A 72089-nucleotide genomic window follows, 5' to 3' on the forward strand; every position below is an offset into this window, starting at 1 on the left:
AACATTGCATAGGTTTGAGGAATGATACACATTTGGTGCAACGAGCTCATTTTGTTTAAAATTTTCCCTGCAGAAGAAAATAGAGTATTTTAACTACTAAACATCAAATATAATACTATTGATGTTCAAAAAGTAGACCTATCGATAGTAATCAACTGCACCGAAACTTGGGGAAGGAGCATCGTTTTGAATAGTTGGATAGGCTAAGGATGTTCCATCCTGATTGAGAGAACTGCTCGATATTACTCATATCAGTTGTATAACCCCTAAAAATTTCAATCAACATCTCTATTACCATACAAATAATAAACATATGCTACTACACATAATAATAATAATAATAATAATAATAATAATAATAATAATAATAATAATAATAATAATAATAATAATAATAATAATAATAATAATAATAATGAATATTTGCCTCTGTCCATCAATTACTGGCATAAAGCTTCTAGAGACATCTGACTCCTCAAAATGTCTTCATAAGTACTCTTGTCAGGATAAGTGTTAACGTGAGTAGGCTCCACATTAGCAACTTGTGCTGAACTTCCCGACGAATTCTTGTCACGACCCAATTTTCACTAAATTGTGCGGGCACCTACCTTTCCCATCTCAGTAAGCAAACTCTTATCCCAAAATTTTTAAAAGCATGAATAAATAAGTAAACAAGCGGAAGAGATAGAAATACGTAAGTCTTACGATAATGATATAGAAAATGCGAAAGTAAAGAAGTGCACCCCAGAATCTGGTCTAGTCACACAAGAGCATCTAACTAGAATCTACAAGTCTGGAAGTAATAATAATACATCAATAGTCTCAATATGTCTCAGAATATCAAGTAAGACATAAATAAAAGAAGAATCTTCAAGGCGGCAAACGTTCTCGTGCTCACCTTGTAAGACTCTAAACAACAATCCTCGAACTACTATCAGCCACGAGGAGTAGAGGTTGAACCACTCCGGAACTCGTATTCATAAAAGAATGTAGTAAGTGCAAAGTCGACAAACAACAAGTACTGGTAGGTATCATAGGCCGACTGAGATTAGCTAACATATATCAAGGCAATAAAGTAAGATAAACATGTAAATCAACAACGTATAAGTCAATCACGAGCCAGTAACCAAGTACACGTCATCACCTATGTTATAGCATCTAAACCCAAATGTGCCAAGTCTTAATATATTCAATCCGAATCTGTATATCACAAGTACATCACGAGAATATCACAATAGAAGCCATAGTACAATGCAATGCGATAATGTATGAAGTGTGAATGCAATGCATATGCACCGTACATATGTACTCCGATGATGGAACATCACATCTCGGCAGCATAACCTATGGGGGACCCGCAAAGTCCATGCACCCTCAGGCAACAACCTCGGCAATCGCTACCAGCACTCATACCTCGATTCCGGGATAAACATCGGACATCGGTCCTCACGTCACTCTCATCCAACTAATCCCAGCTCATAACAGTGTTTCCTTGTATATCATCAATGTATCAATAGTATATCATGAAGGATGAGAATGTTTGCAATGTATGAGTTCAATGTCAATAATCAAATCAATATTAAAAGTACCACACATGGGCACACCAAATATATCAATAAAAGGCTACACAACAAGCCATAATAGAATCACTATTCTCGTCTCAAACGACAACAAGTAAGGTGCTACAATATCATAATCAAGATATATCAATAGTCACCAATATCTACTGTCTCCACGTGGCATCGAGCCAACAACAATAGAACAAGATAAGTCACAACACAACGGGGTGGCTAACCCCCAAATCACACAACAAGGCCCAACCTAAGACAATATCCAACCCAACTTCATACCCGAAGGTTTACATGCATTCTCCAACAATATCGTCTAAATATATGCTTCGCTAAACGAAGTCTCACCATAGGGTAAACCGTAACCTACCTGGAAGGCCGAACAACAAGGTCTCCATAATCACACCATAGTCTTTCCTTTCCTTTGAGCCTCGAGATAAAGAAAGTCTTAAGCACATTCGAATCAAGAAATTAGAATCAGTTAACATCGATCAAACCTTACTTCTATTTAAACATCAAATCCCCCAACCCATGGAATGGGTTTTATGAACTAGAAGGGTGAAATTAGGAATCTGAAGGTTCCAACATGAAATTCAAGCTCTAGGTGATCAATTCCCATCAATATCAAGCTAGAATAACCAACAATTTACTAAAATTCGGATTCTAGGCAAAACCCCCAAATTTGGGTATAAACCCTAACTTCCAATTCCATAAATTAGTCACTAATTAGGAAGAATTCATGCAATAAAAGGTTCTAATCATCAATTCTATGCTTACTAGAGCTAACCCAACCAATAAATCAAGATTACAAAGTCTAGAATGAAGAACCCAATGAGCCCTCTTTCAATTCTTAAACTCTTAGTGAACTAGCATGATAATGGAATCAATGTGATAATGAAATCATGGATAGCAAGGAAGATAGAAGGACTTACCACCAAGATTTTCCCCTAAGAATCACCTTGAACAGCTCCCAATAACTCTAAAGTTGAGATAATAAAGAATGAGGGACTTAGGGCTTTTAACACCCATTTAATGAAATTAACTGCCCGTCACCCGCTTCCGCATCCAACATACTGCTTTGGCGGTCCCATGACCGCTACGTAGCCATCGTCATGCCTGGGTCGCTAGGGGCCTTAAGCGACGAGGTGACCGCCGGCAGCGTGTGGGCCGGTGCCGCCATATAGGCCACCAGACTCCAGAAATTCCCAAGTTTTCACAACTCAACCCGAAATCCCGACTATCACCCGAGGCCATCTGCTCACATACCATATATGCAGACATACTTAAAAATATGCTACGAACGCACTTGTGGCCTCGAAATTCCCAACGGAGGTCTCATTGACCGAGCCAACCCCCAATACCTCCACATCAACTTCCCAACCCAAGTCCCGAAATGCACCCGAGTGCATTGGGAACCGAACCAAATATACACACAAGTTCTAAAAGACCATCCGGACCTCTCGAAATCGACGGATTCCCGAAAAAAGTTCGTTTACCCAAAAGTCAACTTTAAGTCAACTCTATTTCGCTTTAAGCCCAATTTTCCCAAAAAGTCACCCAAATCAAATTCAAACACCTCGAAAAGCGTGTCAACGGTTCCCTCGGGTTAAATTTGAGCTAAACAAGCTCGGGGAAAGGTCAAAAGTACCGAAAAGACTATAACGACCGAGCGAGTCGTTACAATTCTAGACGAGGCTTCGCGATAAGTTATATTTAAGGCTTCCTGAGGAGCTCTAGCCAGAACTTCAAGACGATTTATGGGGACCTTTTCGACATACATCTCAAGGACTTCAAAGTGATACATTCCCTATAATCATCCGGAGCCTTCAAATAATCAGTTAAAGAGACATCGTCTACGATATTCCACACGCCATAACTAACTAATCCTTGCGGTGAAAAAGATATCCCTATCACAATTAAATCAAATTCTCGCCTACTAACTTTAACTCTACTATACAAGGATTGGAGTAGTCTTGAATATTTTAGGTCGAGTGGAAACCTAACATGATATTTTGGGGGAATATCATAACGCAAACTATTAGACCCATAAATAATTTCTCCATCCCAAAACAAAGAAACTTAACAGTTGACACATCCTCCATTTTTTACTAATTTAGAAGTTGGATAAATTTTTGTGTTTTCCTTTCGTCCAAAATCTGCTTTATATAAGGTTTGAATGAGTTTAAAGGTACCATATAACGCAACAAATTATTGCTCCATGCAACTTTACATCAAGTCAAGTACGGATGGGCAGTAGAATCTACTGAAAAATCAGTGAAATTATTGACTTGTATAACGCAGGTACATCAAATCAAGTACGGACGGCGATAGACCCGAAAAATCGTAAAATTATTGACTTGTATACCGCAGAACTTCGTGTTATACAAGTCAAGATAGCGTAAAGAATTTCATCGTCACAGTGACTTAATCGAACCGGTTGGCGATTTTAAATCTCTTTGCAGCAATTCTTTGCGTTAAGAATATTTTGGTAGCAGTTTCTTTTCTTGGGGGTATTTTGGTTCTTTTCTTCTTTTTTTTTGGTCATTTAGGTTGCGGACTCCAACAAAAAAAAAACACTCACCTTTCTACCATTTGAAGCAATTTTACTTTAAAATTCGCTTTTACCTTAAAAAAAAAAAAATACTACTAATTTCTTTCTTGCCAAGTCAAAAGTGCTAACTAAATTGGGACAGAGGGAGTATTTTCTACAAGCACAGGTGCTAATATAGTTCTTAAGAGTACACATCTGGATTTCATTTTTACTGATTATTCGTGAGCAATTACGCAATGGCTATGAACTCGAAGAAGGAATTGCCGGGTAATTTTCTCTACATGTTAAGCTTAGATTTTAGGATTAAGACGAAGCTTTGCTTGATTGAAGAGTCTACAATCTACATTCCTATATATATATGTATATATATACATTTTTTTCTGTATGTCAATGATAAAATATATCCTTAGTTGCCTTGTTTGAAGAAGAAGTACCGGTTATTTGCTTAATAATTGAAGCATCTCACATTGTTTATTATGCTGCAATCTGCATCCATTCGGTTTCAAGTGTCTAAATTTGAATTAATTTCCTCATTGGCCTTTAAAGACTGACCAGCTTTGGAGTGCCATATAGTTTCTCATATTCGGAATTGTAAATAATGAAGCTTGTAATTAGAGTTAAAATTGACAATTATACTATATGTGCAATTATTAAAAACTTAATTAATTGAAGTTCAGTTCATAGTAAATGATGATTTTATGTTAACACTATGGAATTTGTGAATCTCATTTTGTTATTACGATTCTGGATAAGCAAACCTCTTTTTTGTTTCATTGTGGTATTTATAATTGTTTAGTGAAAAATAAATTATCATATGAATTAGATAAACACTTAAACTTGGCCTCTAATGTCAATTGAACACTCCCAACTTACAAAATGATCATCTAGACACCTCTGAAATTTATGTGCCATGTCAGCGTCGGGTGTCCATGAGATACAATGGGGACAAGTTGAGGTGTGCATTCTCAAAGTTGGAGTGTTTAGTTGTCAGTTGAGTCCAAGTTAAGGTGTCTATCTATATATTATGCCATTGCAAAATCATTGTTCCTTATACCTTCTACACGTTAACAATGGTTCCTAAGACCAGTAGAAGAAGTTATATAAATCAGATGATTGATACGAAATTCTTCTCGTAGAAGATAGACTGAACTTCGAGGCACTCAAGTCCCACCACAAGTCAAAGAAAGCTATTGCATCAATCAGCAAACAACAGAATCCATTTGATCTCTTACGCATACTTTATGGTAAGTTGTCTAATTGCTCTCAAAGTTGCCACAATATTTTTTGAAGCGTTACTGACTAGATCAAGATTTTTAACTTACTAGAGTGTGATTGAATCTTTTAATATGAACCTGAAAAAGTAAAGATGAAAATAGAAGATTCGAGGAAAGAATTTTCCTTCTTCTGGTAAATTTTGCATCGCCTTTGAGACTACTTGCATGTACTTTCAGTTTCACTTATTTATAAGAATCTCAGATGGCTTTCAGGATAACCGCAATAATAGCAAGACTATGTACAAAATTATGAATTTTTAAGTGAAACAAAATTTGGCATACTTATAGTGTTATGTGGGGATCATCGTTTGTGATCTGTTGTGTCTGCACTAGGTCACCACTGTGCATGAAGTCTGCATAGAAACATATGCAGAGGATGCAGTGCTTGGGAATTCGTAAGCTAAGTTTATTCATTTATTTATGGACTAGAAGCTCATTCTATTAAAAGATTAGATGTACACCATGTTTGAGTGGCTTTTGAACAGACTGGGGGATTTAGAGGGTGAAAACGAAGCCTATTTAATTGTGACTGAAATCCTCTCATAAGTCAGAAGTTTGATCTAGTATCTGAATTTTCTTTATCATCTTATTGTGGCACATAGTTGGGCAAAATGTTGTTAGTTTATGCTTCTCATATGATGATGGTGCATGATTGAGATGGTATTGCTGAATGGCACCTTTAAGTGCTCTTTTCGATTGTAGATGAGCTGGGTTGACGTTATATACCTCCAGGCAGAGTAGTTGATAGTTATATCTTAGCAGCTTTTAGTGTCAAAGCCTTCTTTTTGTGTTGCTTTCTATTGTGTACATTTCTAGTGACAGATTCAAAGCATTGACTTTCACCATTTACATCTACTTTTTTTTATTGTAATATCTTACACTGGACTTCTTTAGAGGGAGCTGTAGCTGGAGCTGCTGCTGGTGTCGTTGTAGAAGCTGCTTTGTATCCAATTGATACAATTAAAACTCGACTTCAAGCAGGTTTATTCTGTTAAACATTTCCTGAGTATCTTCTATGATTGTTCTTCCTTTTGACTACTACTTACGGTTAGCACATACTAACTATTTATAGTTTTTCACTTGACATTCTGATTCTGAGTAGTTAAGACAATGAGATTAGCTTTTGACAAGTTTTAAACGGCTTCTTAACCTTTTTATTCTCATCCATCAAGCTGCTAAGTGGAGTATCAATCTCTTTAATACAAGGACTTCAAATTACTATACTAGTTGATTTGACCAGTTTTTCATGTTTTAATGTTAGGCAGTTCGTGGTGGGGGACAAATCATTTTGAAAGGCCTCTATTCAGGATTGGCTGGAAATCTTGTTGGTGTCCTACCGTAAGTAGTCCGTATTTCAAATAATTTATTTTTGAATCTGAATCCATGGATGAGCTTCTTGTTCGATTTATATTGTGCAATATAAAAATTACACTCAGGCCCTTTCTGAATACATTATGTGTACAAAAGGCTTGTCCAGTCCTAAGACTTAATTGAACTGAACAAGGCATTAAACTGTGTGAACTTATTTTGCTGACAGTTTATATATTTGGCTTCAGCATCACTAAATCGTATGGTTGCTTGAAGTAGTCATTTGGATAATGACTATTTTGTTGATAAAAAAATAGGAGCATGCATTTGAGAGAAAGCTCTATAAAGGGACTCTGGACACTCACTTTCATCTTTCATGTGAGGTGTGATAGGTCTGTATAATACTTGTTTGCCTAATTGAGTTTATAGTAACCTGAGGTGAAGCCAAACTAGTTATCTTCTCCCCCGTAACAATAAGCAAAACAGGGGGAGGCAGGGACGGGGGTGGGGAGTGGAGGGGAGGGGATGGGAGGGAGGGAGAGGGGGAGGGAGGTTGGGGCAGGGGGGAGGGGGAGGGCATCAGGGTAACGATGACCAATATTTCCCTATTAGGTTACGCAACATCTTTTACTTCCTATAAAACCTACAAAATCACTGTGTTGCACTTGTATCATTCAACAATATGGCCACTAGATCTTTATTTGTGGAATTCATCTTCTACACATTGTCGGGTTCTATAACCAAGTTACAGCCTTCAACTATTGTAGTCTTTTGGAATTCTGGGACTGCTTTCCTCCGAATACATTCCTTTTGTTCATCAAAGCAGATTTGTGACTCCACATTGTTCTTTGCAGAGCATCGGCAATATTTGTTGGTGTATATGAACCTGCAAAGAGAAAATTGCTGGACAGCTTACCTGAAAACCTTAGTGCCATAGCTCATTTGGTAAGTATTGCAATTGATAAAATGTCAACCGTTTATTTGTGGTGAATAAATTAAGAAAAGGGCCAGCGATAAAATGTCCCACATTTCAAATATCGAAGTATAAAAGCTTATTTATACTTAATTTAGACTGCAGGTGCTATTGGCGGAGCTGCTTCTTCTATTGTTCGTGTACCCACTGAGGTAATGAAACCATAATTGGCCCATCCTACGTTTTGGTATTGCTTCACGGGTTTAAGCTATGAATAACTTACAGGTAGTTAAGCAAAGGATGCAGACTGGCCAATTTGCTTCTGCCCCTGATGCGGTCCGACTCATTGTTGCTAAGGAAGGGTTTAGAGGCCTTTATGCTGTAAGTAGTTTTTTTTTTTTTTTTTTTTTTTTTTTGGGGAAGTTATCACAAACTTATATCTATGTTGAATGATGGTTTTTTTGCTCAACCTTTTGAAAACCCATTTTTTTTCTTTCTTGAATGCAGGGTTATGGTTCTTTTCTACTGCGAGACTTACCATTTGATGCTATCCAGTTCTGTATATACGAACAGATGCGGATAGGGTATAAATTAGCTGTAAGTTGGCTGTGTATTGATGCTTACACGTAATCAATTGTAATCAGGTTTAATATTACCAGTTCCGTGACACATGACAAATTCAAAGCATAGTTGCATCGTTAAAATGTCTATAGTTACAAAATTCACCATTAGTCTTCAAACATAAAGATTACACGAGTTGACAATTACAACGGAAGCTTTCGGCCTTTATTTCTTTCGTGCAATTAAGTAAAATAAAATTGAAGCACCAGTGGGCGAGTAAGATTTCAACCATTTATTATATTTTTATTTATGCATTGAGGTGGAACTGCTTAATTTCATTCTGCTTTTCGCTTCAAGAGAATTTACATAAATAGTATGCCGACTGATTGTGTATAAACTCCTCTTTCTGCCGATAAATTAAAAAAAAAACTTGTTTTTATATTCTTATTCTTTGAAAAAAGACATACTTTTGTTCTTATGCAGGCAAAAAGAGACCTTAAAGATCCCGAGAATGCAATGATTGGTGCCTTTGCAGGTAATCACATGTCTTGGATTTTTTCCGATTTCTCTGATACAATCTGCGTCATTTAGCTTTTCGACTGGTAGACTGATATTTGTCGAAATCCATCACTTAAGAAACAACTGTATATAATCAATGTACTTCTTCAAAGAGTGAAATAGTCCGTACCCTTACACACATGAAAACGGCACATATTTATGAATCACAAGAGCCTTTTGCTTACAATCTATGGGATATTCTATGGATTGAGGGTCAATTTCAAGCTAATCTATGTTAGTTAGGACATGCTTCTCCAAAAAAAAAATATTTAAAAAAAAAAAAAAAACAACAAGAAGAAGAAGAACTTTCAAGAGAAACATTATCACTTGATAGTGGTCCTTCATCCGATGCCAGTGTGTTGGATGGTAAAGACTTCTATTATTTTGCCCCTCATGCTCTGAGAAGCTTTACTATGACAGCATCATAAGATGCTGAAGCATTAGAGTTTATAGGTGGCAGGGTTTAGAGAAAAGTAAGCTTGAGCTTCTTCCAATAGAAATCAATTGGAAATGGATGCAGAGAAACAATACGCAAAGCTTGTATCTAGATTCTTCTTCTCAGTTCTGACATTAAGCCCATTCTACATTTAATATCACGATAATAAATTCTGTTCTTCAGAGATCTGTTACATTTGTATCTTACAATAATTGCAGGTGCAATAACAGGAGCTATAACTACTCCTCTAGATGTGATAAAAACCAGATTGATGGTTCAGGTTTGGTGCCCTCACGTCTGTCTAACTGCACATCTTCACTACTGAAAACCTGATTGCTTATGTTTATTTCTTTTATGCTTGTAGGGTTCAGCAAAGCAGTATGAAGGCATTATGCATTGTGTTAACACTATTGTAAGAGAAGAAGGAGCCTCTACTCTTTTTAAGGTAGTGGCTTCGTGTCCTATGACTTCTGTGCATATGTTTGGTTGTAAATATAGTGATTATAATGCCACTTTTCATCTTGTCCCTCCAAAAAGGAGAGCGCAGATGACGAATTGGCATAAACCTCCTTATACTGATTGAGTTACAAATTTTCATAATAGCTTGTCAGTTTGTCAGCCATAATATATGATAGAAGCATCATCATCAATCATCTCTCTTTTTCTTGCGATTTTATTTCCAAAACTGTCTATTGATTTTTGACATGTCGTCTGTCATCTTTCATTTGTTGGTGGGAATGAAGGTCCAAAGTAACACCAGTTCCTTCAAACAGTTAATCTCTTCAACAACTTCATATAAAAAGCTTCTAGGATTATTAGTGTTGCAACAGAGTTCAGCAAGGCATTCTTGTGGGAAGTGATGACTATATATAACGTTGACAATTAATTTAATATAACTATGACGATCGATGATGAAGCAAGCAAAGCTAATTCATTTATCGTTGTATTTCAGGGAATGGGACCAAGAGTACTTTGGATAGGCATTGGAGGATCCATATTTTTTAGTGTTCTTGAAAGGACAAAGAAATTAGTTGCTGCTAAACACCCTCTTGATTAGAATTTGAATCGTTCAAAATTGGACTATCAATTTGTGTCAGGTACATTGTAGCTACGCAACTAGACAGTTGTCTTGACCATTTCTTCATTTATCTGTGAATTATTGGTGGCTTAATCCTGTTGGCATAAGGGGTGTGACATTACTAAGTGCAATGCAGGAAGAATTGGATCAATATTTTGCGTTTAGCCTCTCCTTTTTCTTTATTGCACTATTATTCTCAGATTATTATACTTCCAATAAACAAAATTTGGAAATCTAGGAAGGTTTACACGACATTTTAAATCATATAGCAGGTAAATATTACATGATGAAATCTCAGGGATTATATGAATAAATTATAATCATCTAATAAAAACTTGACATGGATTCTGCCCGGGCTTCATGTTCTTGGGAAACCAACTGTTTCACTCGACGAATTAACATGTCAAAATCATGCTGACCCTTCAGCAGGCTGAGTCGAACATAACGATCTCCAGCAGAGAATCTGCTACCTGGACGACCTATGATTTTTGCAACTTTGAAGACTTCAGAGCAGTTTTTATCTTCGTACCTCTTACACTTCACCCATGCATAAGCTGCCATCAATGCCACAACGATTTCTCTTTTAGATCACAAACACAAGCAGAGAGTGCGTAGGCAGGATAATTCGGTGCAAGTGATGCAACCTATATATTATCTCAGTTCTGCTTGTAATTTGGTTTGTTATGAGGTTAACAACAACATACCCTGTATAATCCCACAAGTGGGGTCTTGGGAGGGTCATTTGTACGCAAACCTTAACTCTATCTTGGGAAGGTAGAGAGGCTGTTTCCGGGAGACCCTCGGCTCATAGCAAGACGAACAGTAACCAGTAGCAACAAGCAAAAACAATAGCAAGATAATAGGATAGCCGAGGCTAAAGAAACCACATATATTAAGATAGTAATAGCGATCCAAAATAAGAAAAGTACAAGAATAATGCTAAAACTCTTTAAACGGAACAGAAGAGTGCCCGATTACCCCCTACCCTTCTACCTTAATTCTCGACCTCCACACCCTCTTATCAAGGGTCATGTCCTCAGTGAGTTGAAGTTGTGTCATGTCTTTCCTAATCACCTCACCCCAATACTTCTTCGGCCTACCCCTACCCCTCCTGAAGCCCGCGATGGCTAACCTTTCACACCTCCTTATCGAGGCATCTGCCTCTCTACTCCTCACATACTGAACCATTTCAGCCTTACTTCTCGCATCTTATCATCTACAAGGGCCACCCCAACCCTATCCTAGATATCTACATTCCTAACCTTTTCGCTTTTGGTGTCTCTCCACATCCATCTCAGCATCTCCATCTCTGCTACTCTTATCTTCTGAACATGGGAGTTCTTGACTGGCCAACACTCCGCCCCATATAGCATAGTCGGTCTAACCACCAATCTGTAGAAGTTACCTTTAAGTCTTGAAAGCACATTCTTATCACATAAAACCCCAGACACAAGCCTCCATTTCATCGACCCCACCGCAATATGATATGTAGCATCCTCATCAATCTCCCCATTACCTTGTATAACTGACCGCAGATACTTGAAACTTCCTCTCTCGGGGATGACCTGTGTGTCAAGTCTCACATCCATGTCTGTTTCAAGAGTCGCATCACTTAACTTACGCTCCAAGTCTTCGGTTTTAGCCCGGCTCAACTTGAAATCTTTCCATTCCAAGGTCTGTCTCCAAACTTTGAGCCTCATGTTAACTCCAACCTCGCATCTCGTCAATCAAAGCTATGTCATACGCAAATAACATGCACCAAGGCAACTCCTCTTGAATGTGTCTCAGTACGTCCATTGCCAAAGCAAATAAAAACGGGCTAAGAGTGAATCCCTGGTGCAATCCCATCATACATGTCTTTAATCACCCTAGCATAAGCTGTCAGAACACCTCTAGCTTCACATCTCCAGAGAACCTCCCTCAGGGCCTTGTCGTAAGCATTTTCTAGGTCTATGAACACCAGAAGCAATTCCCTCTTCTCCTCCTTGTACTGCTCCACCAACCTCTTTACAAGGTGAATAGCTTATGTAGTTGATCGCCCTGACATGAATCCAAATTGGTTGTTGGAAGTAGACACACACCTCCTCACCCTCGGTTCCACCACTCTCTCCCAAACTTTCATAGTGTGGCTTAGCAACTTGATCCCACTATGATTGTTGCAGTTCTGGATATCACCCTTGTTCTTGTACAGTGAAATCATTGTACTCCACCTCCATTCTTCAGGCATTTTCATCATCCTAAAAATGATATCAAATAACCTTGTAAGCCACCCCAAGCCTGCCTTACCCGCGTTCTTTCAAAATTCCACCAGAATTTCATCTGGCCCGATTGGTCTTCCCCTGTTTCTGGAATTTCATCTGGCCCAATTGCTCTTCCCCTTTTCATCTTACGCATCGCCCCCTCCACCTCCTCAACCTTCACGCGCCTACAATATCCAACTCCTCTCGGAGTGCTACAACTCCCCCAGCACAACATTCCTATCCCCCTCTTCGTTGGTTTGTTATGAGGTTGTAGTGGTTTTAATGTATTACTTCTTGTCTCGGTTTGATATTTATTTAGTAGTATTTTTCAATAAGTATGGGCCTATCGTCAACTAATTATGTAAAAGTTTTCTTGAGTAAAAAAAGGTCACCTGGAGATGGCTCTCTGGCTCTTTCAAGATATGTGCAATACTGAGTTGGAATTCTTTGGAGGCTAAAACTTTTAGAAAGAGAGAAGATTTGACTCAATTTTTCCCAACGATCCCTCAAATTTTGATGTGCAAAATGGAATAGTTGCTTCCCATCTCCTTCAGCAACAACTTTCAAAAGAGTTAAAGCTCTCAACTGGGCATCCTTTGGGATCCCCATGTCAGCCAAACCAATATAGACCATCATTCTTGTGTACACATTCACGTCCTTCACGATAGCCCACCTTCATTAATGAATAGCAATAAAATCAAAAAATAATCTTCAAATAGATTAAAAAGGGTCCAATGCCCAAATAGCCGCTTTTTAGCTTCCGTAATTGAAAAACAGCTTTGTTCTTGATCTTATAAAAAAAAAATAGCTATCGTTCTCGAGTTTTAAATTTCACAAGAGAAAACCAGGATCTTTGGAGTTCTACTTGTGGGATTTAAAACTCCAAAACAGTGACTATTTTTCAAAGATCGGGTCGACGAGTGGGTAGTGGACTTTATTTCTACGATTATATGACACAACTCAGCAAATAGGTAAGAAAATCGTCACCATATTGATTTTGCATTTTTATTTTTCTTTTGAGTTTATTGTGTAACTAATTAATTGTGATCTTTGAACTCAAGGGTAGCAATAGATTTTTTTTCTTCCTTATAGATTGATGTGAAGTAGATGCACGTATAGTGTTATTATATATTAAAAGGGTTTTTAACTTCTTTAAAAATTTTATACGGAGTATAATTTTTTAGACTTACATAGATCTACGCTACAAATGTGTTTGACCAAAATAATTAACTTTTGTAACTCAAAATGGAGAAATTGTCTGATATTAGAAAAAAACATTACTGATTCTCGTAAAATAACTTGTCCATGAAGTGGCTAAAAATCATTTTTTTTGTTTTCTTTTTTCCTGCTTCCCTTATTTTAATGTGTATGAATGACTTAAGCCTGTTTGCCAAACTTCTAAAATCAGTTTATTTTGAAAAGTGTATTTTTCAAAAAATAATTTTTAAAAAGGTAATTTTGATGAAAAACAGTTTGTGTTTGATCAATTAATTTTAAAAGCACTTTTGAGCAACAATTTGTATTTGACCAAACTTTTAAAAAGTGCTTCTAAGTATATTTTCTGAAAAATATTTTTGGGGAAAAGCTACTTTTTTTTAGCTTCTGAAAAACAGTTTCTGCTACTCCCCATAAGCACTTATTTTCTCCCAAAAGTTTGACCAAACACATCATTTTTTTTTAAATAAGCACTTTTTAAAATATAAAAAATAAAAACTTTTGGCCTCCCAAAAGCTTGGCCAAACAGGCTATTAACACATTAGATAAATTGTTGAAACAAATGCATGAGAATTATTTATATAAAAAAAATTGTTCTTGTGAATTATCACTGTTAAGTTAAATATTGAAAGTTGTTTTTATTACCCAAATCTGGTTCCAGCATGACCAGTGAGCTTAGACATAGAGAAAATCATGAGATCTTCATCAGCAGGAGCTAGAATTGCTGTGTAATGAGGCCAATAATAAGCACGATCATAATGGGCTTTACATTTGGGCCTTTTAGATCTGAACTTCTCAAATTCCCATCTGGATTATTTGGTGAAGTCACAAACTCAATTACATTTCCAGCAAAGTCCGATTTGTTCTTCAACATGGATGAGTCTCCTTCAAATTCATAATGATGTGTTTGAAAGTATTCTGTTTGAAACTTATAAAGCTGATAAATTAAAGTTAATTTAATGATGGTGCAATATGATGGTGTAGTAAGGTAAGTAACATGTTACAACTAGTTAGGTGAGCTTATTTAAAGTATGTAATCTAGTACAACCAGGCAGAATATCTAAAGATTTCCCTAAACTTAGCGTGTTTTATTCAGATCCTCCTTAAACTATGCTTGGTTCTAATTATCCCTCTGTACTTGATTTTTTTATAATCTTTACCCCCTCAAACAATAACTGGTCCTAATTACCCCATATACTTGGCTTTTTTTAACAATCGTTATCCCCTCAAAAGAAAAATGGAAAAAAAAATATTAGGCTGTATTTTAATGGAGGTATAGAGAAAATATATGGAAGGAGATAAGGAAATAGCCGTCGGAATGGCTAAATTTAAAAGGAAATGGTATTTTAGATTTCTTTACACATCATATTAATATGATGTGGCTGTTATTTTACACTCTCACGCGCCTAACGTCATTTGAAATTCATTGGATTATATAAAAGCTAAGTACAGGGGGTAATTAGCACCAGTTATTATTTGAAGGGGTAGTGATTATACACCCCCCCCCCACCCCCCTCCCCCCCCCCCCCGAAAAAAAGAGTCAAGTACAAGGGGGTATTTATTAGGACCAGACATAGTTCAAGGAGAGATTGAACAAAACACGCCAAATTCAATGGGTCTTCAGGTATTCTGCCAATACGTACAACTAGTTAAACATTGAGATTGAGTAGATGCAAAAAAAAAAAAAAAAAAAAAAACGAAGTAATTACCGAATAATAAGGGATTTTTGCAACCACTTTTGCTGCAGGATAATTATCCATAGAAAGAGCATAAATTGCCGCATTTAGGAGCTGAGTAGAGCCTACACCAAATATAATGTATTTTCCATCTGTGATAGCATTTTTGGCAATTGCATGTATCTTTCTTATGGTTTTCTCAAGCTCATTGGATATGAAGGACTGGTTAGGCCAGAAATAGCTCATTCTATGCCAGCCTGATATCACTACTGCACTGCTAGCTGCATTTTGTATCCAGAAAGGTTCCAAGAATACAGGATCCCCACTGCATATTAATTAAACAAGCAATTACACATTAGCAACTTCCTTTTCTTTAATAAATGATGAAATAAGTGACAAATATACAAGTTTGAGAATGATAACTCTCTTTTTCTTTTTGTGTGTGTGTGTGGTGGGGGGGGGGGGGGGATTTTATATTTCACAGCAGCCCAACAAAGTTCAGAATAAAAATTAACCTCAATCTTTTTTTTTTTTTTTAAGTTTTAGTTAGTATGATCACCGTAAAATCGGGGTATAATCAGAGCGTATATAATAGATATTGATTATATACTTATTATACGCTTGTTATATACTCTCTCTATCCCAACTTATGTGACATTCTTTGTTTTTTAATTTGTACCAACAAGAATGTCGCCTTTTTATAATTAGAAATAAACTATCTTCAAAATTCTTCTTTTACCTTTAATGAAATGATTTATCTAAGGTTGTTGTAGACCACAAATTTAAAAGGTTTTCTTTTTTTCTTAAACTTTATACCAAGTCAAATTGTACCATATAAATTGGGATGGAGGAAGTACTAAGTAACCAGCAGGGTTCGAGCCTTGAGAATGGAATAGGAAAAGCTTCTCCCTTAAATGAGCTCTATGTGATACGTGTTTGAATTAGTTGAACAGATAAAGCTTGTATATTAGATTATTATTCATAAAAATATGTAATCGAGCTCGATCAAGTTCAGAGGCGGATCGAGGATTTGAAGGTGGCGGGTGCTACAATTTTCTTCAATGTACATCTTGTTAGGAACGTGTATTTGGGTCAGGTCCATCTCTTTTTAGTTTATTCGGGTCAACTTAATAAGCTTTTTTTTTTATTTGCAAATATGAAAATTACATCTCAAAAATCAACAAATGAACATAATTAACATCTTAAATAAGGAATCATACTCATTAACACCCATTAAAAATAGAAGTAAAATCAACATTTTCACCAAGGGACTTGCATCTCTTATGTATATTAAAAAATGAATTTGCACAAGTAAAATAACATCTTTAATAAGGGAATTACACCAATCAAAATAAGAAAAATAATAGAAAAACTCTTCAATAGGTGAATACAACCCATAAGTAAATGTAGAATTAGATAGACTACAAGTTCTCAAAAATAAATCATAAATTTCATGTTTTTTCTAAGCAGTGCTTATGAAATTTCCAACACAATTTAAGTAGTAAAGTGATTTAAATTGAAATTATAAGTACTCCAATTCATTTCTCATTTTATCATTAAGTACTCCAATTCATTTCTCATTTTATTTATTGCTTATTAAGAGTGTCTCAAGTCAAATATAGACAAGTAAACATGGACGGCAGGAGTAATAAACAAAAGAAATTATAAAAAAAATAAAAAAAAATGAATTTTGATCTCAATCCAAAATTCCCATTGAGATCCAAGTTTTTCAATTTAAATTCACAGATTTGAGATTAATAGAAATGCTTAATTTAAGGGATTTTGACGTTTCTATTTGTGTGTTCTCGCCAGAGATCACAGATAAAATAATAGAAAGGAGGAAAGACAATATAATTAATAAAAAGATAAATAGAAAATTGGGAGGGCCGAAAAAGGGAATTACTGGTACAAAGGAAGTAAAAAGCGCAACGAAAAACAGGAGTCGGAAAATGTTCAAGATAGATTCAAACTTGTATCTACCAGCCGTGGTACCTTTGTCTAATTTATGATTGGGGGTAGCAAGATCAAATATTTAAACTAATTTAAGCAAATTACAACATAAGTATATAAAAAAATTATTAATCGAGGGGGTGCCATGCCACCCCACCCTAAAGGGTGGATCCGCCCCTGATCGAGTTGGGTGAGTTTAATTGAATTGCTTGATGGAGTATACGGGACATAATCAAATGTATCAAGAACAAGCTAAATCACCTGAACTTTTGGAGTATTCACACTGTTTTAGAGAAGGAAACAAGGCCGTTAACACTTTAGCAAATTGATTACAGTGTAGTGAGCTCACTCACATTCCAGAGTATCAAAGTATTCCCAGAAAGGCTAAAGGGTAATTGAACACGGATAGATTGCAATTTCCCTCTTTTAGAAGGGATACATAAGAAATCTTTATTTGGAATAGGAACATACATAGAATGTATAGTTTTGATGTGCCTTTAGACTTGCATGATGTATAGGAGAGGTTTGTGAGGCCTCATTTGTTTGTATTTAATGGATGTCTGAAATTTGATGGTTCAGACCTGAGGCTATTAAATGCATTTATTTACACTAAGATTAAGCATTTATTAGGTCTGGATAGGTCTTACTCATGAAGATCAACAAAGTTTTAATATTTGTGTGAATAATTTTCACCACCACTCTATCCACAATTACCACCAACCACCATTAATCACCTCTGCCTTTACAACCACCACCACCATTACTGTTGCTAGCCACCTCCGCTAACCACCACCGACAACCATCGTCACAACCAACCATCAATAGTCAATACTATATGGCAACAAAAATAAGTTCATTTTTAAAAGATTCATCATATATGCCAGCAAATAAACTAAATTGTTGCCAAATATTGACTTTTGTCAACTATATTATTTTCGTTGCCAAAAGAGCTGTTGCAATTTATATACTTTCTTGTAATGTATCATTGAGTTCAAGACAATGCAGTCCTCTCCTGCATTGATACAAAGAGTTTCTTTGATTACTAACATGCCCATTTTTTTCAATAGGCTGTAATCATTGAATTTGTTGTTCTTTCTATAATTGGAAATTGTGAACTTATCCCGGAGTTTGAATTGTGTGAATTTAAATTCCAGGTTTTCCCTTGAGTTTGAACATATACATTTCAGTTTCAAATTCCAGGATTTGAGTTCATTTTTTTATATAGAAATGGGAGTTTGTGGAGTTTGTCATGGGCGAACAAGGGCAAAAGTGGAATTAAGCATTTCCTCATGCTTAACAATGTTGGACTCTTTGTTTTACATTTCTTTTAATTCCTGTTTATCCCTCTTAGTGTGGGACCAACTTTTCTTGCTAAAGGTAACACGTACTTTCTTCCATTTTCTCCTTATTTTGGGACCTTCTCTTCTTTTAGGATTTTTAAGTCATTTTTTTTAATCCTTTTAAAAAGGAATCTAATTATGTGATACAATTTTTAGGAAATAGTATGCATATACTCTTATCACTAAATTTTACATGTAATTGTATATGCCAATTACTTTTTAAATTACAAGTATCTAAAGAAGAGAATAATTTAGTTAAAAACAAAATCTTTGTTTAATGATAATTATTCTTCAAAATAAAGTTGATTTCAAATTTAGAATAAAACAGGGGAACCATATTAAAATATTTAGTTAGGTGGAAAGACTTTTGCGGATTAAAATTTGCTCGCAATAATTCTAATTTACTATTTCATTCTCACATAGTCAAAGATTCAACAAGGATACTTACCACACCAAGTGCAAATTCTATAATTAATCCTTTTTAAAATGTATTCTTTAGAATATAATAAGTTAATGATGATAAAATGAACTTTAAAGTCCATACTAGAAAGAATAAACTATTTGAAAGTATCTTACAAGAAAATTAATACTCCTCCGATTCAAAAAGGGTGTCCACTTAGCCTTTATTTTTTGGTTAAAAATGAGTGTCCACTTACCAAATCAAAAAAGAATTAATCTTATTTTTTCAAATTTGTCCTTATTAAGTGTTAAGTGATCAAATCTCAATACCTATTTAATTAGGAATGATTTAGTCAGATTACCTATTTTGTCTAGAAATTAGTATTTTCTCAAAGGTTGTAACATCCCGTAAATCTGAATTAGGTATGAATGTATGAATCTAGTATAAAGGTGATATTTTAGCTATACGAATCTATTTGGGATGAACTCGGGTGATAAACGATCGTTTTGAAGTCAAACCAAAAAGTAAAGTTCTTAAGGCCTTCTAAATTCGTCTAAGTCTAGGACGAACTCGTACTTATGGCATGTTTTAGAACTTGCGTTAGGAAAGTTGTAGGACCTTTTTGAAATACCTTTCCAACGGTATATTATGGGGGTCGAGGGACATCCGTACAAAGAGTTATGGCCATTTTATCGAAGGATTACGGTGCGGTCCGTTCACTAATCATGTTATACGAACTCCGTTATACGGCCCATATAATTTTATACGGACCGTATAACTCGTTCGTACTTCAAGACGCTCCAAATCGACGTTCTGTTCAGCCATGATAAATATGGTCATATTATACGGACCGTATAATATGTCCATATAACCTCCGCCTCACTTTTGTATAAATCCAAGCCTTGAGTTCTTCTATTTCATTATTCACAATTCCAAGCCCTAGAAACAATCCAAAACATCAAGGTAAGTTAATCCAAACCCTTCCAACTCAATTCTAACATATATTCTAATAATCTAAGCAAGAAATCATTGTTCCTAAACTAGGGTTTTCAAGAAAACCAATCTCAAGGTTCAAGAAATCAAGATTTAGGAAATCTTCTCCAAAATTCAAGTCTTTAATTCAAGATTTTGGAGCAATTAAGGTATGTAGAACTTCCATCACATGTGGGAATCTCTACGTTCTTCCCCATGCTCCGTTTCTTGATATCCATGAAGTTCAAACCTAGGGCATTAAACCCAACATATTGGTAGCCCATAGTTATGTATTTATGTATATGAATTTTGCATCTATATTCGTTATTGTATTCCTAATCTTCCATTACGGTTATTAGGAACCCGAGCTTAATCCATGAATCATGAATTCTTCCTCATGTGTTCTCATTATGTTTATATGAAATTTTATGATTTTATGTAGCAAGTTACAAGCATGTTTTCAAGTCAATTATATATATAATTATGAACTATTGTTATTACTCATGAATCAAGAACATGTTTGCAAGACTACGACAAGTTATCTTATGAAACCATATTACAAGATATTTCATGAAACCATGTTACAAGTTATTTCGTGAAATCATGATTACAAGTTATTTACAAGTTATTTCACGAAAATCATGGGCTTCTTAGCCAACTATATCATGTTCATGTTTTTGGGATTGCTTAGTTAACCGAGAAGGCTCAGATAGCCTAAAACTACGTAGCCAGCGTAGGATAAGGGTTGTCGACAGGAGGCAACACCTTCATTATGCGGTTTGGATCCTTACATGCTTATTATTACTTAAATCTCATATCCCGGCAAGGTGTGAGTGTTCACGGTAGGACGCAAGTACCGGATCATGTTGTCGGTTATACTATAGCATTCCCCACGTTACAAGCAATTTTATATACATATATTTTCATTGATTTACTGTTTTCAGACTTTACTCACGTTTCATACTCATGTTCAAGTTGCATTCAGTTTCAGTTCATGTCCTATACCTATGTTGTGCCATGTTCTTCATTTCGGCGGAGTTTTACATACTAGTACTATTCATCATGTACTAACGTCCCTTTTACTCGGGGCACACTTCACGGTGCAGATACCGATTTTCAGAGCATACACCGCGCGGTAGGATCACCTCAATTATCGGCTTATTGGTGAGCCCCGCTCTCTCGGGGTTCAACATGGAGTCCGCATTAGTATTCGGTTTATGGTAGTCCAGGGCCATGTCCTGGTAGTTAGTATTCAGACATGTTTTAGAGGTTTCATAGACAGATGTTAGTTCACAGAGTCAGTTATGCTTTCATGTTTGCAGACTATTACGTTTTCATGATTTTTCATGCTATGAGATTTCTTCAAGACTTTATTCCGCAATTACGTTTTCATGATTCATTTAAATTGCATCATATAGATTACATTGTTTTGATGCCCATGTTGACAAGCAAGCCATGAGGTTCGCTCGGACACATGCAAGCAAGGCCCGAGTGCCGTGTTACGTCCAGGCCATGGCTCGGGGCGTGACAAAGGTATGCATATGGCTAAGTGGACACTCTTTTTGAATCGGAGCGATTAATGTAAAAAGAGAGAAAAAATTATTTCTTTCTATTTTACAACATATTGCATTAATTTTGAAATAGAAATTATGTGCATGAAATAGATGAAAAAAATATGACTACATCTTCATGTACTTTATATATAAGCATGAAACAGAAATTCATATGTATGTATTTATGAAGCAAGTGAAAGAATTGATGATGATGATGATGTATATAAATAGCAAGAATAAATATGAGGGGATTGCAATATGCATATACATATGTGTTGTCAAAGAGTTTGAATATTTTTTCAAAAAACTTTTTTTTATTACATAGGGGGTAGGGGAGAGGGAAATGGGGGAGGGGATTACAATGTGGGGATTCGAATTCTCACCAACAAGGTGAAAATTCAGGTAGCCAACCAACTGAAGTATATGATAATGAGGAACTCAGAAAGATAGAAAGAATACGTGTTATTTGATAATTTAATTCTAACAGTATGAGAAGACAACCTACTAATTAAGTTTCCCCATTATATTCCATATTTACGTTACAATTGTACGGTTTATGTTAGAATATCTTCACATGTGAAAAAGCACGAGCTAATAGGAGTAGTAGAAGAAGCAAGTCTTAGATTACCGCATCCTACACTACTTTGCATTTTTCATTTATCGTCTTCGCATTTTCCTACTTTTTTATCCTAAAGGATTTCCAATGGCATATTGATTTGACAGTCAAGACTGAATTATGGTATGAAATACTTGAAGATGGGTTGCATCAACCTTTTAAGAATCTACTTGGTTTTATAGCTCTCAATCTTACGTAAAATAAAAACTAGAATAATTGTATACGTTACTTTTGTTGAGCTGCATCATGTTGTTTGTGTTGTTATACATTCGTGACATTCAGTTATGATGCTTAAGCATATTATTGTTACTTTAAGAGTCACTAGCTTGCTAAAAATACTAGAATGATATTGTCTAATTGAAATTTTTCTCATGTTGGGCTCTGTGCGCAGCACGGAGCATACCATACTAGTGGTTCTACAATTAAGAACTCAAGGATAAAGTCATGGAGTTTCACATGTAAAAGATATAAACTCTATCACTTCAACTCTGTGAATTATTCCTAGAGTTTTAACTGCTAAAGATTTGAATTCTATGAATCGTTCATGAAATTTGAATATCACACTTAGATTGTGAAAGTTTGAACCGTGAATCGTTCCTGGAGGTTGAATTGATAAAAGCTTGAATACGGAGTTCGAACTCAAGCACTCTTTCCTTGAGTTTGTGATTTTACCGCTACAAACTCAAGGGATTTTAGCATTGAGTTTGAACTTAGGAAATTACACGACCTGAAAATGGGTGGTCTTTAACTTTTGACCTCCGCTTACCAAATAGGCAAACCCTTGAAGGTCAAAAGTGTTGCCCATGGGGAAAAACTTATTATATTTGAAGCTTTGTCCCATGAGTAAAAACTTGTTAAACTTGAAGTTTTGCACATGGGCCAAGCCGGGTTATGTACTAATGGTTGGATAGCCAGTTTTGGGACCGTTTCAATTAGGGATCTTTTTGTCTTTCTGTCCAGGGGCCAAGTTATGTACTATTTTTCAATTACATTTCAAATAGTGATTAAATATTCATAAACAGTCCCAAAACTGTTTATTCGACCAAATTTTCCCTAGATTTCCTAGCAAAAATTCCATGGTGTGCTTTATTTCGGCACCGCTATTTAACATGTACCCACTTTCTAAATATTATTTAATTTGTGCCCATTATTAATAAACTTTAGACTCCCCTTCCACTCCATTGACCCCGGGTTTGAACTGATTTTGTTTCGTCTACATGAAACAATAAGTTCATCATGGTTGAAAAACTTGAAAATAAATGGGTGTTGTTTGAAAAGCTTGAAACAATGGCAAACATCATTGTTGCAAAATGGGCAATTTGCACGATTGTCCGTATTTGGGGGTGGTCTTTAAATTTTGCCCCTCACATTGCTAGTCTTTAATTTTTGTCATTCGCCTAAAATATCCCGAGATTCTGAACTGATTTTGTTTCGTTTACATGAAACAATAAGTTCATGATGGTTGAAAATCTTGAAAATAAATGGGTGTTGTTGGAAAAGCTTGAAACAATGGCAAGCTTCATTGTTGCAAAATGGGCAATTTGCATGATTGCCTTTATTTGGGGGGTGGTCTTTAATTTTTGCCCTTCGCCTAAAATATCATGAGGTTCTGGGTTCGAACTCCGGCTCAGTTAAAAAAAAAAATCGCAAGGCAGAGTTTCATAGCAAAATTATGCCAATTCGAGTAAAAGTTAGGCCTTTGTAGAATTCCAGCAGAGTAAAAAAAAATCTGTCTTGCAAAATTTCGCAAGGCAAACCTTTGCCTTAAGGCAGAATTTACCTTATAAGACAGAGTGACATAACTGAATAGGCAGACTTTTAAGGTAAATTATGCCTTACAAGGCAGAATTTTTTTTTTTTTTTTTTTTTTTTTTTTACTGAGCGGGGGTTCGAACCCAAAACTTCGGAGTATTTTCGGCCACTTTTTTAAGTGAAGGGCAAAAATTAAACACCAGCGTCTTTGAAGGGCAATCCGTGTAAAAAAATGTTGCGAAAACAGGTTTGCGAGATTTGTTTTTGTTTTGACAAACTGATGATTGGAGTTTGTTCTTTAAGATATATGAAACTTATATTTCAAATTTATAGCTTTCTTGAGGTACATTTGGATTATATTTGATACGAATTTGAATTAGTTAAACCAAGAAATGCCATTATTAGATAGTTAAAATCCAATCAAATATCATTCGGCCATCTAGTTTACAAAATATATACAAAGTGAATAGGTATTGTAGAAATGAATACTAAAATACAAATAATATACATACCTATACAGTCGAATTGTATAGCCAGTGTATACTTTAGGCATATTTGGTAAACTAGATTACGGATATGCCGAGTTGGATGAGTTTAATGGATTGCAGGAAGGAGAATATTACCTCTCAACATCATCAGGACAACTGGGGAAAATAAAGAGCAATCCGTGCCACCATAACAAGAACAGCATTCACAAATAGGCTTTCCATCAACAACAAAGCCATCAACATATGCTCTTCCATGTCCTGAACATGAAATTGAGGCAACTGTTTCTGCTTCTTCTGCTACTCTTTTGCTCCAACTCAACTTTTGCTTCTCATAATACATCTTTCTAAAGAAATGTATATTAACAAGTACTAAAACCAAGTGACACAAAACATAACTAAACCTGTGAAACTTTTTCATTATTGGCTTCCTTCTTTCTCTTTTTTTTTTTTTTCCTTTTACAATTACATAGACTGTTTTTGGAGTACGTGAAACAACTGAACTTTATACTATCAAGTATGTTGTTGCGCTCTATAACTTTTAGTTGACTTGTAAAAGATAAATATAGTAATACGACCAATTAAATTTAAACGGACATAAAAGCAAAAAGAAAAAAAAGAAAACAAAAACACGTAAGACATGACGAATTGGAGTGCAACGTGGGATTTGCTCACCTCTAGTACCTAATCTCTCCATGAGACAAATTTTTCTGGTAGGGTATGAGTAGTTTAATCGGATACCGGCTTATGGGTTGTGTTTTTATTAATTAGGGTATAATTTAAAATAGGCCAACAAGATGATGACACGTGTCCTTCCGTTAAAATGGGGGTATATATGTGTGAAAGTATTACAGTAGGGGTATATTTGAACTCAAAATATAACAATAGAGATATATTTGAACCCAAAATATAACGAGGGGTATATTTGGTCCTTTTCCCATTGTACAGGGGTATATTTGGCCCTTTTCCGTTGTTTTATTGACCAAAGAGTTTTAACCATGGTAAGAATAAGATATTCTCCCCTCTAAACTTTTCTTCTTCTTCTTCTTCTTTTTCTTCAAACTTTATTGGAATTGTTTTTCCTTTTTGCTCTCCTTGAATGGATTAAGAAATGTGATGTGTGGTTTATTCAAAAGCATATTTTGATAAGATTCTTTGTCTGGACTTTGAAGTAGTCAGCATTGTTGAGCTGAAACATCTAAGAGGATGATAAAAATCTTTGGTTGAAAGGGCATTTTTCAAAAAAATATGGCTCTTGGCGTTTGATTTGGGAATAAGTGATGTGTTGCAGATTCTTTTCAAGTAGGTAGGAATAATAACACTTTGATTTCTCAATTATAATAAATTTTATGTTTGATCGATTCTTATGATATGTAATTAAGAAACTTTGATTTTCAATTAATTAAATATGTGTTTTGATCCTTTTATATATAAAAATATAAAAAAATTGGATTAAATTTAGAATTATACTACCCTCATATATTGAGTACATCACAAATTTCATGGGTGGTTATCTAGCTTTGTGTTAATTATCCAAAAGTTACTGTTCTTTTTTTTTTTTTCAAATCTTCTTTTTGTTACATAAAAATTATTTAACTTTGCTTCACCTATCACAAAAGTAACTATAACTGGATTTGGTAAAAAACCCTACCTGAAATGTGATAGAAAATAAAATATTCCCTTATATTTGAGGATATGTTCAAAATGGCCTCTTAAATATACTTTTGACCAGTTTTTGTCCTCTGTTTTGGTAAAAAGGAGTATTTTGTTATAAATTAATAAAGCTAAAAGAAGAATATTGTAGAGAAAGAGAGGAGAGCTCTTATTTCTCTTGAGGGATGAAAATATAATAAAACTAACTTGGTCTCAAAGTCACAAACCCTAACTTTTCTCCAAAGATAGACATCCGCAATAATAAATAATTATAACACATTTTTTATTTTCGTACATTTAACAAACTCTACCTACTAAATTTAATGGAAAACTGAAAAAGTAATCCTGCAATAAACCAAGAATAGCCGAAATTACAAAGAAAACACCACCTCTAAATGTGAGTTCATATTAAATTCCTTTTTTTTCACAGTTTCTATAAAATCTAACAATTAGAGTTTGTGAAGTATTTGGTGGAGATCAAATATGCTCACTTTTCACTACAACAAATGTGGTATTTAGCTATGAAATTATTAGCTACGACACAAAGTTCGTCACTAATTATTCTCTTTTTGTGACAAAACTTACATTTCATCTTCAAATATATGGGACACATATTTTTAATGGCGAAACACAAAAATTCGTAGCAAAAGTTGCCCACTAAAGTTTCCTACCAGAAATGAGTTGACAGCCATTTCTAGAGCAATATTAGCCACGAATTTTAAGTAACCAGTGACATGTTGTTTTGTCACTAATAATGTACCCAATTTGTGACAAACTGTTATTTGTCTTAAATATAATTAAATTTTGGACACAAAAAAATTTCGTCACAAAAAATACGTTGTTACAATAGCGACAAACTAGAGTTTGTAGTTAAATGTTGTAAGCTTTAGCTACAAAATTTATTTTTAATTGTGACTTTAGTTTTTGTCACTAATACTATAACAATTAGTGACGATTATTTTATTGTCTCTAATCAATCTGCAACTTAGTGACAATAAAATTATGTCACAAACTATGCAATGTCGTAACAAAAAATATGTTGTTACAGTAGCGACATATTAGAGTTTGTAGGTAAAGTTGTAAGCTTTAGCTACAAAATTTTATAATTAATTGACCTTAGTTTTTGTCACTACCATTATAGTTAATTAGTGACGATTATTTAGTGTCTCTAATCAACTGCAGCACAGTGACAAACAAAATTTTATCACAAACTATGCAATGTTCTAAATAGAGACGACTTTTACCACAAGTTTTTCTTGTTACCATACGTTTTAAATTCTTGTTGTTGTATTTAGGGGTACTAGTTTTAGTGTAAGTGTGTTGCATGTGCATATTGAGTTAATAACAAAATTGTATACAAGAGAAACGAATTATGAGAAATAGCAATTGACGTTAAAGTAAATGCTAACATTCATTTAAAGGGAAAAAATAAATATAATTTACATAGGCATAATAATTAAATTTAAAGTAATTATATATCTTCTGAACCTGGAAAGATTTTCAAAAATGAAGATTTGGGAAGATAATAATAAAAAAAGTTACGGGAATGAAGAAGGATAATATTTTAATAGTTAATTTCTCTTTTGAAATTAATAAGGCTAATTTTGTAAATAAAAAATCAGCGATAATGGTATCTTCTGTCTTCAAAAATAATCTTTTACAATCGGTAGAACAACCACTTCTATTATTACTCAAAAGTACTTATCTCCTTTGGCCAAACACCTCAAATTTTTAATGAGATACCTTTTTCAAACAAAAATATGTTATTGACTTCTTAAAATCTTTGGCCAAATAGGTTACTCTTATTAGATTGGTATTGTCGCTTTATTTTTAAATTAGTTACAAAAAAACATCCTTGTAATAAGAATCAATTCCAGATACATGCTTTGTATTTTAAATTCAAATATACTTACACCTCTTATACTATCAAAATCCTACATTTACACCCTTATAAGATATATCCATAACTAAGCATTAAAAAAAATTATTAAAAATAACTTAAAATTATACATAAAATTTTTATTATGTATTTATTGATTTAACAAAGACGACAAACATATGAGAATTTTTTATTCACGCACCTGATTTAAAAAAAAAAAATACATTTTTCGAAACATTAATCTTTTGAAACTCCAAAATACAAAAAAATGAATACAAATTCTTTAGTAATATGATTATGGTTCTTACTATTTGGCAAACTATTTTTATATTTCAAATCTCCAAAATATTAATGATGCTATCCCTATTTAATTAAAATATTTAAACCTGTTATGTAATATAAATTCTACGCAAATGAAACTTTACCTAACTAAGTAAATTTATAATAATTTTGAAGTAGGGGAATAAATAACAAACTAAAATAAAAATGAAAAATTGTTATATAATAAAATTATAAAACTTACATGTTTAAAGTGAAAGAAAGTTATTATTAATAGTTGGTATATTTTACTAAGTAGTTTGAGTTCATCTCATATTTATGAAGTTCAGAAGATACATGTTTCAAAAAATGTCTATTCTTTTTTTTAATCAAATGTGTGGGAAAAAAAATTACAAGAAAATTAGTCATCCTCTTTTAAAAAATTTATAAAAATAAATACCTAAGAACTTACAATTTTAATTTATCTTTTAGTATAACTATATTTTTAATAATTATATTAAAAGATCCCTTTTTCTCCTCTTCCCCTTTTCTCCATGTCTTTCCCCCTTTGTCTCTACCAGACATAAAGGGTCTGTTTGTAAAGCCACTTGGTAATTGGAACTAGTGTCATTACTAGGGTTGTAACTACACAATCTAGTAATTATATAGAATAGTAATTACGATGACCTGTTTGTTTGTCATAACGTAATTACATTGTAATTAAAAGCGTACTGTTTGGTTGCCCAACTATAATTACACAGTTAGATATTTCAAATTTAAAATAGAAGTTAGTATCAAAACTAAGCACTAATGTTTGACAAATACATGTTTATATAGGAAATAGTACTTCATTTTATCTATTGCTATGTATTCAAGATACATATTATTTAGGAAATATAGAAATAAATAATTATAAATTTATAACTAATATTGTAAAAAAATTGATATATACAAATAAATAATACTTTAATTGAATCAATCAACAAGAACTTCTAACTAAGCACACATTTTGCAATAACATCATGGACAACATGTTTGACAAAAAGTGTAATATTTACAACCATAATTTCATAACATAATTAAGATGTTAAAAAACAATCTATCAATTCTAACACAACTCAATATAAGCTAAGTTTACATATAACCACATCCAACCACGAAATCCAACTTTAATGACATCACTCATTATAAGTCAAGTGTGTAGATGACTTATTCTTTTAAGAGTAGGAGGTATAATTTTTCTATATAAAAAAAAAAAGAAATTAGAATAATAACATATGTAAGTGAAATGAAAAAATAAAGAAAAACAAAATAAGAAAGATAACGTAGCTAAGTGAAATGAAAAATAACAAAAAATCAATAAGAAAGAAGAAATATATGATAAATTATGTAGAAGCACGTGAAGTATTAGAAATGAGAAATAAAAGATAAATAATGTAAAAAGAATGATATTTTGAAAGAAGAATTCAAAAAGTTAAAATAAAAAATAAATTAAAAGGAATAAAAAAAAATAAAAAAAGAAAAAAGAAAAAAGAAAGAGATTAAAAATAACCTTGTATGCTAACCAACTAATTACTTGGTCAGATAAACATGCCACAACTGTGTAATTACACTCAAACCCAATAATTAACAAAGTGGCTTTCCAAACAAGCTCTAAATATAATGTTAATTACACTAAACATTCTCTATAATATGACCCAATTTTGAATATAACCCCGTATATTAAAATCAGACACTTATATCAATATAATATGAAAATCCTATACTTACGCCTTCTATGAAATATATCTGTAACTATATATATTAAAATATAATTATTAAAAGACAAATTGAAATAATGGTTTTTCTAGTGATTATAAAATTGTTAATTTAAAAAAATCGAAGGTCGTTTGGTTCACGGACTAAGTCATCCTGGAATTATAGTCCTGAAATTATAATTCTTAAATAATTTATTCCACCACCCAGAAGGGATAAAATAATATCAAGTTTGATGGGATAAGGTGAGATATAGATTATTATAAATTTAAAGTATGAAAGAATTGGCAACAACGAATATATATTGTTGCTAATATGCTTAGTAGGTGTTTGGCCATAGAAATCAACAATATATTGTTGTTAATATATTTAAGGGGCCATTTGAACCTACCCTTAAACATAAAGGATGTTGTTATTTTCTCACATTTCAGGTAGGCTTTTCTTCAAATTCCATCAAAAGTTACTTTTATGACAGGTGGAGCGAAGTAAAATGATTTTTATGTAACAAAAGAGAAACAAAAAAAGAATGTTAATTTTTGGGTAATGGACACAAAGCTGGATGACCACCCATTAAGTAATAGTTAACGTCAGAACAAAATTTGGAAGTCTAGGAAAGGCTTTTACATGACATTTTAGATCATAGAGTAGATCGTAAATTACATGATGAAATCTCAAAGGAAGATATGCATAAATCATATAATCATCTAATAAGAACTTGACATGACTTGTGCACTGGCTTCATATTCTAGGGAGACCAATTCTTTTAGTCGAAGGATCAACATGTCAAAATCATGTTGGCCCTTTAATAGACTGAGTCGAACATAACGATCTCCTGCAAAGAATTTGCTACCTGGACGACCTATGATTTTTGCAACTCTGAAGATTTCTGTGCAGTTTTTATCTTCTTTTCTCTTACACTTCACCCATGCATAAGCTGCCATCATCAATGCCACATTGATTTATTTTTCAGAAAACAAACACAGCAAACAATGTGTAGGCAGGTTAAACTTGTGCAAGTGATATCGACTTATATATTGTCATAATTCTGCTTGTAAGTGTGTTTGGAAAAGGATTGTTGTGGTTTTAAGGCTTTACTTTCTTCCTTAATTGTATTTATACTTTTTAGTATCTTCAATAGGTGTCGGCCTATTGTATAAAATATGTATATATATGTGTGTATATACGCATATATTTAAAAGATGAGCGAAAATCATTTACACTCTTCAACTTTGCTTTAATAATCAAACTCCCCCCTCAACTTTGAACAATAAACATTCTTCCCCTCTTGTCAACTTTAAAAGATGGGAGAATGATCGAAGTTTTGGGGGGTGTTTGATTTTACACATAAAAGAATTTTTGAAAGTGGTGTCTTTACATTATTTGTGTATATAATATTACTTAAACTCTAATAAAGTATAACGGTATAGCCTAAACTATGCCATGATTAGCTTATAACCTTTGATTAATTTTTTGGGCAGCTTAATTTTGGGGCCCTATTCTCTTTTACTAATGTTTGTTCAATTCAATTAAAAAAACTTTGTTGACTTTTACATCTTCAATGACCTTTGATGAATTTGGAAATACTTTTAATGGTCAACAATCAAGAACAAGAAGAAACCTTAAAATTAAGTTTTTAAAATGTTTTGTTGAGTTGAGTTCATAACAACGTAATTTAATGGAAAGTAACTTAATCAAGAAGAGTAAGAATAAAACACCTGGAGATGGTTCTCTGACTCTCTCAACAAATATGCAATGTTGAGTTGGAATTCTTTGGAGGCTAAAACGTTTAGAAAGAGAAAAGATTTGACTCAATTTTTCCCAACGATCCTTCAAAATTTGATGTGCAAAATTGAAGAGTTGCTTGCCATCTCCTTCAGCAACAACTTTTAGAAGAGTCAAAGCTCTCAATTGAGCATCCTTTGATGTCCCCATTTCAGCCAAATCAATAAATTCCACCATTCTTCTATACACATTCACGTCCTTCACAATTGCCCACCTACATTAATGTATAGCAATGAGATCAAAAATAATCTTCAAAGATATTTTTCTCATAACCATACAATATTCATAATTCATTGGTCTATTTATCTGAATTTGTGCCACGTAAGACTTATTAAAGGAGGAAGCATTTGGAATTTTTTTAATTACCAAAGCTTGAACCCGAAGCCTCTAGTTAAGGAGGGAGGGAATATCTTATCCTCCTGCCACAATCATTGGCCGTAATTAAAGAGATTAAAAGAGGGGGGAAAAAAAGGTAACAAAGCCATCACGATATTGATTCTTTTTTCATTTTGAATTTTGAATTTCTTGTGAAACTAATTTATTGTATTCTACGAACTCAAAGTTAGCACAAGATTGACGTCAAAAAGATCGAGGATATATTCTATTTTGAATTTTTCATTTTACTCTTAATGAGATTATTCACAGCAACACAATTTTTTTATGATTTATTTTAAATCAAAAATTTCAAAAGTCTTAATTTGTTTCATTCTTATATTCTGTATCCAGTTAAACACCACTATATAAAGTGAGACGCAAAGTATCCTATTTCTATCTACTAATTTCATGCAACATGTAATTTGCATTAAATATATTGGTTACTTACCCAAATCTGGTTCCAGCATGACCAGTGAGCTTAGACATAGAGAAAATCATGAGATCTTCATCAGCAGGAGCAGGAATTGCTGTGTAATGAGGCCAATAATAAGCACGATCATCAATGGGCTTTACATTTGGGCCTTTTAGATCTGAACTTCTCAAATTCCCATCTGGATTATTTGGTGAAGTCACAAACTCAATTACATTTCCAGCAAAGTCTGATTTGTTCTTCAACATGGATGAGTCTCCTTCAAATTCATAATGATGTGTTTGAAAGTATGTTGTTTGAAACTTATAAGGCTGAGAAAATTAAATTAAACTAAATTAAATTAGTTTCAAGTATGCACAAGAAGCTTATATTTTGTTAGTAATTACTAAGATGGAGGTAAACAAAAAGTTACATTCGAGAACAAATATTTCAACTTCTAGCTAGTAATCACTATACATTAACAGTTTAATGAACTTTTATACGTTCAGGTCACTTAATAGGTGACTGCAAGTCTCCATTCAATATTAGAGCACACGCTTATTGTTCAAAATATTGTTACTAGTTTATCTCTTCTTTAGCAGGTTATTACGATAAAGTTAGCATTAATTTGTTCTCTGTTGATAATTTCAAACTCTAAATAAATCTCCTAATAAAGGAGTTAGCTTACCAAAGTTTATTTGGTTCTTCTCCATAAGAGGAGTTAGCTTAGAAAGTTTGTTGATTCCTCCTATATTTAAAGGTCAGTACTGATTCAATAAAGTTTATTATTAAGTTTTTGTGCCTTTACTTCAATTCTTCTATGGTATCAGAGTTTAAAAATTCTAACGATAAAAAATTCTCTTTTTTTTTTTCTTCCCACCCACCCTCCACAAATGGCCAACACCCCTATAGTTAGTTGATGCTGATGACACTACCGACACTGCGGTAGTCTAATTATAACTACCATTCCTCGTACTTTTTGGTAGTACGTAAGGGAACCTGTTACAACTAGTTACTATACAATAGCGAGCATATTTAAAATATATATTCCTTCCGTCCCAAAAAGATTGTCTTACTTTCCATATTAGTTTGTCCCAAAAAGATTGACACATTTCTATATTTAGAAACATTTAACTTTATGAGATGATTTACAATCACACAAATATCTAAGGCTTATTTTGGACCACACATTTCAAAAGTCTTCATTTATCTCTTAAACTCAGTGCCAAGTCAAACTAAGACAATCTTTTTGGGACAGAGGGAGTAACTAACACCACCGGATAAACTATATCGATATGGTAAAAAAAAAAAAATTACATGATCAGATATTTATCCATTTTTTTACTAAGGGCCTGTTTGGAAAGCCACCCAGGTAATTGGAATTGGATGTAATTACACAGTTTGGCCTGTTTGTTTGACCGTAATTACGCTAGGTGGAATTCGGGTGTAATTGAGAGGTGTAATTACACCTCCATTCGGCGGGGGGCTGAGAATTGGGTGTAATTACACCCTGTAATTACAGGGTTACTTTTTAGTTTATTTCTTTTTAATTTCTTTTCTTTTTTAATTTATTTTTTATTTCTATTATTTAATTTCTTTTTTATTTTATTTTATTTTAATTTCTTTCCTTTCTAATTTATTTTTTATTTCTCTTATTTAATTTCTTTTTTATTTTTACTTTTTAATTATTTTTATTTTTTAAAATATATTTTTCTTTTTATAGTATTTATATTTCATTTCTTTTCTTCTCATTCTCAACCTTTACTTCTTGTGGTTCCATGTAATTGCTTGTATTTTTTTTTTAGTTTTTTATTTTATTCATTTAGCATAACCGTGTTAATATTCTAATATTTGAAATTACATCTCTTAATATTAGAAATAATGAGTCATTAACAAACTTGGCATATAATGAGTGAAGTTATTAAAATAGAATTTCGTTGTGAATTAGGTTATAGAGTTGTATTTTCCTTTTCTTTTGAATTATAGGAGTATTTACTTATGTTACGTTGAAACTTACTTATGTAACGTTGGAATTTGACATAAGAGTATTATGTTAAATTTTTTTTCTTTTGGATTTTGAATTTAGGTTATATTTTCGATTTTAAAAATATTTGCTTTAGTACTATTGACTTGTTATTTCACATCGTTCGTTGTTTATTTTTCACTTACAAACTGATAGAATTATTGTCAAACATTTGAATAATGTTATGGCATTATATTTATAAATATTCTTTTTTTGTCAAACATCCAATCTCATGATGTTCTCACAAAAAAGGTATGCTTTTAAGTTTTATAATCAATTAAAATATTATTAATTTGAAATTACATATCAATTATTTTTTACAATATTAGTTACAAATATATGATTATTAATTAACATATTTTCAAGAAACAATGTATTATTAAATAAATAATTTAATGTCATTTATATATGCACATATTTTTTAAATATTAATTTTAAATTTTTTATAATTAAATTTTATTTTTAAATTAAACTAACTGTGTAATTACACATATGCAACCAAACAGCACGCTTGTAATTACACTGTAATTACATTGTGACAAACAAACAGGCCGTGGTAATTACAATACTGTGTAATTACTAGGCTGTGTAATTACCAGGGTAGTAATTACACCAATTCCAATTACCAGGTGGCTTTCCAAACAGGCTCTAACTCAATATTACTCCTACTAAACTTTGACATTGAGTATATGTAACTATCAATAGAGGAGAACGAATTACCGAATAGTAAGGGATTTTATTAGCAACCACTTTGGTTGCAAGGTAAGGAGAGGAAGAAGTTGAATTGTCAATGGAAAGAGCATGAACTGCAGCATGTAGGAGTTGAGTAGAGCCTACTCCAAAAACAATGTATCTTCCATTTGTGATAGCATTCTTGGCATTGTATCTTTCTTATGTTTCTGTCAAGCTCTTTGGATATGTGGGACTGATTAGGAAAGAAATAACTCATTCTATGCCAGCCTGATACTACTACTGCACTGCTAGCTGCATTTTGTATCCAGAAAGGTTCCAAGAATAGAGGATCCCCACTGCATATTAAACAAGCAATTATACATTGGGAGAGTTACACATTTGGCCGCTTGACCAAAAATATTTACAGCTGCTAGGTAGTATATACATACATTATACACTATTATTTACTACTCTATATATCTGTCAGCCATATTTATTCAGTGTAACAAAATTGTTTTGTAATTACTTAAATTTATACATCTTTGTCCCTTATATGTCAATTCTATATTATCCTCTATTTTGTTTAATAAAGTTAACTTATTTTAATTTTTGTAATTGGCTATTTGCATTTAAACCTCTTCCTTCAATCCTTTGTATAACAAAGCTATAATTTAGAGTCGTTTTATGACAGTGATAAGGGATTATAGTCCCGGAATAAAATATATATGGAATTATTTCATCTCCCGTTTAGTAAAATGTATGTGTCCAGTAATAAAAAGTTAAAAATAAAATAAGGTAGTATTGTTACATGAAAATAGAAAACAAAATCAAATTAAAAGACAAGGGGTAAACTTGTCTATTTTATGTTACAGAACAATTTTGTCACACTATATATCAAAAAGGGGATTTTCGTGCAAAAATACTAAGTGATTTCTTTCTATTTGTTCAAGCTTTGGTACAGGATTACCAGACAAAATAATAAGCTAAGTGAGAATTGATCCCTAGTTTTCTAGGTAAATAACTCAACATTCAACCAAGTACAGCATTTAACCTTCTTGTAACATGGGCGCCAGCATATAATATTATACAAATTTTAGAAAATATATACATATAATATCTATGCATTTACGGAGACACCACGGGTTCACGTGACCCATATTTAGCCTATAAATTCGCCCCTGGCCTTTGTGTGTGTGGGGGGGGGGGGGGGGGGGGGGTGTGGAGGAGGAGAATATTACCCATCAACATCAGCAGGACAGTTGGGGGAAAATGAAGAGCAATCAGTGCCACCATAACAAGAATAGCATTCACAAATAGGCTTTCCATCAACAACATAGCCATCAATATATGCTCTTCCATGGCCTGAACATGAAATTGAGGCCACTGATTCTGCTTCTTCTGCTGCTCTTTGGCTCCAACTCAACTTCTCCTTCTCATAAAACATTTTTCTAAATACAAATACATTCACAAGTACTAAAATTAAGTGACACAAAACATAGACAAACCTCTGAATCTTTGCCATTATCTTTATTCTTGGCTCAATTCCTTCTTTCTTGAGAATTAAGTTCATGGTTACATTATATTAAGTATGTTCTTGTGCTCTATAATGGAATTTTTTTAATTCTACTTGATTGACTTGAAAAAGATAACTTTGTTAATAAAGACTAATTAAAATCAATGTTTAATATTTTCTTTGGATTTTAAAACCAAAAAGAATGTAACGTATGCAAATGCTAACAAAACAGGCAGAAGAATAAATATTGGAGCGTTTAAAACCTGTGTAAAGTCATGAACAAATTAAACAAAATATAATTGAGGAATCAAAACACGTTCAATTTGGTTTGTTAGGGTGGTTGGACGTGGACTAAAATTATTAAAACCTCTAGTTGTAATTAACAATAATTGTGTATGGAATGTGAATATCTAAAGTCATTGATTAATTAATGCTACAACGTACGATTAGTAGGTTGGAATTACTCTCTATCGATGCCGACAATTGTTCTCATTCTATAAATCGAATTGAAATAAAGAGCATTTAGCCTTTCAATCACGAATTTTACTAGCTATTCCACGTAGTACTCTCTCCGTTCCAAAATAAGTGTCGCTTTAGCAGAGAAGAATTGTCCCAAAATAAATGTTGCTTTAGAAATTCAAGACAAAAAATAATAATTATTTCCAATAATATTCTTACACTAACTAACTAATAGTTCTTCTTAATATATAGTGCTCAATTCTCAAGAAACATCTAATAAATAGGGATAACTTAGTAAAGTATACATTGTATATATTGTATTTCTTAATTAAAGGAAATGAGCTAAAGCGACACTTCTTTTGAAATGGAGGAGTACTACTTTGGTTATTTACCTTACCCGTTATGTCAATGAGGGTGAGCTGGAATTACAATCAATTACTTTTTTTCATGTTTGTAAATGGACTTTAAAGGCTACTCAATCACAAAGTTTCTACGTATATGTTATGAACTTATGAGTTTTTTCGCTTGCCCTTCACTCTTTCTAATTTCATTTCTCTGTTATTGCAAAAAATAAAAAATCTCAAATTCTTGGAATCAACATATACTCTTATTGAATAAACACTAAAATATATATTACATATACCTTTTCTAGAATCGTTTTCTATTTTCTTTTTCTTTTTCCCCTTTCCTTTCTTTTCTTGTGATTTAATAAATAAATAAAAAATAAAGTTATAGTCGGTTGCATTGCCTTCTTGAGAAAAACAGCCTTTAAATTTGGCCTAAAGAAATGGTATGACTATTTGGTGGAAAAAGGTACGTAACCTCGACTTTTGCCTAAGGAAATGCGAGCAGTGATGGTCTACTCCTTTAGGTGAAAATTAATGAGAAAGGGACCTAGCTTCATATGAACCTCTTTCACGGTGAATATTCTGAGATTATTCTTTTCATATACTTTTTGAATAATAAGAGTTTATTAGTTCAGCGATTCGTACTCTCTGTATATGCACTTTAGGCAGGGGCAGAGTTAGGGGAGGAAGCGATTCAGTCGAAACTTCTTTGTCAAAAAATTACACGGTATATATAAGGTCAGATTTGATATTTGAATTGTATAGCTATAGTAAAAGACTAGCAAATTATACTCGTGCGATGCACGTAGCCCAACATGATTGATTTGATTAGTCAATTTAGTTAGTCTTTATGGTTTGTATATTTTAAAGGATCCGCAATTTTCCGAAATGTAGTCTCCATATTTTTTTCTTTTCCTCTTATTTTTCCCCTTAATTTCTCAATTGTTGTTAAAATTTATCTTATTTTGGTTATGTCCGCCTCTTTTTATATTTAGTAAGTTGACAATTCAAATATGTTACATGTCAAGTTTATAATCACAAGATTCAAAGGATATTTTATTACATTATACACAGTTTAAATTTAGAACTACAAGATTCAAAACTTTATCTTGATTTCTTAAACTGCGTGTCTAGTCAAACGTAGACACTTAAATTGAGACAGAGGGAGTATATGCCAAATGAAGGAAATGCAGGAATGATTGAGATATCATAGACGCGTGGGACTTAAAAGTAAACACACAAGAGGTAGTATTAATGTTAAACTTTTGAAATGTACATATGTTAGTCCCGGCTTAGGGTAAAATTTTAGTTGCTTTCTGCACAACTTATTGTTGTTGTGTTCATCCACCTTGAGCGTTTGTTGTTAAATAAATAAAAAAATGTCTTATTTTGGTTATGTCCGCCTCTCTTTAATTTAGTAAGTTGACAATTCAAATATCCTACATGTCAAGTTTATAATCACAAGATTCAAAGGATATTTTACTATATTATACACATTTTCAATTTAGAACCACAAGATTTGAAAGTCTATCTTTATTTCTTAAACTTCATGCTTAGTCAAACGTAGACACTTAAATTGAGACAAAGGGAGTATATGTCAAACGAAAGAAATGAAAGAACAATTAAGACAACGCGGACATTGAGGACTTAAAAAGAACAACAAGAAATTATATAATTAATGTTCAACTTGGCGAAATGTAAACACGTTAGTCATAACGCTTAGAGTAATAATTTCGCCGTTTGCTTCTTGTACAACATATTGTTGCTGTGTTCGTCCACCTTGGGCGTTTATATATAATAAGAAAAATATAGAATATAAAAATAGACATATATTTCTGGTAATGTGGCCGAGTAATATGGGATGAAGGGAGTACTTCATTTATTAATTCTTAAAAAACGTGAAAAGTCAAGTATAGTATGTGGCCAAGTAATATGGGACGAAGGGAATCCTTCATTTATTAATTCTTAAAGAACGTGAAAAGTCAAAAGTGAACAAGTAAAAGTGCACGGAGGAAATAAATATGTGTCGGAGAATTAAAATTGAAGTGCATACATGTATATATGAGAAGAGAATAAATATTCAGCAAGAACGTAAAAAGTCAAAAGTGAACAAGTAAAAGTGCACGGAGGAATAAATATGTGTCGAAGAATTAAAATTGAAGTGCATACGTGTATACGTGAGAAGAGAATAAATATTCAGTACTATGACATATGTCCACGTGGGATTTATTAATTCTTAAAGAACGTGAAAAATCAAAAGTGAACAAGTAAAAGTGCACGGAGGAAATAAATTTGTGTAGGAGAATTAAAATTGAACTGCATACGTCTATACATGAGAAGAGAATAAATATTTAGCAAGAACGTGAAAAGTCAAAAGTGAACAAGTAAAAGTGCACGGAGGAAATAAATGTCGGAGAATTAAAATTGAACTGCATACGTCTATACATAAGAACGGAATAAATATTAAGTACTATGACATATGTCCACGTGGGATAAGCAAGTAGTTGGTTAAAGTGTACAAGTTATATAGCTTTCCGTACAAGCATTCATTGCGTGTATAATTTATAAAGCTTTTGGTATAAGCAGTCAATGCTGTGTTGGTCCCTCTTCCACACTTATATATAACAGAAAAGTCTTTGTTTTATTTACCAAAACAAAAAAGGAGTCTCCGATAACTCACTTTTCAGTATTCTCAAAGCATTGCTATTAGAGAAGACTTCAGCGTCACAAAATGTGCCGGTATTTACACAATAAAATATGGCGATCCGTCAGATCAAATCGTAATAATTCGTTAGAATTTGTGACAAGAAAAGTTTTACCCATGAATTTAGCCACTTAAGTGTCTTAAATTGTAAGACTTTTTTTTTTCGCTGTATTTATTTGATTGTTTGAGTGTTCCACTTGTACTATGTACTTATAAATAAGTGTAGTATTTGTACTAGCTTTTCATCTCTTATAAATAGGAGTCTTTGTAGTAGTTGAAAGACATCCATTTTCCAATCTAACTCTCATTCTGGTAAAAATGTGCAATAAGCCGGAAATTGTAAAAAAGAAATAGAGCTTGTTTTGGTACCTAAAGTTGTTTACAAGTTTATTTTAGCAAAACCTTTTAAATGAAATCAAAATCTAAATGATCACACTAAAAAAATCCAATTTGCAATTTAAAAAAAAAAACAAAATCGATTGGTCGGTGGTATGGACTCTAGCCAAATTAAAAAGGTCTCTTTTAAGAATGAAATTGGTTGCCATTTTCAATAGCGCAAATCTGCTAAGACGACCTTCCTATGTAATTTTTACCTAACTCTTTGAGTTACAACACAAGGCAATCAGGAAGTTTCTCAGTGGGTGCTCCACTAATCACTTATGTTAGAAACTTGACTTGCTTGTTAATGAAGAATTTAACTTTTATACACCAATGAAAGAATTTCTAAGCTATTCGGTCAATTTAATTGGCTATAGTAGGTTCCTTCTCTATTATTTTTCAGGTTATTCTATCAGGCTTGCCACATGATGATTGGCTTATTACTCACTCTATCTCAATTTATGTGATACAGTTTGAATTTAAGAGTCAAACTTCTTTATTTTGACCGTGAATTCAGACATACAATCATTAAGTTTTTTGAAAAATAATTTACATATTTAGAACCTACACAAAAAGTACTACAAGTCACAATAATTAACAATTTAATTTTTTAAAGGGCATACGAATAAATCGCGGTCAAAAATTTTCTTGTTGTTTTCGAAATCTGAAATGTATTACATAAATTGGAATAGAGGAATATTCTAAGTGAACTTAACTTGACGATGTAAAAAAAATATACATAGATAACGAGCAAACAAGTCAACCACTAGCAATAAATTGAAGTCTTCGTACTACCCCTCTACTCAATTTTCACCATCTATAAATTTGCCTCGTCTAGATGAATTGTTCAATTTGCATAATGCCTAGTTTGAATATCACATTATGCCTTGTGCTTTTCTTCATCAGTAGCACAGTATCAGCTGATGATGACTATTACTGCCCAAACACAACTACTTACAATACAAACACATCTTATCATTCCAACCTCATTTCCCTACTTTCAACCCTTTCTAATGCTTCGAGGAAATATGGTTTCTACAACTGTTCCACTAGTAACAATGGTAATTCTGAAAGAATTTATGGTTTGTTTATGTGTCGAGGCGATATTCCCAGTGCAGCGTGTCAAGATTGTGCAAGCAGAGCTGCTAGAAAAATAATCCAGGTTTGTCAAGGTTTGCCTTGAATGTCCGAGCTTATTTGGATTCTAATTTTTTACTTCAAAAAGGTTTTCTTGGTGGAAAATGACTCTACCATATCTATTTTTTTCTTGAAAGAGAAGTCATACGCTTCTAAAAATAGAAGATCATTTAACTTATACAATAATACGGTAACACCCACATTGTAGTCATTATAAAAGAATTTGGCTTAGGAGGAGATTATTCTGTCAATAGGTTTTATGTTTAATATTAATTTTCTCAATATGTAGGTAACTTGACAAAACCATATTAAATATTATGTTTCTTTAGTATAGTATTCTTTGTCGTCTGTTTTATCGGTTTGCAATTGTTAGTTTCTGCATGACGCCTTAATTATTTCGATTCCAACAGGGCTGCCCCGCCAGAAAAATGGCTGTATTTTGGTCGGACAGTTGCTTATTGCGTTATTCGAATCGATCAATATTCCCCAAGCCTGATTACGGATCCATAATTAACAAACCAGATAGACCTTTTGTTCTACGTAATGTTATTCAAATTTCAACCGATGAACAAAGTAGGTTCAAACAGAAGCTGGGAGAAATGATGGATGACGTCGCGGCTCGGGCTGCTAGTGATCGTTCGATAGGCAAGAAATTTGCCACTAGAGAAGACAATTTCAGTACTGCTGACACAACAATTTATGCCTTAGCTCAATGCATTCCTGATATTTCTTCTTCTGCTTGCCTAAATTGCCTTGGAATTGTGATCAAAGTTCTCCATAAGTGTTGTGATGAATATAAGGGTGCTAGAGTTCAATTTCCCAGTTGTTTTGTAAGGCAAGAAGTGTACCCCTTCTACACTAGCAACTCACCTGCTCTCTCCTATATTCAAGGTACAGATTACTAATACTCCCTCTGACCCAATTTATGTGGCACAATTCAGATTTCGAGAGTCAAACTTCTTTATCGCGATCAAAAATTTTCTTGTTTGACTGAAAAAATGAGAAGTATCACTAAATTGAGACGGATGAAATAATACAATAGCAAGCCACCTACTCTGTCATTAACGGGCCTATCCGGCGTGAATTTTAATTGGTCGGGTCGGTGAGCTTCGTATTCTAAAATATTAGTGGTAGTAGTATAGAATATCATATCAAAGTTTATATTGATGAATTTGAATTCTTGATTTGTTGATGCAGGGCATAATGGAGTTCCAAAACAAGTAGTCCTAATTGTTTGTGTAGTCGCTATCGGTTTTTTACTTTTATTATTATCAACCAATAAAAGTATATCCAGTGTAGTCTTTCCTTTGCTACTGAAGAAAAGGAAAAATACTCTAGAGGAGACGAATGGTAAAATGCAACTATGATCTTTATGCCTTTAGTTCAATTCAAGTCCTTCATTTTCCTTAAGTAATTGATGCTATCTTTTAATATATGTTGTAGATGATCTTAATGGGATTCTAACAGCTGAATCCTTGCAATATGACTTTAGTACAATAGAAGCTGCCACTAGCTGCTTCTTTGCGGAAAACAAAATTGGCATGGGTGGATTTGGTGATGTCTATAAGGTAATTAATCTAGTAACTTCAGATTCATGAAAATTCCAACTTATATAATAACATACCCAGTGTAATCTCACAGAAGTAAGGTCTGGGAAGGGTAGAGTGTACACGAACCTTACCCCTTTCTCGTGAAGGTAGAAACGTTATTTCTGGAAGACCCTCGGCTCAAGTGAGGGTATATACATTAGCAGTTTAATTATATTTATATATCATGAGGGTATTTTAACATGTTGAAGCATAGAATGTTTTATTTTTCTTATTTTTTGCTGACCTGATAATATAAAATTCTTTTAATATGTGTATAAGACTTTTAACTCGTTCAGGGAGAACTTGTTAATGAACAAGAGATAGCTGTAAAGAGGCTATCAAGAAGGTCAAGCCAAGGTGTAGAAGAATTTAAGAATGAGGTTGTACTTGTAGCTAAGCTTCAACATAGGAATTTAGTGAGACTGCTTGGTTTTTGCTTGGAAGGAGAGGAAAAGATTCTCATCTACGAATTTGTCCCCAACAAAAGCCTCGACTATTTCTTATTTGGTATGTTTGTGTATACTTCTTCGTTCAATTTATGAATCTTACTTTTCTTTTTGCTCAGTCTAAAAAATGTCAGTTTCTATATTTAGTAGTAACTCTTTAATTCTAATATCTTGCATGTTTTGTTTAAGATACCAAGAAGCAAGCTACATTGAGTTGGTCCGTTCGTGACAAGATTATAAGAGGAATAGTACGAGGATTAGTTTATCTTCATGAGGATTCTCGTCCTCGAATCATACATCGTGATCTCAAAGCAAGCAACATTTTGTTAGACAAAGACATGAACCCAAAAATTTCAGATTTTGGCATGGCTAGGATTTTTGGAGCTGACCAAACTGAAGGAAGCACAAACATAATTGTTGGCACATAGTAAGTGTTTGTCAACAATTGTAGAATATAAATTCATATATCCCTCCTTTTTCTTTTTTACATACATCAAATTCTATTTATATTGCTATAATTGATGTGATTTATTTTTCTTTGTCAGTGGCTACATGTCCCCAGAATATGCAATGCATGGTCAGTTTTCTGTGAAGTCTGATGTATTCAGTTTCGGTGTGCTTCTTTTGGAGATAATAAGTGGAAAGAGAAATAGATCATTTTGTCAAGAAGATAAATTTGATGACCTTCTTACCCACGTAAGTGCATATTAATTGTATTTAAGAGTCCCCTTTATTTACTACTTCCTCCGTCTCATATTATTTGCCGTATTTCTCTTTTACACACCCTTTAAGAAAACAGTAATTAGGAGGGGCTTTTGATTATTTTACCCTTATTTATGTCAAGATATAATCTCTTGATTGAATATTTACTCTATTTATTATGTGTTATCACCCCATAATTAACATTTTTGACATTTTCAATAATAATTAATACTAAGGATAAAATGAAAAAAAAAAATTATTTTGGACTTTTAAAATGACAAATAATATGAGATCTATTTTTAGAATTCGTGACAAATAATTTGAAACTGAGGGAGTATTATTCAAAATGCAGTATGTAGTTTTTCAGTTTTGTTCCTGTTAAATATTCCTCCCTGCTGCAATAATATCTTTTGTATCATGCATCTATATCTTCAACTGTTCAGGTAGGATCGAAAAGGAAACAATTAATAGTTGAAGTGTGTTTTAACAAATAGTTGGTAATAGTACGGGTAGGAACTCGCACACCCGATAGTTCAAGTAGGAAACTCATGAAAAACTATAGTTCAAGTGTATTTTTAACCATGAAATCTTAAGTGTAAAATCATCATGTTCAAATTCCAATATATATAATTTTAATCGCATGCATGTTTATTCATAAACCATTTTAACATTGTACTCCTATTACATTCAATTATTTTTGATAACCTTTAGAGGACACTATGAATACTATGTCGATATTTATAGGCTTGGAAGCTGTGGAAAGATGGCAAAGCTATGAAATTTGTAGATCCAACTCTAATTGGTGACTCAAATTCAGGGTCCGAAATCATGAGATGTATGCATATTGGGTTGTTATGTGTTCAAAGTGATTTGGATGGAAGACCTACCACAGCTTTGATAGCTCATATTCTTCATACTGAGTCTGCTACTCTGCCAGAGCCAAATCGACCAGCATCTTTTAAGGATTATACTAGTATAGGAAAGATGGATCAACTCACAAGCAAACACATTCCATCGTCTATTTTACAAGAATCAATTACTGAAGTCTATCCAAGATAGTATATACCCAAGTTCACCACATATAAAGACTGTTCTCGACTCTTAAATCACCATGGAAAGTCTTTTGTTATAGAAGTTTTCACTTTCTGTGATGACTGCAAAAAGTCATATTTCTTGTAGTGATAACTAGTGACTCTCAGTTATTACATTAGCAGTCTTTTATGAAGTTAAAGGCTCAAAATGAGATAAAGAACAAGACATTAAGTGATAACTAGTGACTCTCAAGAAGCAAACGTGACAATTAAAAATGAATAGAGGGAGTACACATGAGGATTTGAATGAATTACATAGCCTTGGAGCTAACAAAAATTATATCTAAATACCAAAATACCAAATCTTGACCCTGCAGTATTTGTACGAAATTAGTACACTAGCATAAAATCTCAAATTCATTTTTCACACATGCACGATACTTTTTATTATATCCCCTGGTATAAAATCTAAAAACAAAACTTGTGTCTTTCTCTAGCCCCATCACCTTTTTCTCTTTTTGTACTTTTGTTTTAAATGTGCTAAAGACAAGTACCATTAGCAACATATTATAGTCGCACTTATAAGCACTATCATATCGTAAGAATTTACTCGCATCGAGTGTTTACACCAAACTAATATATGCATGATATGTGTTTTGCATATATACTTAATTCTATCACTTAATCGTGATTAATATATTGACGCATAGTTTCATTATATATATTAAATTATTTAATCATGATAAATTGAATTAATTTAGGGTAAACATTCGATATGAATAAATATTTATCTCTGTCATATTTAACCTGCATGGAGAGTTGGAGACTATGGAAAAGAGAACATAGCTCATGAACCACTATCAACTTGTTTTCTTTTAGACCAATTTAAAAAGACTAAAGAAAGGAATGAGATTTTTCTTATATTCTTTCAAAATTAGAATGGCATCATAGTAATTTTCACGGCCTACCTATTTGCACATTGGATATACCAACGTCACTTCACAACCACGAGGTGTCCAACTATAAAAAGCAAACTTTAGTGCAACAATAATGTGATTGACCCCAACACTTCAACTAACACACGAATCCAAATTAATTTAAGTTAGTTCTTAAAGTCATTAATATTAACATGCCAAATGTGCCCAGCTACTGTTATCATGTGAATACAGACCATTTAAACGAATCATGCTGAACTGGCTTTTGAAAAATGTGACCATTAATTATCTTAAAGTTTGTCTAAAGAAATGGAATAAGCTCTTAGTGAAAAGAAACAGAAAAGGTTGCCTTAATTTTGACCTGAAAGGGAGAATCGTGCTGGCATAATCTTTTAGGTGAAAAGAACAAGTGACAATTCAACCTAGTTCTAAATTAAATCTAGATTTCGGGAGAAATTGATAAATTTCTAATTTTTAATTCGCTAATTAAAATCTAGTCATCAATTCAAAAACTTATTAAAATTTAATCACTTTATAATGAATTGGACAAAAACACTACAATTCTCTCATGTTTCAGTCGGTCAATATGCAGTAATGTATTGAGTTCGTTTTTCTTCTATAACTGGGAACTTGTGGAACTTAACCTTTACGTTTTTTTTTTTTTTTTTTTTTTTTTGAGTTTGAACTTATACTGTTCAATTTCAAATTTTGGTTTTTTTTTACTGAATTCATGATTCTACAATAGCAAACTTAAGAATAGAACCTTGAATTTCACGTTTAAAAGTTCTAAACTCCATCACTTGAACTCAATGAAGCGTTCCTAAATGTGAACCGATAAAAGCTTCGAATTGGTAAAAGATTGAAATCCATTATATCATTCATGAAGTTTGAACCCAAGTATTTTGTCCTTGAGTTCGTGGTTCTACAACTACAAAGTCCTTGAGTTGGGATTTCATCACATTATGGCGGAGCTTCACATGTCAAAGTGAGAACTCAAAGAAAGAGTCGTTGAGTTTGTGATTTAATAGCTAAGAACTTAAGGATTCTGTCATTGAGTTCAAACTCAAGGAAAAAAGTCGTTCAGTTGGGGGTTTTACAGCACAGAAAAGATTATGTCCTTGAGTTCGAACTCCAGCACTAGGTGTAGGAGTTTTCCATGGTTTAGCTAGGGGTCTTGTTGTCCAAATTTCATGTTCTCCTTATAAAGTAGTAACCATTTCTCACTTGCATTTCAAATAGTGATTAAATATTCATAAGAACCCAAAACTGGTTATCCCACCTAATTTTTCCCTTAATTTCCTAGCTAGTTTATCTGTTGGGCTTTGGAAGAGTTTAGTAGGAACAACGCCTTTGAACCAAGCCCAATAAGAAGGTACAGGATGGAAATGGGCAATTCGCAGGAATGCCCTTATTCTGGGTGGTCTTTAATTTTTGTCCCTCAAATTGGTGGTCTTTAATTTTTTTCCTTCAACTAATATCATGAGGTTTGGGGTTCGAACCCCGGCTCAGTAAAAAAAAATCGCAAGGCAGAGCTTTATAGCAAACTTAGGCCTATTCGGACCAAGGTGAAGGCAGAATTTTACCTTCAAGCAGAATTCTGCCTTGCGAATCCAAGTTCTACCTGGCGAATTTTTTTAAAATTTTTAATCGATATGGGTTCGAAACCTGAAGTTTTAAAAAAATGACAAAAAATTAAAGACCAACAATTTGAGGGACAAAAATTAAAGACCAGTGCATTTGAAGGACACTCCGGACAAAAAATGGATGGAAATAGCCATATTATGGGCTTTTCCTCAATTGGATTGCACTTGTTGGATCTTGTCTACTCTTTTTACACCTTCGCAAATTTGCTGGCTGATATTTACTTATATGTTCCCCATTTGTTTGTAAAATTTAAACACACTACATAATAATTTATGAGGTAGCTCTTCTTTATTTGAGATTTGATTTTGCGCGATTACCAACTTTAGCATTTAATTGAATAATCATTTAATCCATAACTAGAACATTAATACAAAGGATTAAATGCTACTGTTAGGAAGGAATATGGACATTTTGTGTGTTAATTCTGGTAGAAGAAGGATAGTAAATAATACTAGTAAGATTTATGCACTACTTTTTTAGCGAGGAGTATATTTACTCTAATCGCAGAGTTGTGGAGTGCATTTACACGTTTGCCCATAAATATATAATTTTCACCTTAACTGATAGATGCATCTTAAGTCTTAACTAATATATTTACACCTTTGCCGATCTATTATCATGCATCTATTAGTTAAGATACAGATAAGTTTTTAAAATTTTGACAGTACCGCACTTCAGATTTAATATTGAAAATTCTATAAAATTTGTATGTCAAGTAAGTATATGGGGGTCATATACTAATTTTCTTACTACAAAATAGATCAGACAAAACATATAAAAAAACATTTAATTTCTCAAGAACTAACTATCATTTCAACACAAACTAAAAGAAATTTTAGTTATGTTGGTCATTTAACCTCTCCATTTAGATATTTTCCCCACCTAATATTTATATGATTGAATTATTTAAGCCTTTGTTTCACTCTCAAACCGTCCAATACTTGGCTGCAACTTTTGATTGGTTTTTCTTGAGTTTGATTCCACGACAGAAGCAAAGTATAATTAAATAAATAAACTACCTTCGACAAGCCTCTCCACTTGTGCGGATATAAGGTTGCCACGATATGACATGTTAGACTTTAGGTTATACTAAATTAATTTTAATCTCGACTTTTGCTAATCGGTGCCGACTTTTACTGACGTTTCCTCTAATTCTTTTTTTATAATATGTAAGTGTGTGCGTAATAGCATTCTCTTCATCATGGAAGTTTTCCCTTGTTCCATACTTATTCCGTTGATAGTTAGTTAGAAGATTAGTGGTATTTTAATTTTGAATAATTATCTTTTGATACATTAATTATTAAAAATTCTTATTTTAAGTCCTTGTAACATTTCAATAATAAGTTTATCCTTAAGTTAATTAAAATATGTATTTTGATCCATTTACTTAAAAAGAAATTATTACATTCAGATTGTTTCCATAGCGATATTAGTATATTATTCTTAAATATAGAGTAAAAATAAATTGCATTGACATTATAGAAATTCTATAAATTGTCAATACAAAAAGTTTAGTTTTTCACTAAGTAAGAATTTTAGATGATTAGTGGTATTTTTATTTTGGGATAATGGCAATCTCGGTCCCCTAGATATGTTGTGTAAGAGAATTCTCTTCATCATGAATGTTCTCTCTCGTTCCATTGACATTTAGACGATTAGTGTTATTTATATTTTTGTAATTGTAAATATTTGGGGGTTGTAGTAACTTTTAGGAGGAGATAGTGCTATGAAACTTTAAATACTCTTAGTGCTAGTTGACTAGCTTTGAAAATAATGTTAACTTTTAATATTGTAATGCGTCTCCGTTTGACTTTCATGGGATTAAGCTAAAGTTGAAAGCCATTTTCATTTCGTCCATTAAATGTTTTTAAAAAAATATCTTTGTGTTTGACCTGTGAATGCACTCACAAAAGATTAGTTACTTTAGCATTAATTTTTCTGGTGCGTTGTTAACTTTTTTCATATGTATGTGTAGTTCTTTCTTTTCTTTTCTTTTTTCCTTTTCTCTTTTGGTGGCTAAGTGAAAATCGGAGTGTGTCTATTTCAATAGTACAACTCTTTACTTGAATAATTCATATATTATCTTAAAGCCAAGAAGAATGATTATATTGTGGAAATTATGCTTAAGAAGAGAAATTGGAAATTTTCAATGTACGTGTTTTTCTCATATAAGTCAAAAACCGTCAATTAATTGAACTTGAAAGTAGTCCTATCAATAAATAACAATTAAGAGTAAAAACTAAAGCAACTGAACTGTAATATGACCCATTTAGCCATGAGAAGTTTTCACTTTTTTTCAGAAAATATTTTCACTTTATTTGAGAATCAGCTTCGGCCATAAAAATTTCAAGTAAAATTTAAAAAACACATAAAATCCTGCTTTTTCTTTTTTCACTTTCGGTACATTCAAACAACCAAATATTCTTTTACAAAAACTATAATCAAATACAGCTCCAACTTTAAACTTCCAAATAAAGTGAAATCTATTTGATTTCCATGGCCAAACGCGTACGTACTTTTGTTGGTTTTTCGTTCTTGATTATATATAGTGGAAATAAGAGTTGAAAGATTTTACTTTTTCTGTTGGAATTAAGGAAACAAAAGGAAGGGAAAGGGAAGGGGTGGAGATTAGTTAACGTGGATAAATTAGTATTGATCACAATATAGAAATCATGGAACAACACCCCTTTTTTCACCTTTGTTTTTATTTATAGTATTAAACTAAATCAAATTTCTTCTCAAAGTAACGCGTTTGGATTAACAAACTTTTTGCTTTTTTCAAAAAAGAAAAAATGTTTGCTTATACATTCTTATCAATTTCTCACATTAACCTGAAGTTGAGTTTTTTACAATTTAGAATACTGGTTCTAATCATTCTTTTAAGTAAAAGACAATTTCTAAATCAAACTTCAACATTTATCCAAATGCATGTCCAAACACAATTTTAATATGTCCAAATACCCCTTTTCAAGTCAACTTCAAATACTATCTTTTGCGATGATTATCAAATTCATGTCCAGATACCTACTAACGTGCTAAGATTTTTTGAGATTTTGAGTTCAATGTCTGAGAAATAGAGTAAGAGTCAGTCAGGGTTAGCTGATTAAATAAAAAAATCACGGCACACGTTATTTGGACATTGCTGCTTAATTTATACCCAATTTTCTAAAATTATTTAAATTATACCAATTTATAAATTTTAAAAATGAGTTTAAATGACACTGGTGTTGTTGGAAAAACTTGAAAATTTTGGCAAATCACCATTATCACAAAATGAGTTATTTAGATTTATTTTTGTTTTTGAGAATTTGATTATTGGGGTTTATGCTTCACAATACTTGGAACCTATGTTTTAAATTTGAGCTCATGTTGAGTAGTTATGGGCATTGAATTGTTGAAATTTGAGTAACAAATTGTTGTTTCTACGTAAGAAAATTATTCAGCTAAACATCAGGCATAAATGCCTAAAACTTCAACCATATGTGGTTAAAGTGCATGTTTTAAATTTGAGCTCATGTTGAGTAGTTATGGGCATTGAATTGTTGAAATTTGAGTAACAAATTGTTGTTTCTACGTAAGAAAATTATTCAGCTAAACATCAGGCATAAATGCCTAAAACTTCAACCATATGTGGTTAAAGTGCATGCAAAAATGCCTGAATTAGTCATACGTGATTGAAGTTTAGCCATGTATGTGACTTATCAACTTCAGACAAAAATTTGTATGTACAGATACGGATAGTTGGAACTTCGTTCCCATATTTGTGTTGAAGTGGATAGACTTGCAAAATTTTATAAACTTAGGGCATGACTTAAACAATGACCCCAAATAAGCTATTTGTGTACGAGTTATCCCGCTAGTTGATAATCATCAAGCGTTGAGAAGCTCTTTTGGCTGAGGGTCTTTCCGAAATAACCTCTCTACCTCCACAAGATAGAGGCAATGTTTGCGTACACTCTACCTGATCCCCAGACTCTATTTGTGGGACTACACTAGTATGTTGTTGTTGTTGTTGTTGTTGTTGTTGTTGTTGTTGTTGTGTTTTAATAAGCGTTGAAACTGATAATAAGCAATTAGTGTGTTTGGTAAAAAATGTTTACAAACACTTTTATGTTAAATGACTAAAATTAATGTCCTTGCAGTTTTTTACGGAAAACATAAACTTTAAAGTATGTCTACATAAAAGGGACGAATGACGAAAATAGAATAGAGAGATAATTAACTTGAAGTGATTAATATAAGTTGTAAAATCACAACTTAAGGTGATTAATTTATTGTTTTTGCTTTATTTTAGCTTATAAATTTAGCACTTTTAATATTTACTAAATCATTAATAATAAGTCGAAAGATTATTATAAGCTAAACTTAATCAGACACTCTCTAAGTTTTACCTATAGTCTTCACATCATATATGAACGTAATTATGTGCTTGAAATTACCTCTTCTGTAGTTATACCCTCTAATAGTTGTTAGTCATTATGCCTAGTTTTGTTTCAATTTTTCTTTCTTTCTTTGTTTGATTCAATATTCAATATAGTACAGCAACTAACGCTTACATGCCAAATGAAAAATTCATAAATTAGTTCCTATGATTGTAAAAATAGTCATTATCTCGAATTTTAAAATTCACAAGAAAATTTTTAGAATAATAACCTGAAGTTTTACATATCGTACAACCCCCTAAACTTGTTTCTTTTTTTCATTTTGAAGCCTCAACTAAGTGTTCTTCCTATTGAACCCCTGAACTCGTTCTCAAGTGTGTCTATCAAACTCTCCAAATCTGATTTTTATTAAAAGCAGAAATTAAATTGGGGAAATGAAGCTAGAGTAATATTTTAGACATTTGATAAGCTATTCATTAGGTCATGAATGTGTCGGATTCTGCTGGTTCTGTTTTTCCACTGCCAGCTTACTTAAGAGCTACTCTTTTTTTTTTTTCACCTCTCAATTGTTGTTAATCTTAGCTAAAATATGACATAATTAAATTAGAATATATATTAGCATGTTGCTACATTGAAGATGGAATACTATGTAAATCGGACTGTGTTTGATACAACCATGTGAGCGAGTTCGGGGTTGACGTTAACAACACTTAATTGAGGTGTCAAAATAAAAAAAATTTAGGGGGCCGCATATTCATTAAGCCTTAGAACAATAACTAATTGTTACTATAATAAATAATGCCAAAATTAAAAGTGGTTAGCGTACGTTATTTTTGTATTAATTTTCCTGGCTTGGTCAAGAATCATCAGAAAACCAAACCGACACCTTTCTTTACATTAGTTTTTTATGTTAATAATGGAGTATTTACTAACCCTTAGAAAAAGACTTCGGGTCCACTAACTTATTTCAAACACCAAGTCCTATCAACAAATAATAATTCGAAACGTGTATGTGTAACATCTTCCTATGGCATGCATGTTCTCAAGAAATATACCATAAGTAGGCCCCACAAAATGTGATAGATTCAATCCAAGGACAGAAAAAAATTTAGAAGATTTAAATCTGGAAGATGGTTGATCCACGTGTGTACTTAAGTTAGGCCAAAATTATTAATTTATTATAATTTGGAATATAAAAATCAAGTTGCTTGTTGTTAAGCTATTGGATGGATACAACTCACTTTTGCCCCTTGCCTAAATATCTACCAGATATTTCTAGCCTGCCCGTAATTCCCTGCCCGTTGATTATTAGCCACTGGATCCTCGTGCGTATTCGCATCTTCCTGTATTTGATTCGCCTCGGGCAACTCTTCTGCCCGTTGCCTCTCTATTTGAAACTTTCAAGTTGAAGGTTCGGCATTTAATGTTTAAAGTCTAGGCACATTCAGTATTTATATTAGACTAATTAATGGAAGATATGTCTTTTATATATATATATATATAAAGACACATATCTTCCATTAATTATATTGAGTGGTCTATGTATTCACTTTAATTTTTATATATATATATATATATATATATATTATTTAATTATATTGAGTGGTCTATATATTCACTTTAATTTTTAAATACCAGAGCTAAATTATTTGATTTGGTATAAACATCAAGCGCATATAAGTTATTTACCTTAGTTAGGCTCGTTATGTTCTTATTCACGGTCAATAGCAAATTCTTCTTGAGAGGAGGACATTCACGGATTATCTTTTCATGTGTGAAATATGAATATCTTGACGTGATATCTGATTCAATTATTCGATGCTCAAAGCTCAACCATGCGACAGTGAGATCTCCCTTGAATCGTGTTGTATGTGCTTGATGGTACCCGTGAGAGCGGCGAGACATACAACCGGCATCGCCTGGTCGATAAATTATATCAAATGTATATATATATATATATATTATGTGAAACTCGGGTAGATAATAAAATAAATGACACCACCTGATGAAGAAGGCTTTTCGGTTCATTGGTTAAGGGCTTCATTTAGATGTTCGAATCTCACAAGGACATATTGGTTTGCAAAAATTTTAGCCTATCTTTTGTTTTGTTTTTTTTTTTTTTTTTGAGAAAAAGAAGAAGAGAAGTTGAATAGAATTGAACCCTTAACCTCTCTTGTAGTATAAAATTCGACCAAATCATAAGACAGGCATTAGCTAAGTTGAGATAAAATTATATAATTTGCATTAAAGGAGATGTTTCTTCATTTTTATAAATGTTGACATCGGTTGTGAAAAATCACTCGTACGTCATAATCGCCGATATAACGCGCACTTAGAAACTTCTTACTCTAACTATTCCAAGAGTCTCCGCTAATTGGATTGCACCTAGTAGACTCCCCTTGTTCTTCTCATCCATCAAACATGAAAAAGAAAATTAGTTTCCCTTGTTCCTTTATGTTTTCCTTGATTCTAGTTTTTACGTATCAAAAGCATAAAATAAATATGCTATAGTCGTTGCAAATGATGCCACTAAGGCCGTGTGAAATGCTTAGAAGCAATATAGTGCGAATAGATATTGCATTTCCGTTGTCCATTATATAAAACAAGTCAAATATATATTATCTTTAGATTGTTAGAACCTTGATATATTAATGGCTATTTTTATTCTCCGCGACTAGTCATAGCCTTCCCAGCTCCCCTTGTCGCTTCTATTTGTGTGTGTCAAAATACAAAATAAAAAATAAAAAATAAAAAATGAAAAGAAGCAAAGGACAGTCACATTCTCACATCAATTTATGGCGTGTTTTCCCCACTCTCAATTTTGCTCTCCAAAAAGATTAGCTTAGCAATCTTTTTCCAATGATGAAGTGTAAAAGCACTACCAATATGTAAAACTCTTCGATCCTGTGTGCCTTTAGTTGAGTGGTTTCACTAAAATATTACTATATTTAGAGATGTATTCACCTCCTTTTCAATGAGGCAATCAACTAATTATTTTGTTTACAACTTTAGCCTTCCAATCATCTTCAAGTGTGATTAGGCTCACTACAAAACTTCCTCACTGTCATAGATCTTTTACAAAATTGCTGTTGGCTATTGAAAAAAAGTTATTCTTGTTATAAAGTTCCCACTTGGAGAAAATGCATAAAGAATTTTTTCGTTGTTTATATATACAAGTTAGCATATTTGGTTCTTTGATATTGGAAAGTTTCTGTAAATATGCCCACATATAAAATTTGGCCACTAATTTGTATAAGTTGTACAATATAAGATTTTTCTTATTCTGCATATGTAAACTTACATGCAATCTACTAGTAGATATTTTGTATTTGGGTTCTCAAAGTGCATTACTTTCTTTTCTTTTTTGAAACTTCATTTCTATATAATGGGGATTAGGTAAGTTGCACAAAATAGACGTTTTTTTCATTATATATATTTCCTTTCTTTTCATTTCTTAAGCATACCACTATTATGACTGGAATTACAAATTCAGAAAAGAAAATAAGGATGTTGTCATTTACTTTCACAATATTCAATGTTTTTGTTGTCTCATTTGAATTATTGGCACATTTATTTATTTAATTAATCTAAAGCATGCTTAAGGAAGCTTACACTCAAAACAAGATGCACAAGGTTCCTTAATCATTCTGTTTAACCTAAGGTTGACAGCTTCCTGACCCCCCAAAATATCTTGGACAAGTGCTCTCCACTTATATATATTCTATTCAATCACTGATCACCTAATTAAAGAATTATTAATTTCACTTCTTCAGCTTTTTGTCCAACTAATTTCTACTGTAAAGTACCATTCCTCTTTTCCCTCTCTTTCTTTTCTTAATTTGAATTGTCACTTGTTTGTAAGGAAGAAACTGTTTGTAAGGAAGAAACTGTTCATTTTCCTTGGGAGAATCACATAGAGGGAAAAAATACTTGTTTTCTTATTCTATTGTTTTGTAGAAAAAAAGATTTAAAAAAAGAAATTCGTATATTCTTGAAAAAAGTTTTAAATTCTTAAACAATTTCAAAAATCAAGGCTATGATTTACGAACACTACAATTATAAGTGGGGCAATTGAGTTTGTTCCTTTTTCGTGAAATATGTGATCAATTTTTTTCTCTAAATCTAAGATATTTTCTCACCAGATCAATACTAATTAACTTACTAACTCCCACTCTTAGTGAACCCAAGAGGGTGAATGCTCCATCCATTATGATTCTTCCCGAGTTCATATAGAACACATGTTGGGGTAGAACTCCAACCAAAAGGAAAAGTTGAATAATTTAAAGATACTCTTAACGGGGTATGATACTATTTGCTTTCAATCAAATTTGTACAGTTTTCATCAAAAGGTCTCACGTCGTTCAAATATTCTTACGCCTTATATATTTGTGATCTTACTTTTCTTTTTAAGCTACGAATGTTGTAACCTTGTTCATACTCCCAACATGTCCCCTTTTGAAGTAAGTTTCACGTGACCTATTACGAACTAAGTTCTACATGACCCCTCGTCTTATGAGCTTATCTGGAGATTAAATGTGTCAACCACAACATCCGATTATTTATGCCTACCAAAACCCACTATCTTCTTTTCTATCTATGTGCGTCTAAAGCTACGGATAAATTTAGTAATCCGGTCTATAAATAGGCAAAGACACCAAGCCATTCCCCATGCCATTACTTCGTCATCTCCATACTCGTCTCACCGAATCATTGCCTTAGATATCGCAGCTAAAATAACCCAAAGATACTCTTAAATGGATTGGATTGATATTATTCGCTTTGGGTCAAACCCGTAAATTTTTTACCAAAAGGTCTCACACCTTTAAGGTTTATATGTAGCTTACTTTTCGTTTTCAACTACCAATTTGGGATTTTATTCGTGCACCTAACATCACCGTCTCTCTCTCAATTTTTTCCGTCAAGAAATAGTACTCCTTCTATCTAATTTATGTGATAGTGTTTGACCGACATAAAATTTAAGATTTTTTTTTGAAACTTGTGGTGATCTAAGACAAGCCTTAAATATTTATGTGGGTATAAATCATCTCATAAAAGAGCAAAATGAGAAGTTCAAAGTTCTATTACTACTAAATATAAAAAGATGTTATTTATTTTGAAATATACTAAAAATAAAAGAATGTCACATAACTGGGATGGAAGGAGTAGTTAATAGGATGAAAGTACTCCTCTCTCAAATTATCCGTCGTGATTAATTATGGAGTTTTTCGACCATTTTACCCCTTATTATGTCTTAAGATGTTTTTTTTTTAATTTACTCTATTTATATGTCATCTTCATCAATTGAGATGCTTGTCTCAAGAACAAGTACTACTAAGGAAAAAAATATTAATTTTATCCTGAACCTCTAAAATTATAAATAATTTGAAATAACTATTCCCAAAAAAAAAAAAAAATCACGATAGAAAATTTGAGACGGAGGGACTAGTAGTATCTAGGGAGTAGTTATTTCACATAAAAAAAGAAGAAGTAAAAGTAAGGCTAAGGTGAGATACATGTATGTATGAAGTTAATTATTATATATGTGTGATGAGGAGGAAGCATATGATATGATGGGTGGAAGAGTAGTCCACTTGCTTGCCACATGGCCTCTTTTAAGATCTGAGGAAAATATCAAGGCCACGTATGCAGAGAGAAAACATAGTTAAAGATCTCTCTTCTCTGCTCCATATCTTTATCTCTTCTTAAACACACCCTCCTATTTTCTTCTCTATTTTCTCTCTAACCCCCCAAATTCTCTAAAAAACTTCCTTAAATCCTTCAATTAATCTCACACACACAATCTTACCACCAGATTTACATACACCAATTTTCAGAATTCCCACCTGTGGTAACTCCTAAGTTTAACTGTGGTAATCTTTAATTTTACAACTGTTTATTTTTCTTGCATAATATGTCTTTGATGTATTTGTTTAGGTGCTTAAATATGTTCAGCTGTATTTGTTTTGTAGGAATAAGAAATATTGTATATAATTGGTTGCACTTCTAATTTACTTGATAAAACCTTATTGGTTTCTATGGAGGGAATATATAACAAAAAAATATACATTTGTTGGGCTTGAACTGTTTTTTTTTTTTTTTTTTTTTTTTGATAATTTGTGCAAGTTATAATTTTCTGGCAAGTAAAATGAATAGTAAACACTTTTTTTCGGTTAATGAGGAAAAATGAAAAAAGAAAGTTTTTTGTTCCCTTTATTTTTAGGAGAAAAAGGTTCATTATGATGCACTAACACATTTAAAAAAAAAATACATTTATTTGTTGGGCTTGAGCTGCAAATTTTTTTTTTTTTTTTTTTGGAAAATTTGTGCAAGTAATAATTTTCTGGCAAAATGAACTGCAAACACTTTTTTCTGTTGATGAGAAAAAATGAAAAAATATTAAGATCCCTTTATTTTTAGGAGAAAAAGGTTGATTATGATGCACTAATACCTTCTTTTTGAGCTTTCAAAAGGTACTAATTTTGTTCTGCATTTGTGTAACAATTTTTTTTTTTTTTTTTGACAATTTGTGTAAGTGATAGTTTTCTGGCAAGTAAAACTGAACTGCAAACACTTTCTTCTGTAAATGGAAAAAAAAGAAGAAAAATAAATTCATTGTTCCCTTTAAAAACACTTCTTTTGAGGTTCTAAATTCATTGTGCATTTGGATAACAGTTTGAGGATTTTTTTTGTTTTTTTTGTTTTGCAGGATCAAGGGGTGTATTATTGTCTTGTTGCTGTTAAAATAGTGAAGTTTACAACTTCCATTAGCTGATTATAACATTAAAGGGACTAGCTTGAAGCTCTAAGGTGAATTTTTTCTTGATAAGAGACCTGGACTTGCAATATTTGGATCCAAATATGTTGAATTACAATATTTTGATCGGCTGTAGTGGCGGCTTTATCAGTCAGCATTTTATCATATCACTAAAAATCTTGGATTGTCAAACAGTTATATGGCGGCTTCTGCAAGCGAAAGGTGGATTGATGGTCTTCATTTCTCGTCATTATTTTGGCCTCCTCCACAAGATGCACAACAGCGAAAGGTGTGCTCATTTGCTTAGCTACAATATCTTTGTAAAAATTTTTGTTTGTTAGGTTCATTTTTAACTAGTTAAGGTGACATTTCAACGTGTGGCTATGATCAGTATTGTGTAGAGAAATGGACCTTCTTAGGGACTTGGATGTAATATGGATAACGGAGTAAAAAAAAAAAAAAGCGCTTCTTCTAGGGAACTTTGAAAAAAATATCATCTCGGCTAATATTAAGTCGCTTAACTATTATATTATCGTTGTATATTATGATAATTGAACAAAATATATGATTAGGTAGAAGGGTAAAGGAGTTATACAATGTTTCTGAGCTTGGGGTGACATTGACTTTTCTATCATTTAATCCCACCAAAGAACTGGAATCCAAGACAAAGAGCTACTTTTCAGAATATAATAAACCTCTAAAAGCTAGTCTTGGTTTTATGAGATAGTAAGGAGCATTAACCAAATAGTCTCACAAAAAGCAAGTTATTGCACTATGCTTTATTTTTTCTCAAACAAGAGGACGAATGAAGGATATATATGTGAGATACACTTCCCCAAGAGGATGGCCTACTGGTTGAGGCTCGGGAGTAACAGTTTTGAAATCCTATTTACAATACTTAGTATGAGCTCATCTGTTCCAATCCTGGTGGACATGATTATAATTGCAACCTGTGCTTGTGGGCTGGACAGGCTACAGTTGACCTGGTCAAGATGCGTACAAACTGGCTTGAACACTTAAAAAATAAAAATGAACTCATGGACCTTCATGTGTGATATTTGTACCTATAGAGACCGTACTTGCTCTAATCACCCTGCGGAGAGAATTAGGTTCTTCAATTAGTCTCCCCAACCTTCTTCCTACTTATGAAGTGATTTCTATCATTCTATGTGGTGCATGTTCCATTGTGAAAGCTTGTTTATCAGTCTCAATTGATGAAAGTTGATAGTCTGCAAGTGGGTACCATATGACTATTTAGCACGTCAAAGCGTGTGAAACTACATCCCTCATCTTGTACTTGGAATGGAAGGGTGCAGGACACTATGATGAGGGTGGGTGCTGTGTGAGACATCCTTCAAGCATGTCTATGCTGCATAATATCCAACAAGGAATAAACAACTTTACATTTTGTATAATGGCTCTCCAATAAAGTTGAGAGGAAAGATGAAAAATGTGCTTCTTACAAGGGAAGCCAATGGTGCGTAGTAAAAAGGGACATAACCTGAAAGGTCCTTCATCGGGAAGGTAGCAATTGCTTGAGGATCAGAACTCTTATTAAATTTCCAGAAAGATCTAAGAGAATGATGCACTACATAAAGATATCTCATATTAGGATCTGACTTTCCAATGCTATTTATCTAGACTTGAAATGGGTTAAATTTGTCTCATTGCATTATCATCTTTAAAATTTTGATGCCTGAAAGACTTCTTGTCTTTTTGTTTATTTCTGTAGACTACATTTTGTATTATCACTCATGACAATTCTCCTTTTGTATTCTCTTCGTAGGCTCAAATTGCTGCGTATGTTAAGTACTTTGGTCAGTTCACATCAGAGCAATTTCCTGAAGATATAGCTGAGGTATCCAGTAAATTCTGTAACTATCTCTGTTTATAATTTGTTTATAATTTTCAATATCTGAACTAAGTTTTATTTATGCATCCCTCTAAACTAACTGCACGTGTTATAATTGACAGCTCATACGGAACCGGTATCCATCAAAGGAGAACCGACTTTTTGATGATGTTTTAGGTATTATTATTAATTCTCACCTATTATTTAACATTTAAAATATTGCTTCCACCTACTTGTGAGGCTTGAATGAGTTGTTTCTAATTTTTTGTTGTTTGTTTCAATTGCCAGCAACTTTTGTTCTTCATCACCCAGAGCATGGGCATGCTGTAGTTCATCCAATTATTTCATGCATCATTGATGGCACACTGGAGTATGATAAAAGTAGTCCGCCTTTTTCTTCCTTTATATCATTGGTTTCCCCAAGCAGTGAGGTATTCAGATTCTTTAACAGTTAATTAATGTCATCATGCTTTTTAACTCTATGATTTGTTTAAAGCCTATCTTGAATATCATAATCTGTGTCTCCCTGCTAATTATTAACCCTTAAACACAGAAGGAATATTCTGAACAATGGGCTCTTGCATGTGGAGAGATTTTACGAATCCTAACACACTACAACCGCCCAATTTTCAAAGTTGATCGTCAGGAAAATGGAGCAGATAGAAGCACCAGTGGAAGCCACACTTCAACAAGTAAATCTGCCAATAGTGAACCTGGTGTGCCTTCTATGCAACATGAGAGAAAACCCCTGAGACCATTGTCTCCATGGATCACTGATATATTGCTTGCTGCACCCCTAGGGATTAGAAGCGATTACTTCCGTTGGTAAGCATCTCTCAGAGTTGCTTACAGTTTAATTACACTTTAAAATTCATCAAGGATGCAGGAAAGATTTCATTTAGGCTTGCTTGCAGACATCTTAAGCTCTAAAATTAGGTGCCAAATAGGTTGTGCACTTCGCGTCGCTAAATCAGCGCTTCATTTGCAAGCACCAAAGTGAAGGCATGTGCCTAATCAACCATGGGCTCTGTCTTGAAGAGAGCAATTCTAAACAAAATAAAACATCACCTAATTGTATCTTTTTCAATTCTTTTGTCAAAATAATTGTGGTTTGGGTTGTTCTTGGTGTGTATGTGTAATATTTCGCTTCGCCTTTCTTCGTTAAATTCCGCGCTTTAGTTGTGCTTTGCATTTAAAGTCGCAAATAGACTTCAGATAGCTTCTTCTTTTTTCATCGTTTTACTTTGGTAACACTGCTTTTGTGTCCATTTGATTCCTTCAGAACTTGCTCCAATACTAGTCAACATTTATCTTCTTTTTGGTGCTCTTCAAATTAATCTTTTGGGACACTATCATTTTATAGACCTGGAATATTTTTCATTGAGATTCTCTAAATTGCTCTAGAGGTTGAGACTGATGAACGAGGACAACCAAAAATAATAATTTTTTTGCTAACTGCTTCGAAACTTTCATGCTTGTGCAGGTGTGGCGGTGTTATGGGAAAGTATGCTGCTGGAGAACTCAAGCCCCCATCAAGTGGTATGTGGACTTCCGTCTCATGAAATATTTGCTCCTGTTTATGGTTCTAGATCTGCTCTCAGTTTTTGTTTTTTAACAGCTAGTTGTGTAATTCCTATGGACGATGATAACATGTTTGAAAATCAGTGCAAGAAGTCTTTTCTTACTATGCTAGGTAAAAATGAGAATAGATTATTGACATCTTTTACTTACCGTAGTCATCACCTAACTAGCGAAAATAATGCTCTGAACTCGTGTTTCTTACCAAGTCTTGCAAAAGAAATATAATCTTCCTCACATCAACATTAGTTCCTTTTCTTTTTGTAGATTATGTTTCTTTAAAAGAATAAGAAAGAGGAGCCGTTAGTCCTGACCACCACTGCAATTTTCCACTAATAGTGAGATGCATTGTGATAATGTGAAAGAATCTAAACATTCACCCCAAAAGCATTGTGATAATGTGAAAGAATCTAAACATTCACCCCTAAAATCTTAAGGCGCTGGGTGGAATACTCCATGGTCTTTATAACACGTTGGAAGCCCTTACACAACCTATAACTTATATAGCTGGATAGTCACTACCTTTTTGCACATGTAACATTCATACATTAACTCTTAGCTCGGACTCACTAGTGGGAAAATTGGCTTATCAAAGGATGTGTTTGGTACTATGTGAATCTGAGTATCCAACTCAAACTCAAAATTTAAGCTTATGGGTGGAATAGCTGAAAGCTTTATAGATTTATTTGGAAGCTCTTACAAAATCTATGTAGGAAAACTAATATAACTCAACAGATAATATACATTTGCTTTGTTTTTCATTTTCTTCCACTTGTCCCTCCTATTGGACAATGGACATTGAGTTTCTCAACTTTCTTATAGAAGGCTGAGGTATTAATTGTAAAGTGTTTTCATATGTTAGAATTGCAACAAAACTGTTATTGACTTGACATTTTATTTTAGCTGCTTCTCGTGGTTCTGGGAAGCATCCGCAACTACTGCCTTCAACTCCAAGGTGGGCTGTTGCTAATGGTGCCGGTGTTATTTTAAGTGTTTGTGATGAGGAAGTTGCTCGCTATGAGACTGCTACCTTGACTGCAGCCGCTGTTCCTGCACTTCTGCTTCCACCTCCGACGACGCCTATGGATGAGCATCTCGTTGCAGGACTACCAGCACTTGAGCCATATGCACGTTTATTTCATCGGTAAGACTAAGAACATGATTTAACTTAACTTATAGAGCTTTGAAATAAGGAACTCATTTTAACTTCTGTTTCTGGATTAGATATTATGCAATTGCTAGTCCAAGTGCCACCCAGAGGCTTCTTGTTGGACTTTTGGAAGCTCCACCATCTTGGGCTCCGGATGCACTTGATGCTGCGGTACAACTAGTGGAACTTCTGCGAGCAGCTGAAGATTATGCATCTGGATTGCGTGTAAGTTTTAAAAAAATTCCGTCAAATATCACAATACTTTGAATTCTGCTAGATCTCCCACCCATCATAGGACCTGTAATCTCTCAAAATTCACACACAATTTCCTTATGGATTTGTATGTCAGTAGAACATAGAGAGGACTTCTGATTTTAGAGAATCTATTATTAGAAAACGGGCCAAAATGTACCAAAATGGATATTGAGGGTCCATATCGCCAACCCCGACTAGTTTGGGGATTGAAGCATAGTTGTTGTTGTTGTTGTAGTAAACTTCTGTCTCCTTGCTTTCAGCTATCCTTGAAATCCTTTGCATAAACTAGGACCTCTGGAATGTTCCGCACAAAAACATATGTCATTATTAAGGAACTGATTGATTCTGTTGCTTGTGTACACCTATCTATCCTACATTAGTGGAAAGCTTTTTTTATTGCACCTTTTCTTAGAATCTCCTATAGAATTCCTGACATTTTATATATTGCCAAAGCTTCCTAGGAACTGGATGCATTTGCATTTCTTGCGTGCGATTGGAATTGCCATGTCCATGAGAGCAGGAATAGCTGCAGATTCTGCAGCGGCTTTACTTTTCCGAGTACTTTCTCAACCTGCTTTGCTTTTTCCTCCCTTAAGGCAAGTTGAAGGAGTTGAAGTTCCACATGAACCTCTGGCTGGTGGCATTTCATGTAATAAAAAGCAGGTACTTTACCAGTTATGATTGTTGAGTTTTTCAATGTTTCTAGTTCTTCCTGTCTGTGGATTTCTTCTTCTTATTTGGATATATATGTGTGTTTGACATATGTGATTACCACTGTTCTTATTCTTCAGAGAGAAGTGCCTGCTGTAGAAGCCACAGTAGAAGCCACTGCCCAAGGGATTGCATCAATGCTTTGTGCACATGGTCCAGAGGTTGAATGGAGAATATGTACCATCTGGGAAGCTGCCTATGGCTTGATTCCTTTAAGTTCATCTGCAGTTGATCTCCCTGAGATTGTAGTTTCTACCCCTCTACAACCACCCGTTTTGTCATGGAACCTGTATATACCCCTTCTTAAGGTTCTAGAGTATCTTCCTCGTGGGAGTCCATCTGAAACTTGTCTCATGAAAATATTTGTAGCAACCGTTGAAGCAATTCTTCAGAGAACATTCCCGCCTGATTCCTCTAGAGAAGAAATCAGAAAAACCAGATATGTTTTCGGCTCTGCCTTCAAAAATCTTGCTGTGGCAGAACTGCGAACTATGGTTCATTCATTGTTCTTGGAGTCATGTGCCTCTGTTGAGCTTTCTTCTCGACTTCTTTTTGTTATCTTAACAGTATGTGTTAGTCATGAAGCAAAACCAAACGGGAATAAAAGGGCGAAAGGTGAAGATTCTCACCCACTTAGTGAAATAGGGGTAGACACGCTGGCAACCATAGGAAAACGGAGACAGATAGGAAGTAAGAAAGTGAAAAAACAAGGACCTATTGCAGCGTTTGATTCTTACGTTCTTGCTGCTGTCGTTGCTCTTTCTTGCGAACTTCAGCTCTTCACTTTGATTTCAAGAGGGACTAATCATCCAGATCCAAAAATCATCATGGATGAAGCAAAGCCTGCAAATGATTCATCTAATGAGCTAAGAAATGGGATTCATTCTGCCGTCTGTCATACTCGGAGGATATTGTCAATTTTAGAGGCACTTTTTTCTCTGAAACCATCGTCTGTTGGAACCTCATGGAGCTACAGCTCAAATGAGATAGTTGCTGCAGCTATGGTAGCTGCTCATATTTCTGATCTGTTTAGACGGTCCAAGGCCTGCATGCAGGCTCTTTCTATCTTGATACGGTGTAAGTGGGATAATGAAATTCATTCCAGGGCATCGTCACTTTATAACCTAATTGATATTCATAGCAAAACTGTCGCATCAATTGTTGACAAGGCTGAACCATTGGAAGCTTATCTCATTCAAGCACCAGTCCTGAAGGAGCGGCCCAGATGCTTAAATGGGAAGAAACATTATAAATACACCAGTCGTAACTGCTTAACATCAGAAAAGCCATCAGAGCCTCAGTGTAAAGACTCCTATGATTGTAAAGCTTCACTTGTGTGTGAGAAAGCTTCAGACTCAAGTTCACACTCAAGTGAGGTTGCTGGGTGCCCCATCAGCAAAGTGTTTGCAAATTTCTCCTTGGATGCTTCAGATTTGGCCAATTTTCTGACAAAGGACAGGCATATAGGATTTAATTGCAATGCCCAAGATCTTTTAAAATCAGTACTTGCGGAGAAACAAGAATTATGTTTTTCTGTTGTCTCATTGCTCTGGCACAAGTTGATTGCATCACCTGAAACACAACCCAGTCCAGAAAGCACTTCTGCCCAGCAAGGATGGAGACAGGTATCTACCTTGTTACTTCTCTATGTTAATCGCTTTTAATGAATTAATAATTTCAATTATCTAGTAAGGAACAAGATATTATCCTCAAATAAGGTGCAACCTGCCTTATAGCATATGCTACGTGCACTGCCATAGCTTGGTATCCCGGTTTGATAGTTTCTAGTTGGTTTTTCCATAAGTATTCTCGGTTGGACTTCGCTTGAAGTTCCAAGAGGTGGTTGGTCCTTAGTTTTGGCTTCAAAGATGCGAAAACCATTTTTCATGCAAAACAAGCACCCCCCCCCTCCTCTCAAAACAACATTATCAAGTTAGAGCACATGTTGCTTTTGCATTATATATTCAAATACACAAGATACTTAGTAGCTTTATATATTAACAATCTTCCATAACTACAGGTGGTGGATGCACTATGCAACGTTGTATCAGCGTCCCCTGGAAAAGCTGCAACAGCCATTGTTCTTCAGGTCCAGATTTCGCTTTAACTGTTATTTGGTCAAAATAGATCATGAACTTTTTTTGTTAAGCTGCTGCTAGTATGCAAAGTTTCTATTTATTTGGGATCCAAAGGGCTTATAACAGCTACACCTGCTATTTCAAAAAAATTGCATTTTTTCTAGGAAAGGAAAAAGTTTGTCCTTGTACTATCCGAAATTGAGACACTTTACCTTCTGTTAAACTTTTCGTCTAATAGTACCCCCGCCATTAGGAAAAAAGTCTCATATTTTTTCCTTGACTCCTAACGATGCTCCAACTTGAGGGTAATTTTAAACTATAGTCGAAAAACAAGGGGCGAATTTGGACCTTTTTTCTCAAAGAATTTGGCCACGTGGATCCACCTATTCACGTTGGAGCTCCGTTAATGGAAAGAGCAAATATAAGACGATTTGCTAATGGCAAGGGTATTAATGGACCAAAAGTGTAATTGAGGACAAAATTGAGCAATTCCGAATAGTATTGGGGCAAATTTCGGAAGTTTTCCTTTTATTCTAGTATCATATTTTTGGTCCCATCACATAACAAATATATCTGTTTATGTTTATGGGTACAATACTTTTCTGGTCTTAAGCTTTTTAGACTTGCATGCCTTAATAGTTATCATAACTTTGCTTTTAGGTTAAGTAGGTCTTCATCACCATATTTGTTTAGTCACTTTCTTGCCAAACTTTACTTGTCAGGCTGAGAGGGAATTGCAACCATGGATTGCTAAAGATGATGATCTTGGTCAGAAAATGTGGAGAATTAACCAACGTATAGTAAAATTGATCGCAGAACTGATAAGGAATCATGATATAGCAGAATCTCTGGTAATTCTGGCTAGTAACCCAGACCTCCTTTTACGGGCCACAGATGGGATGCTTGTTGATGGAGAAGCATGCACCTTACCACAGTTGGAGGTAATGATATTTTTAGATTTCTGGTTTAGAGATAACATCTTTTATAGTTCTCATTTCTCAGCATGATGAATCTATGATTCAGAAAGCTAAGACATCCAATATGTTTGCGAGTGCTTGAATATGTCCGACAATAATTGATTCATCATATCCAATATCTTCTGCATTTTCTGATATATTTATATCCTTGCTCTTTAAAAAATATTGAGCAGCTCTTGGAAGTGACAGCTAGAGCAATTCAACCAGTGCTTGACTGGGGAGAATCTGGACAGTCAGTTGCTGATGGCCTCACAAACCTATTGAAGGTGATATACTCTTTGCTAGACTTGGTTCAAATTTGGGAACAATAAGAGTGAAAAAAGTGATCTTATATTTTTGAATTTTACTTTAGCACTTGATGATAAGACAAAACTTAGGTTACAATACTAACTAGGTTACCTTTGGGTTAATACATTGCAGTGTCGCTTACCAGCCACAGTTCGCTGTGTTTCCCATCCAAGTGCGCACGTCCGTGCTCTCAGTACATCGGTTCTTCGTGACATTATGTATGCTGGTTCAGTGAAACCAAGTGCTAAACAAGCAGATGTAAATGGTATTCACAATCCTGCTTATCAGTACCTAAGCATAAGCATCATTGACTGGAAAGCGGATATTGAGAAATGTTTGATGTGGGAAGCTAATAGCCGGCTTGAAAACGGAATGTCTGCTCAATTTCTTGACACTGCTGCTAGGGAATTAGGCTGTACTATATCAATCTGAAAATTCACTTTTCCAGGGCGTGCATATATTAGGTCTCTCTGTACCTATCTTGTAAAAGTCATTTTTAATTGGCTTTAAGGATGAGAAAAGGATAAATGCGTATGATATTTAGTTAGAAAATGATATCTTAGAGTCCTTTAACTCATCCATGATTGTTGTACAATGGCATGTAGATAGTCCTTTTTGTTTTATTTTTTATTTGGTTCATGTTATGTTTGTTTTACGTCCAAATACAAACATGATTGTGGAAATAAGTAGAAGTAATTTAATATTCGAGTGACCTACAAAAGGCTGGCTCAGCTTTAGAATTTTTCCTCGAGCTGCCTCCATGTAATAACCCGGGCTTACTTTGGTGTATTGTACATTCAGCAGATAAATTATCTATGCAGTTTTGTTATTTGTTTTCTTTTCATTTCCTTTTTTATTATGTGAATGACCTTGATATTTGCCCATGGTAACGTAATGGGATTATAACTTTTGTGCCAACTTATGATCGTTGTCTAATTGATCAACATGCTTTCGTGGGTGCTACTTTCTTCCGTTGATAGATGGCGTTGGAGTCTCAGAGTACGGTTTATGATTCCATATGCTAATACAAGTTTCAGGGGCTAATGCCAAGCAATCATCTTTTTTATGTCTTTCTTAACTTAGTTTTCACTATTTTCACTATTATTTTATATTTTATATGAAGACGATACAAGTTGAGCTTAAATGGACAAGTGAGGACTATAGTCAACTTTAACTTGTTTGGGATTGAGGTAGTTCATGTTGGTGGATGGGGCACAAATTTTGCTGAGATAATGTTGCCCGCCAAAAGCTAAAACAAATGGACTCGCATAAGATTGTGATGGTGGTTTTTTTATCCTCCCAAAATTTAAGATAAAAGTCATTTTTATTATTTAGTATTTAGTATTTATAATTATCAATAGCATTAGATATATGTTTAAGTTAAAGCTGTTCGGTACGGAGGCGTATGAGGCGGAAATCTAACATATGGTTTTCTAAGAAGGGAGTGGCTACCTACTGGAGCGTCGACCGAGCTTGTAATGACCCGTTTGGTCGATATAGTCTTTCCGGCCTTTTCGGCCCTTTCCGAGTATTGGTTAGCTCATTTTTGACCAGCTCATTTTTTACCCGAGGCGACCGTTGACACGCTTCTCGAGATGTCTAGACTTGATTCGGGCGACTTTTTGTGGATTTTGGGCTTTAAGCGAAAAAGAGTTGACTCAAAGTTGATTTTTGGGTAAATGGACCTTTTTCAGAAATCCGTCGATTCCGAGAGGTCCGGATGGTCGTTTAGAACTTGTGTGTATATCTGGTTCGGTTCCAATGCACTCGGATGCATTTTGGGACTTGGGTTGAGAAATTAGAATTAAAGTATCGGGGGTTGACTCGGTCAACGAGACCTCCGTCGGGAATTTCGAGGTCATGAGCGCGTTTTTATGTGTGTCTGTGTATGTGGTATGTGAGCAGATGACCTCAGGAATTAGTCGAATATTCGGGTTGAAATGTGAAACTTGGTGTAATTTTTGGTGTCTGGTGCCCGCTTTGGCGGCACCAGCACCGCGACAGCGGTCACCCTGCCGCTGGAGCGATCCTGGCCATTTGGGCTTGACCGCTTTAGCAGTCATGGCACCGCTTTCTGTCAAAAAAACAATAAACATAGAAGAGAAAAAGATTGAGCTCTTCGCTTCGTGCCTTACTTCTACTCTAACGAGAACTCTAAGATGAGGGAGTAAGAAGTCGAATTTGAAGCTTAGAAGTCGAATTTGAGGCTGTAGCGGCACCGCTAAAACTGTCTTAGCGTCGCTGAAGCGGATGACGGGCAGTGAGTTCATTAAATGAAGTGTTAAAAACCATTAGTCTCTCATTTAATACCATTCCGAAATTTGAGCTCTTGGGAACTATTCTTGGGAATTATTGGTGAAAATTCTTGGTGGTAAGTTCTCCTAACCCTGTTGCTATTTCATTGTTGCTAATCATCTTAGAAATTCCTCTTTCCTTGTTAGTCCACAGTAATGGAAGATTAAAAGTGGATTTTGATGGATTTTCTATCTATGCTTATTAAGGATGAAATTGATTGGGTTTATGCTAGATTATAATGTATATAAGGTTGTTAATCTTATATCTTCCATTATTTGTGTTGGATTCTTAAATCTAAGAGTTAGGTTCATACCCAAAATTGGGGGTTTTACTTGAAATTTGAAATTAGGTGAATCCTTGAGTTAATTCAGCAATTAGTGGTTGGGTTTTGATCACCTAGTACTTATTTTGATATTTTACTCTTGAATTTCCCGTTTTGACCTTATGGGCCCCGTTTCCCCAATTTCTAGCGTTGGTTTTGACCCAAATTGAATGATAGCAATATTAGTATCGATCTTCATTATTTCTAATCTAGATTTCGAATATGCCTAGACCTTATTGATCTTGAGGCTCAGCGGAAGGGAAAGCGAAGGAGGCTTAGCGGAAAGGGAAAGCGAAAGAGTGATTTTTGGTGTTGTTGTTCGGCCATCTAGGTAGTCTTTCATGATATTGTTGGCGTATCCATGTTTGGTACTTGTGATATTGATCTGATTATTCATATTGACTCATACATCACACGCATTCACATCTCTCATGATATATTGTTGATACTTGATAAAACACTGTGTTGAGCTGAGCTCAGTTTGCATGAGAGTGATGTGAGTAGTCCGATATCCGATGGTTGTCCCGGAATCGTGGATTGTGTGCGAGTGATGTGAGTAGTCCGATGTCCGATGGTTGTCCCGGAATCGTGGATTGTGTGATATGAGAGTCTGATGTCCGATGATTGTCCCAGAATCGTGGATGAGTGGACTTTGCGGGTCCCCCATGGGCTGTGCTATCGGGACGTCGATACTTCTGTCCGGAGTACATGTGTACACTGCATTGCATTGGCATTCTTACATTCATTGCATTGCATCTTGGCTTATATTGTGATGATCCGGTGTTGTACTTGCGTTGGTTGATTTCAGATTGTATACATATTGAGACTTGGCATACTTAGGTTTAGATGCTTCAACCTAGGTGATGTCGGATACTTGTTTCTGATTGTGTTCGACTTATACTTGTTGATTTATCTGCCTATCCTGCTTTATTGTCCGAATTATGTTAGCTATACTTAGTCGATGATACCTACGATCGTGGGTTTGTACCGACCCGCACTTGTCGCATTCCTTTATGAATGCAGAGTATCAGGTTGGGTCTGCATCCATTTCCCGTGGCTGATAGTCGCCATCAACATAGCGTTGAGTTTCCAGGGTGAGCACGAGTCGTCCGCTGCCTTGAAGACTTCTCTTATTATGTCTTGCTTTTCCATTATGAGACATAGACATATTTATGTATTATTATATTCCAGACTTGTATGTTTTCATTAGATGTTCTTGTATGGCTTAGACCAGACCCTGGGGGTATTTTCCTTATTTTCCACACTATTTCTATTATATATTATTGTAAGACTTACGTAAATTTTCTCTT

The 72089-nt window shown here is 33.8% G+C and overlaps 4 protein-coding genes and 1 pseudogene across 8 annotated transcripts; 3 read left to right on the plus strand and 2 right to left on the minus strand.

Moving 5' to 3' along the window:
* Window positions 1–4308: 4308 nt before the first annotated feature.
* Window positions 4309–10411, plus strand: LOC132046228 (S-adenosylmethionine carrier 1, chloroplastic/mitochondrial-like). The gene is made up of 12 exons (XM_059436795.1): window positions 4309–4386; window positions 5256–5363; window positions 6288–6374; window positions 6659–6731; window positions 7556–7646; window positions 7773–7826; window positions 7900–7995; window positions 8122–8211; window positions 8659–8710; window positions 9388–9449; window positions 9534–9614; window positions 10122–10411. Exons 1-12 carry the CDS (start codon window positions 4356–4358, stop codon window positions 10224–10226), a joined length of 930 nt encoding a protein of 309 aa, XP_059292778.1. The 5' UTR covers window positions 4309–4355; the 3' UTR covers window positions 10227–10411.
* LOC132046224 (tryptophan aminotransferase-related protein 4-like) lies at window positions 10229–24948 on the minus strand (annotated as a pseudogene).
* Window positions 24949–30577: 5629 nt separating this feature from the next.
* Window positions 30578–37827, minus strand: LOC132046227 (tryptophan aminotransferase-related protein 4-like). Its single transcript, XM_059436794.1, is given in 6 exon segments — window positions 30578–30925; window positions 31707–31987; window positions 32597–32889; window positions 35301–35460; window positions 35462–35608; window positions 36491–37827. Coding segments are annotated over 6 exon segments (1443 nt in total). The 5' UTR covers window positions 36823–37827; the 3' UTR covers window positions 30578–30695.
* A 3614-nt stretch (window positions 37828–41441) lies between these two features.
* LOC132046230 (cysteine-rich receptor-like protein kinase 44) lies at window positions 41442–45639 on the plus strand. Its single transcript, XM_059436798.1, has 8 exons — window positions 41442–41815; window positions 42201–42681; window positions 42988–43140; window positions 43234–43358; window positions 43676–43886; window positions 44015–44252; window positions 44371–44521; window positions 45272–45639. The coding sequence occupies exons 1-8, from the start codon at window positions 41492–41494 to the stop codon at window positions 45584–45586; spliced, it is 1998 nt and encodes a 665-aa protein (XP_059292781.1). The 5' UTR covers window positions 41442–41491; the 3' UTR covers window positions 45587–45639.
* A 12548-nt stretch (window positions 45640–58187) lies between these two features.
* LOC132046221 (protein GIGANTEA-like) lies at window positions 58188–68883 on the plus strand. 5 transcript variants are annotated; one of them, XM_059436786.1, is made up of 16 exons: window positions 58190–58389; window positions 59226–59326; window positions 59469–59562; window positions 61060–61131; window positions 61248–61302; window positions 61414–61556; window positions 61679–61950; window positions 62609–62664; window positions 63607–63847; window positions 63928–64078; window positions 64562–64771; window positions 64900–66444; window positions 66840–66908; window positions 67620–67838; window positions 68048–68140; window positions 68295–68883. In XM_059436786.1, the coding sequence occupies exons 3-16, from the start codon at window positions 59473–59475 to the stop codon at window positions 68592–68594; spliced, it is 3516 nt and encodes a 1171-aa protein (XP_059292769.1). In that variant the 5' UTR covers window positions 58190–58389; window positions 59226–59326; window positions 59469–59472; the 3' UTR covers window positions 68595–68883. The 5 variants fall into 5 exon arrangements, with proteins under 5 accessions (XP_059292772.1, XP_059292769.1, XP_059292770.1 ...); XM_059436787.1 differs by having other exon boundaries at window positions 58190–58367; XM_059436789.1 differs by having other exon boundaries at window positions 58188–58389; window positions 59226–59562; window positions 61682–61950.
* The last annotated feature ends 3206 nt before the right edge of the window (window positions 68884–72089 follow it).

The sequence above is a fragment of the Lycium ferocissimum genome, unplaced genomic scaffold, assembly GCF_029784015.1.
Source record: "Lycium ferocissimum isolate CSIRO_LF1 unplaced genomic scaffold, AGI_CSIRO_Lferr_CH_V1 ctg992, whole genome shotgun sequence".
NCBI classification, from domain to species: domain Eukaryota; kingdom Viridiplantae; phylum Streptophyta; class Magnoliopsida; order Solanales; family Solanaceae; genus Lycium; species Lycium ferocissimum.

Bases quoted from the DNA above. Each gene is read 5' to 3' on its own strand.
- LOC132046221 (XM_059436784.1), top strand. From the start codon at position 59,473: ATGGCGGCTTCTGCAAGCGAAAGGTGGATTGATGGTCTTCATTTCTCG. The intron at 64,772-64,899 runs GTACTTTACCAG...CTTATTCTTCAG, and splicing joins TTTCATGTAATAAAAAGCAG to AGAGAAGTGCCTGCTGTAGA. The intron at 67,839-68,047 runs GTAATGATATTT...AATATTGAGCAG, and splicing joins GCACCTTACCACAGTTGGAG to CTCTTGGAAGTGACAGCTAG.
- LOC132046228 (XM_059436795.1), top strand. From the start codon at position 4,356: ATGGCTATGAACTCGAAGAAGGAATTGCCGG. The intron at 5,364-6,287 runs GTAAGTTGTCTA...GGACTTCTTTAG, and splicing joins TCTCTTACGCATACTTTATG to AGGGAGCTGTAGCTGGAGCT. The intron at 7,647-7,772 runs GTAAGTATTGCA...TACTTAATTTAG, and splicing joins TTAGTGCCATAGCTCATTTG to ACTGCAGGTGCTATTGGCGG.
- LOC132046230 (XM_059436798.1), top strand. From the start codon at position 41,492: ATGAATTGTTCAATTTGCATAATGCCTAGTTTGAATATCACATTATGC. The intron at 41,816-42,200 runs GTTTGTCAAGGT...CGATTCCAACAG, and splicing joins CTGCTAGAAAAATAATCCAG to GGCTGCCCCGCCAGAAAAAT. The intron at 43,359-43,675 runs GTAATTAATCTA...TAACTCGTTCAG, and splicing joins GATTTGGTGATGTCTATAAG to GGAGAACTTGTTAATGAACA.